This window comes from Solanum dulcamara, chromosome 10 (assembly GCF_947179165.1).
Source record: "Solanum dulcamara chromosome 10, daSolDulc1.2, whole genome shotgun sequence".
Lineage (NCBI taxonomy): Eukaryota > Viridiplantae > Streptophyta > Magnoliopsida > Solanales > Solanaceae > Solanum > Solanum dulcamara.
In genome coordinates this window covers 59,580,967-59,653,055 of record NC_077246.1, presented here as the reverse complement: position 1 = coordinate 59,653,055, position 72,089 = coordinate 59,580,967, and the positions used below count along the sequence as shown (strand labels likewise).

Genomic DNA, 72,089 nt, shown 5'->3' with positions numbered 1-72,089 from the left:
TTAGAGGTGAGGATGCAGAGTCTGCTCTTTGGGATGAGTTTGAAAGAGCATTCCTTGATAACTTCTTTCCCCAAGAGCTACGTGAAGCAAAAATTGAGGAGTTTGTGAACCTCAAGCAGGAGAGTATGACTATAAAAGAGTATAGTTTGAAGTTTATTCAGTTGTCCAAATATGCCCCAGAAATGATTCCTCGTATGAGGGCTAAGATAAGGAAGTTTGTCTCTGGCCTGGGCAAACATGTAAAGAAAGAATGTAAGGCAATGTTAATGATTTCTGAGATGGATTTTTCTAGATTGATGGTGTATTCTTAGCAAGTTGAGGAGGATAAGAAAAGGGACCGAGAGGAACACCTAAGTAAGAAGGCTAAGTCTGCTGGGCATGAGAATGAGCAGAAGCAAGGGAAGGGTAACAAGTCCTTCTTTCAGAAGAGGTCTTCTAATTATGTACCTTCCTCAACAAATGCTTTTACACCTAATACCAGGTATGATCAGAGGTCGTTGAGTCACCAAAACTTCCAAGATCAGGGTTCTCAGTCCCAATTAAGTGTGGCTCAAGTTTCTAGAGGGAAACCACCATGTGCTAGATGTGGGAGGCTCCATTTGGGAGAGTGTCGTCTGGTCACCAATGCTTGCTATGGATGTGGAAAGACAGGTCACTTCCAGAATGAGTGTCCTTTAAAGAGACAGGGAGATGGAAGTAGTAGAGCTCAGTTTTCTTCTGCAGCTCCACAAAATAGAGCTAATCATAGAGGTGCAGCTTCAAGTGAAGGCGGGGGAACCAACCGTCTGTATGCTATGGGTAGTCTCCAAGACCAAGAGAATGCACCCGATGTTATTACTGGTATGCTCCAAGTCCTTTCTTTTGATGTGTATGCATTACTTGATCCAGGTGCTACGTTATCTTTTGTGACTCCTTACTTGGCTAGAAAATTTGAGATCCTTCCTTAGTGTCTTCTTAAGCCTTTCAGCGTGTCTACTCCTATTGGTAAGTCTATCTTAGCTGAGAGGGTCTATAGAAATTGTATTGTGTCAATCTATCACAAGGATACCATGGCTGACTTAGTTGAGTTGGACATGGTGAATTTTGATGTGATTCTTGGCATGGACTGGCTTTATGCTTGTTATGCTTTAGTTGATTGTAGGACCCGAATTGTCAAGTTTCAATTTCCAAATGATCCTATCTTAGAGTGGAAGGGGAGTTCTGTAGTGCCTAGGGGTAAATTTATTTCCTACCTTAAGGCCAAAAAATTAATCTCCAAGGGATGTATATATCATATAGTCCGAGTCAAAAATATTAATGATCAGGCTCCATCTCTTGAGTCAGTTCCCATTATGAATGAGTTTCTTGAAGTCTTTCCTGAGGATCTACCTGGAATTCCTCCTGATAGAGAGATAAACTTTGGTATTGATGTCCTTCCTGATACACAACCTATCTCTATTCCTCCTTATAGAATGGCTCTCGCTGAGTTGAAAGAGTTAAAAGAACAACTGAAAGACCTCCTAGATAAGGGGTTTATTAGGTCAAGTATCTCACCTTGGTACGCTCCTATCCTATTCGTGTGAAAGAAAGATGGGTCTCTTAGAATGTGCATTGATTACTGGCAACTAAACAAGGTCACCATAAAGAACAAGTATCCTCTCCCTAGAATAGATGATTTATTTGACCAACTTCAGGGTGCTACATGCTTCTCTAAGATAGACCTCAGATCAGGCTATCACCAGTTGAAAGTGAGAGAATGTGACATCCCGAAGATGGCTTTCCGAACCCGCTATGGTTATTTTGAGTTTCTTGTTATGTCCTTTAGATTGACAAATGCTCCTGCAGTTTTTATAGACCTCATAAACCAGGTATTCAAGCCATACCTGGATATATTTGTAATTATCTTCATCGATGATATTTTGGTCTACTCCAGAAGTAAGAGTGAGCATGCTAATCACCTTAGGATTGTCATTCAAACTCTTAAGGAGAGGGAGTTGTATGCTAAGTTTTTGAAGTGTGAGTTTTGGCTTGAGTCTGTAGCATTCCTAGGCCATATTATATCTGGTGATGGAATTCAAGTTGATACTCAAAAGATTGAGGCAGTTAAGAACTGGCCCAGACCCACCTCTCCAACCGACATAAGGAGTTTCTTAGGTTTGGCTAGTTACTACAGGAGGTTTATTGAGGGATTTTCATCCATATCCTTACCATTGACTAAGCTGACTCAGAAGAAGGCTAAGTTTCAATGGTCTAATGCTTGTGAGAAAAGTTTTCAAGAGTTGAAAGCTAGATTGACTACTGCTCCAGTACTATGCCTACCCGAAGGAATGGATGGTTTTGTAATCTATTGTGATGCTTCTAGAGTTGGGTTGGGATGTGTATTGATGCAGAAAGGTAAGGTCATTGCCTATGCCTCCAGACAGCTTAAGACTCATGAGAAGAACTACCCCACTCATGACCTTGAGTTGGCAGCTGTGGTATTTGCTCTTAAGATCTGGCGTCACTATCTTTATGGTGTACATGTGGATGTGTTCACAGACCATAAGAGCTTACAGTATGTATTCAGCCAGAAGGAGCTAAATTTAAGGCAGAGGAGATGGCTAGAGTTGCTCAAGGATTATGATATGAGCATTCTCTACCACCCAGGTAAAGCAAACGTAGTTGCTGATGCTCTTAGCAGGATATCTATGGGGAGTACAACCCATGTGGAAGAGGAAAAGAAGGAATTGGCAAAGGAAGTGCATAGACTTGAGCGTTTGGGAGTTTAACTTATTGACTCTAGTGAGGGTGGTACAATAGTCTGAAATGGAGCTGAATCATCTCTAGTTGAAGAAGTGAAAGGAAAGAAAGATCAGGATCCCATTCTTCTTCAACTGAAGAATGAGGTTCACAAGTAGAAGGTAATGGTTTTTACCAAAGGGGGAGATGGAGTGTTGAGATATCAAGAGAGATTATGTGTTCCAAGTGTTGATGGTATTCGAGAGAGAATCATGGCAGAAGCCCATAATTCCAGGTATTCCATCCACCCAGGTTCAACAAAGATGTACCACGACTTGAGAGAAGTATACTGATGGAGTGGAATGAAGAGAGATATAGCAGAGCTTGTGTCCAAGTGCCCGAACTGCCAACAAGTTAAAGTTGAGCACCAAAGGCCTTGTAGAGTGGCTCAAAATATAGAGATCCCAGAATGGAAGTGGGAAATGATCAATATGGACTTCATTACTGGTTTACCACAAACCCGCAAACAACATGACTCTATTTGGGTGATTGTGGATAGGATGACCAAATCGGCTCATTTCTTGCCAGCTAAGACTACAAACACTGCAGAGGATTATGACACACTTTATCTTAGAGAGATTGTTAGACTGCATGGAGTTCCTTTGTCTATCATCTCTGATAGGGGATCTCAATTTACTACTCAGTTTTGGAAGTCATTTCAGAAGGGTTTGGGTTCAATAATGAACCTTAGTAGTGCTTTTCATCCGCAAATAGATGGCCAGGCAGAGCGTACGATACAGACTTTGGAGGATATGTTAAGATCCCGTGTTATTGACTTCAAAGGTAATTGTCATGATCATTTACCTCTTATTGAGTTTGCATACAATAATAGCTTCCATTCGAGTATTAAAATGGCTCCTTATAAAGCTCTGTATGGGAGGAGATGTAGATCACCAATTGGTTGGTTCGAAGTTGGTGAAGCTGAGTTGATTGGACCAGACTTGGTTCACCAAGCTATAGAGAAGGTGAAAACCATCCAAGAGAAGTTGAGGACTGCTCAGAGTCGCCAGAAATCCTGCACTGATGTTAGAAGGAGAGATTTGGAGTTTGAAGTATACGATTGGGTATACTTGAAAGTTTCACCCATGAAGGGTGTGATGAGATTTGGAAAAAAAGGGAAGCTTAGTCCTCGCTACATTGGTCCTTATCAGATATTGAGGAGGGTAGGTAACTGAGCCTATGAATTGGAGTTGCCCCCAGAATTAGCCGCTATTCATCCCGTATTTCACATCTCTATGCTTAAGAAGTGTTTGGGAGATCCTTCACTTGTTGTCCCAGCTGAGAGCATTGGGGTGAAAGAGAGTTTGAGTTATGAAGAGATTCCAGTCTAGATTCTTGATCGTCAGGTTCGTAAATTAAGAACTAAGAAAGTGGCATCTGTCAAAGTCCTATGGCGAAATCAATTTGTTATAGAGGCTACATGGGAAGTGGAAGAAGATATGAAGGCTAAATATCCTCATCTATTTGTGCCTTCCGACGACGATGTTCAAGGTAATATTCCTTACTTCTACCTTTGAGTCGATGTGCATTCTTGAGTTTGAGTCATTGACCATTTGAGTATTGGAGTTTTGAGAAATTGATGTATTAATGATATTCGTTCTTGATGTCTCCTATTTTCATCTTCATTCGAGGACGAATGATCCCAAGGGGGAGATATTATAACACTCCCTAAAACGTTGTATGTAGGTATTTCAATTCTCGACAAAAATGATATAGCCTCTATATTTCAGGCATAATCTTTCATAGGATTGTCCAAATTAGGTGATTTAAATTTCTGAGTAACCACAACGTCATTACCTACAACTTCCATGAAGACTATATCTTAAGATTCGGAGTGTAAGTAGATCAAATAAATTAATCTTTTCAAGATATAGTGCTGTGACGGAATGGAGTATTTGTAGAAGCAAATTCATATCTCACTGTAGGTTGATCCAAATTGGATGATTCTTGAACTACATGAAACTATACTTCTATATCTACAATTCTTATGAAGACACAAAATCCTAATAAGGAATGTATCTTGTTCAAACGCAGCTTCGAAAATAGATATTCCGTTAAACGAGAGTTCATCTCACCTACCATAGAAAGATCTAGAACCATTTGACATCATCCATGACATCAAAATCCTCCATTGAATTTTCAAGATCATCCTTTGTAATTAATTTTATTTATTGTTAATCCCCTCCTCCACACCTATAAATACCCACCTTATTTCCTCATTTTATTCATCAAACTTTCTTAAGCAACTCTTCTCTCTATATACTTCTTTACTCATTTTCAAATATAGTTTTAGTTTTAGTAATATAAAATACTACTCTGGTGATTCTTATACTTCAAGTAGTACACAAAATGCTCCGGCGAGAAGAAAAGGCTAGGGGTCCAAGTGTGTTCCAATTCGGAGTAAAGCTTCAGATTTAAGGTATGTAAGGCTTTCATAGCATTGGATTGAGTTCGTCCATGCGTCCAATATTTAAATTCATTATAATTGAGTTATAGTTGAGTTTTATCCAAATCTTGAATTTTAAATGAATTAATTCTTCTTTTATTGAGTTAGATATATTTATGCATTAATATTATTATTATTGTTATCTCTCATATTATTGGAATTATTGTTCATGGCTACTTTTCCATGAATCCTAATTGATTTGATATTCATGAATATTTTTACACATGTTTTGAGTAAAGATGTTGGCTTTTTAATATTTTCATTGATAAAAAGAGTAATATGAATTAATACTATGTATGTATTTTATTGAGTTTTGAAAGAACAAAAGAGTTGAGTTTAAATGAATTTGAGTAAATGATGTTTTGAGCAAGATATTTTGACGAGATGTAAATGATGTTTTTGAAGTATAATGATTGATAAAGAGGTAATGAGATGAGTTTGATGATTTAAACTAAAGTCCAATGAGACTAGATGATGAGATTAATATGAGCACATGTTTTGGGAGTAGTATTGAACATCGAGTTGGGTAAGAGTTTAATTGACTCAAACCCCAAAACTACGTAGTCAGCATAGGATAGAGGCTATGCCTCTTAAGTCCCAAATAGAGGACTTTGATGAGTGGATCCAAGATGGTGATGTCATTTACCCTGGCAAGGTATTGGATGGATGTGGCAACGACATCGCTTCGTTGTATCATCGCTAGCTCATAAGTGATGGTTGTCGGTTAGAGAAACTCCCAATTGAGTAAGAATTGCTTATTACTATTATTATTATTATTATTATTATTATTATTATTATTATTATTATTATTATTATTATTATTTTTAAACTTGCATTACATATTGATGTTGAGATGATGTTGAGTTCTGAGCTGAGTTTTCTTGAGAGGAGTTTCTTGATATCTGTCCATACCTTCCTGCCATTTTACATACTCGTACATACCACGTACTGACGTCATTCGACCTGCATCGTTTTATGATGCAGATACAGGTGTTAGAGATCCTCAACAGGCGCATCGTTGAAGATCATTATTTTTCAGCTATTTAGTGAGTCCTTCTTGTATTCGGAGGAACTCTTTATCCTTTAATTATTGTTGAGTATTATGTTTATTTTAAGGTAGTCATGGACATGTCATTGGCACCATAAGAGTATTAGAGGCTTCATAGCAATTTAGCCTGAAAAGAAAAAAAATGGGGTAGAAGTTAAGTTTCTATTGAATTGAGACAGAGTTTAATGATGTAATTGGAGTAGTTCTCCTTTGAAACTACTTCTTCTAAAACAATTTTCTTCTTTCATTGGATGTTGTTAACGGAGAGCCCACATAAGTATTCTTATTAAGTCTTTCGCTAATGAACGAATAAGTGACGAGATCAAGTGGTTCTCTCAGAGGCCAGAGATGGTTTTTGAGTGCCGGCCATACCTAGGGTACCCTCTCGGGGCGTGACAAGAGACCAATCATATACAATCCAATCCAATCATGTACAGTCTAATTCAATTCAATCATTTATAATTCGATCCAGTCCAATCATATACAACCCGATACAATTCAATCCAATCACATAGCATCCAATCCAATTCAATCATATACAATCCAATCCAATCATGTATAATCCTATTCAATCCAATCATATACAATCTGATCCAATTCAATCATATACAATCAACTCAACAATAAATTCAAAGGACTCAACTCAATAGATATGCAAATTAGAATTTAGCAATATTTTACAATTCGACTCAATCATCTACAATCACAATCAAACCAATCATATCATGCACAATCTACTCAATTTTGGAGTTTCTCTAACCAAAAAACATCACCTATGATCTAATGATGTACAACAAGATGACGTTGTTTCCACGTCCGTCCATACTTTCCAGGGTATGAACGAATCAACCGATCATGAATCCATCAATCAATCAAGTCCTATCATTTCAGGACAATGAAATGGGAAACATCCGACTTTAAGGTTCAATCCCTTCCTACGTTGGCTACGAAGTTCATGGTATTTGAGTATGGACGATACTCTTACCCAATTTTTTGCTCAATACTCCTTCCAAAACTCAATATGCTCATATCTACCTGATCTTTTCTTTCCTGGGTGTGAACGAGACAAAGAAAAGTCTTCTTAGAGTAAAATACTCAAAATACTCATTTAGTCTCTTTGTACTTAGTTTCAAATTAACTCATTTAGTCTCATTGGACTCTTTTCAAAACTCAATCAATTTGGTCTCATTGGTCCTTCTTTCAAATCAACTCATCTCAATCATGAAATTCTTCTCTTTAAATTTGATACAATCTCAACTCAATGAATGCAGTAAATATTAGATGCATTTAAAACATAATTTTAACTCCTCAACTAAATCTCAAAATAGACGTTTTAATATAAAAATGTTCAACTCATTTATACTCAAAATACTCATGTTTTAAAATGATAATTAAGAGACTTCTCAAACTCAAATCATGCTTAAGCTCTTTCTAAATCAAAGATGAAGATAATCATTCTTTAAACTCAAAATAGTGCATAAATAATTTATGCAAAAATATTCACAAATTATTTATTTAAAATTCCTTCTCAAACAATCGTTTATACTCAAAACGCTCATAAGACTCCAAACAAATCGAATAATGTAAACCATATCATGTAGTCACATTAGACTCCAGTCTATTTTATCTCAAAATATCATCATCAAAATAACCTCTTCATCAATTATTTTACCTTTGTTAAAGATAAACATCATTCACATCATCATCAAACATCTTACTCCAAAATCTTCATTTAACTCTATATTCAATTTCATCAAATTTATAAAAGAAAAATGTACATCATTTCACTTTGAAAGCAATATTATTTGTATTATACATAAAAACCATCAATCTCAACCTCAATACAAATTATGACAAAATAAAATCTCATCTTGGTTTCATGTGAATGAATACATGAATTCATACTTTCAAGAAACTCAACTCAAGAACATCATTAGTACATATGAAATTATATACAAAACTCAATAGAAATTATAGATAACTCAAGACTCAACTCATGGAACCTCAAACTAAACTCAACTCGAATCAATGAAGATGTAGGGCACGTGAATGAAATCAATCCAACGTTGTGAGTAGCCTTACATACCTAGAATGAAGATCATCTCACCGGAAATCAAGACTTGAAGGAATGGCTTGAAACCTAACTCTTCTTTTTCTTCCCTCTAATTTCTTCTCTCCAAGTTTTCTATGATGAAGGAGAGGAAAAACTCCTAGAATATTATGAGGGGACTGATTTTCGGTCCCAAAATGGCTAGGGTTATATTTAGGATAGGTGGGAAAAAGTCTGGAATGACCTTTCTCAAGAAAAATATGAAAAATGAGTTCAAAAGCCCTGTAGGCGAGATAGTGGTGCGCCGCGCCAGCACCCAAACTACTGAGGCTAGTTTCAGGTGCTATGATGGCATACCGCGCCAAGCCCTAAACTGCTGCAGCGGTAGTCTTTGGTAAAATGGTCATAACCTTTTACTCCGAACTCAGAATGAGACAAAGTCAGTGGAGTTGGAAAGAGGATTCAAAGATCTTTAATTTGATAGTTCATGGGACACTAACTCTTAATATTCTCAAAGTTATGATCATTTGAAGTTGACCCTTATATGAACTCATCTGAAAACTTAGTCGATAGGAATTCTTTGGACTTGGCTTGGTGTTAGAGATCCCTCATTAACCTAAACCACATCTAATACTCTTCAAATACTTAGGAATTGATCCTAACTCACATATAAAATTACAAGTCATTCAGTTCGAGTCTATACACATATGAAGAACGGTTCGAATCTAGGCAAAAAAAATTAGGGTGTTACATTTCTACACTACTAAGAACTAAAACTATATTTTGAGAATGAGTAAATAAGTGTATAGAGAGAAGAGTTGCTTGAGAAAGTTTGATGAACAAAATGATGAAATAAGGTGAGTTTTATAGGTGTGAAGGAGGAGCCTAACAATAATTAAAATAATTATTAAAAAAAAATTAAAAATTTAATGGAGGATTGTGATATCATGGGTAATATCAAATTGAGGACTATTGATGTCGTGGGTGATGTGAAAAGGATCTAGATCTTCTATGGTTGGTGAGATGAATCTTCTTTTTACGAAATACCCTTTTTCGGAGCTACATTCGAATAAGATAACTTTCTAATTAGGATTTGATGTCTCATATAAATTGTAGATCTAGAAGTTTCCTTTCATGTCATTCAAGAATCAAATGATTTGGAGTATCCTACAGTAAGATATGATTTTTCTTCTATAAATACTCCATTTCATCACAGCACCAGGTCTTGCAAAGATTAATTTATTTGACCTACTTAACCTCCGAATCTTAAGATATGATCTTCACAAAAGTTTTAGATAATGATGTTAGGGTTACTCAAAAACTTGAATCACCTAATTTAGACCATCTATGAAAAGATATGCCCAAAATACAAAAGAAGTATCATTTTTGTCAAGAATTGAAACACCATATATAACATTTTTAGGGGGTGTTACATAGGACAATGTTATCCGGAAATGAGATCAAGAAGGTGGAAGAATTCCTCAAATCAGTACAAGGCAAGGAAGATTTCCTTAAAACAGCCGTTAAGGGAAAAGGTAAAGCAGAATGAGGCCATCACTCCGGACCCTCAAACGACTGAAAAGATATCGAGCTATGAGAGGATATATCCCAAGCCCAATAAAGATGAAAAGAATAATTTTCTTATCAACAGTAGAAACATTATATATTAACAGTAGATATACTGTGCTTGAGACCCACATAAGGGACCCACTTTTATTCTCTATGTCTCCTTAACCCTCCTATATAAAGGGTATTTATTTTCATTTTCTAGACAGAACTTTTAGAGTTCATTCCCCCCCTCTCTTGTAAACACTCCTCTTGTAATATATCTTTCGTTTGAAGAAATAAAGCTTCAAGTTTGGAGTAGCCTTCGGAGTAAGGTATTTTTCTTTTAAGTCTTTTAATTTTTAATTTTCTTTTCTCCATAGACGTGACTATGTCCGGCTAAAAATCTCATATCTATGCTGGATATCTAAGTTCTGTAACATATGCATCATGAAAGACCAGACTCAGTTAAAATATATGAGATTTTTGTCATAGTTTTATGACTTGGTTCTGAGATAGTGGTACAGTCGATTCCGGCACTACTTTATTGATTTAGCCTAGCAAGTGGTGGTGGTGTAAGTCCCCTTTTAAAGGAGAAGAAAAAGGGGCAGTATTTCCCACTTTTAGAACTGTTAGTTACCGGATTAATAATAGTATGTATCGAAATATCTGATAGGCACCTTGCTCAGGTGGAAAAGTTCCATACAGGCATGAACTAAATAAAAATCTTTCATATTTTGATTTTATCCTTGCTAACTACAAGCTTAAGGATATATTTTCAAGCAATATCTGGATGGCCGCGCGGATTATCGCCAGCCTTATAGATCAGAATGCCACGTTCCTTTTTTGCTGCATTTTTAACATAAAAAGCAGTACAAGACCAAAGTGATTTAGATGGTTTTATTAAACCTTTTTGTAAAAGATTATCAATCTCTTTTTTTGCAAAATTTCACTAATTCAGCATTCATTTGACAGGGATATGACTTAGTGGGAATGTCATCTTCACAAAAGTTGTCTTCATATGGAAGAGTTACAATATGCTTTTTTCTATTCCAAAAAGCACTAGAGTGATCGGCACAAATATCAATGGCCAGCTATTCAGAAATTAATTTAATTTTATAGTAATAGTAATAATAGTAATAATAATAATAATAATAATAATAAAAGGGCAGCCCGGTGCACTTAAGCTCCCGCTATGCGCAGGGTCCGGGGAAGGGCCCGACCACAAGGGTCTGTTGTACGCAGCCTTACCTTGCATTTCTGCCAGAAGCTGTTTCCAAGGTTTGAACCCGTGACCTCCTGGTCACATGGCAGCAACTTTACCAGTTACTCCAAGGCTCCCCTTCAATAATAATAATAATAATAATAATAATAATAATAATAATAATAACAATAATAATAATAATAGTAATAATAGTAATAGTAATAATAATAATAGTAATAATAATAATAATAATAATAATAATAATAATAATAATAATAATAATAATAATAATAATAATAATAATAATAATAATAGTAATAGTAATAGTAATAGTAATAGTAGTAATAGTAATAGCAATAGCAATAGTAATAATAGTAATAGCAACAATAGTAATAGTAATACTAGTAATAAAAATAATAACAACAAAAACAGCAAGAAGAAGAAGAAATGAAGAATAAGAGCAATACAAAAAGATAACCCCAAGACTTGGTATCAGTCGGTAGTCGAGCTACTAAACCTAATAAGGAAGTACAAGGTTTATACAAAGGCAATGATAATAATAGTAATACAGACTATCTCCAAATACAACATAAAGACTAGTCTAAGCCAAAATAGAGGGAGATAGGAAACTCTGAACACCAAGAGCTCACCCAAGTCTCAAAATCCCTGAGCTTCTCTGCACGATATCCAAATCAGCAAAGAAAACCCATACTATGATCTGCAGGATGCAGAAGTATAGTATGAGTACCAACAAGTGACACTCAGTAGGCATCGACCGATTGAGCTCCGAAGGTAAAGTAAGTATAAAGAACATATAAGCAGGGAATATATATCACAAGTCACTAACAAGAATAATACGGAGGCTTGAAATAAGAAATATTTGATATAAAGAAGGGAGAAGATAGGAAACAAATGAGGAACCAAAGGACGTACCTGGTGGCGCCAGCCCAAAACCTAAACATGACAACACTCTATGAAGGAAGACAACTAAGTGACAACCTACTAACAGAAGTAAACACAAATATCACATAAAGGGCCCAAGGGACCATATCAACTAAATACCTATACAAAAAGGTTAGATAAATAAGAACAAGGGTAGTAACTACCTTCAAACAAGAGACCACCCTTTATACTTCAATGAGTTCACAAATATTCAGACAATATCTCCCAAGCCCTTGTATTCCCAGGAGGTTCACTCAGAAATAGGTAAACTGGTACGGCATCCCATACTACCGATAGGTACAAACAAATATGTTGGTGATAGGCAATGCATATATAAATGACAGTTATGCAATAAAACTAGTAGTACCCTCAGTGCAAAGTGCCTCATACTAAGATATATACACCTATTTCTAGTCATGGCCAGGAAGTAAGACCTATGTTCATTTTTGGGATCGCAATGGGGGGATCAGAAATGCCCCTATATACCTTTCTAGTCCCGATCTAGGTCTTATATCAATATAGATATCAATCTACATATCCGATTATCAAAAGTCCATTCCATTGTGGTAACGGAAGATAAATAGTCAAATCAATATAGAAAGGGTCGGGAACTCTCTTTCTGACCAAACAAGTATAGGAAAATGAGCACATCCTCGATGCCTCTAGTCTATTGTAAGTAGTATAATGTACTGAAGGCTCCTGTGATTAGTGTAAATCTCACATCAAACTCCAAGTAGGTAGTGTGCCTCCAAATTTTTGCACAAAAACTTTCACCGCCAATTCCAAGTCATGAGTGTGGTAGTTGCGCTCGTGCAGCTTGAGCTACCTCAACCTATAAGCACTAACCCGACCATGCTGCATCAGTACACAACCCAAACCAATGTTAAATATGTCATAATAAATGGTGATCCCTCACCCTCAACTGGAAGAGTCAATATAGGAGCGGTTGTAAGCAACTCCTTAAGCCTTAGAAAACTCCTCTCACACTCCTCTGACAACACAAATGGGACATCCTGGTGAGTCAATCAAGTCATAGGTGATGTTTAGCAGAAAACCTCTCAACAAAGCACCTGTAATACCCTGCCAATCTAACGAAGCTACGAATCTCAGTCACAGAGGTGGGCCTTCCACCAATCATGAATTGCCTCAATCTTCGTTGGATCCACCATAATACTATCCTTGGACATCACGTGCCCTAATAAAGCTAAGGATTCAAGCCAAAACTCGCACTTTGAGAACTTGACATAAAGCCACTGATCTCTCAAAGTCCGGAGCACTACTCTCTAATGCTGCTCATGCTCCTCCCGCCTCCACGAGTATACCAGAATGTCATCAATGAAGACTATGACAAATGAGTCCAAGTATAGACTAAACACCCAGTTCATCAAGTTCATAAATGCGGCAGGGTTGTTAGTCAACACAAAAGACATCACTAGGAACTCATAGTGGTCGTAACAAATCATAAATGCGTTCATAGGGATGTCCACTGCCCTAATCCTCAATTGGTGGTAGGCAAATCTCAAATCGATCTTATAAAACACCACGATACCCTAAAGCTGGTCGAATAGGTCATCAATCGTAGGGATGGGGTAATGATTCTTCACCATCACCCTGTTCAACTACTTGTAATCGATGCGTATCAACATAGTACCGTCCTTTTTCTTAACGAACAGGACTGGGGAACCCCAAAGCGATACACTAAGCCGAATAAATCCCTTATCCAAGAGATAATAAAGCTGAACATTGAGCTCCTTGAGCTCTGTGGGGGCCATACAATACGGTGGGATGGAAATAAGACGAGTACCGAAAATAGGCTTCATTAAATTCTACCAGAAGGGACCTATGATTGGGATCTATGGGTCATAGGTCCTTTTACGGATCATAGGATCAAGGTCGTAGAATCGGACCTTTAAATCAAGGTCTCTGAGTTCTGGCCTACGACCAAAGTTTACTGGTAGTAGAAGCTGTTACGGGTGGTAGGACCTATCGTAGAACTTAGTGCACCAAAACTTGAGCTACTGGAATTGCACATTGACCCTACGACTTGGGTCTATGGATTGTCGAATGGGTTTGTCAATCATCCCAACACTTAGCCAAATTTCCCAATCTCAAGACCCAACTTACGACCCTGGTCTATGGTCCGTCAAAGATCCTACAGATCGTAAGACCATCTCATCCTACCAACCTTTCAAAAACTCAGAATCCAAGTTTCTAAACCTCCTCTATTGGTAGGGGTGTTCAAAACTGAACCGTACTTGATAAACCAACCAAAAAATTGCCTTATTGGTATTTGGTTATCGAATAACTAGTTGGGTAATGGAATAAATTTTATAATTAATGTCTTATTGGTGTGGAGGCCTATTATTCAATTTTCTTATCCGGTAAATCATTAACTTGTTAAGAATTACCATACATACACTTTTATTTTAGGTATATTAGCCTTATCTAATATTGTACCTAATATATAAAAGTAATTATATATTTTTCCTTTGTTAGTCCTAACTCTAAAAGCCTAAATCCGTAAAGCCAGGAAAACTTATTTTCTTTTTTATAATTATATAATTTGCCTTCAAGAATATAGAGCAAGTTAGCAAACTCAGAAAAGCACTAAAGTTTAAAAGAGGTAAAGGTGTAAAGAAGCCACTGTCTCACTTCATTTAAAATAGTAAAAAGAAGTCCTTTTTTATAAGGTGCATTCATCGAAAAAAATGTACCATAAAAATTAATTAGAGGTTAACTGATACATCGTACGATAACCATTCGATAATTATTAATCCGTTACCGAACCAACCGATATCTTATAGGTTGGCTAGTGGATTAATAAATTTAAAAATTGATATTCAATAGGCCAAACCGTTAAGTGAAACTATCCGCCTAATCAGCCCTATAAACAGCCCTATCTACGGGTCCTTCCTACAGGTCGTAGGAACTTCTACTGTCCTTAGAAACTCCTTATACAGTGGGTTCATACTTATGAATTTTTCATTCCTCAAACCCTTTCTATGGCTCGTCAAACATCCTACGAGGCGTCACTTGACTCATCTCAAAAAACTCAATTTTTCCAAGGTGTCCAACCTTCTACGATTGCCTCCCTATGACTCGTAGTAGCCTACACTAGACCACTTTCTACAACTTTTTCTGCAGCAATCCTTTATTTTGGCATTTCCAACTTCCAGAGTCTTATGGATGCTCATGCACAATCAATAGTAGAGCATCAGTCATAATCACCAGTAATGACCTAGGCATCACACTTTCATCAGAAATGACCTCGGTATCACATACCCATCAGAAATGACCTTAATATCACACTCTCACCGAAAATGACCTCAACATCACACCTTTATCGGAAATGACCTCGGTATAACACACTTGTTGAAAATGACATCGGTATCACAATCTCATCGGAAATGACCTCGACATCACAATCTCATCGGAAATGACCTCGGCATAATAATATGTCCATCTTATCACAATGTTCAATAACAAAATACAATCGGCATGTCCACACAATAATGAGGAATGACAAACTCAAGAAGCTTACAATCACAATAAAACTATCAAAGCATTTTATATAATACACATCCATATCAAGATCAATGCATTTCACACTGTCAGATTAGCATTGCCTTTTTATTACCCCACGTCTAATGATTTAGGTTAATTCATGTAAGAAATCAACCTACAACCTCATTCCCATTATTCTCCAACACACAAAACAAAGGAAATTCAAGAATTTTACAAGATTTAACGGAGTTTTAGAAGTTTACTTGCCTTAATCAAATCATAATCAATCAACCACTTGAGCCTTCCCCTTCTGAATAGTATCAGAAATACCATAATCTAATTAAATAATGATTCACAATAAGATTCTGAAACTAATGACACTAATTTCATAAAATTCAGATAAAAGGGTCAAAACGACTATATAATTCAATTTCAGAAACAAAGTTTAAATCTAAAAATTAATACATGAAAATATTCCTCAAGGCATTTGGAATCATTAATGTAAACCATTTCAAAAATAGAGTTGAATTCAACTCATAATCATCATTTTCATTTGAAAACTCAAGTTCTTGAAAACCTCAAATTTTCCAATCAAAATCTCATTTTTTATGTTAAAATCACATTCGATAATGGGGAATTGATGTTTTAGGGTCAGAAATACTTATCCAATCAATACACAGCAAAAAACCTTCAAAAATTGCCTCAAGGTTCGTCCCCAAACCCAAAAAATGGAGGAAATGAGGTTAAACCCCGACAAAGCCCTCTCAAGTCTTGCTTTTGTGACCTAGGGTCCCTTTCACGATAGTCGCAATCGCGACTTCTAGTCGTTTTAGCAATCCACAAAAAATCCCACTGGCCCTTACTTTCATGATGGATTCTCGCTAATGCAAATTTGGCTTTTGCAACCAACCCACGTGATCGCGGGCCACAACATCAAAAACGCAGCAGCACAAAACTAATCACAACATACTCCAAAGGGCTTTTGGGATTTGTTCAGAATCCCGTGTGCACAAATCACATATGCTATCCCACTAAAATCTATGTTTCGGACTCAATGAAACCTTCAAACATATACACCATACTATGATCAAAAGGATACTAAAATATAATGTTAATATCTTCTTATATTGATTCTTTGGTTTCCATACTCTCTTGAAACATTCTAAGCTCTTGATGTCAAGTAGAAATCCATCCATACAATGAGTACTTCCCGAACTTGCATTATTCTCCCCTTCTTGAAAAGAATTCTACCTCAATTTCGAACCTTGCAAAACATAGAAGGGAATAAGTATCAAAATCAAAAAATTAGCTCCCAAACAAATTACATACCACTTCCTAAAATGCACACTTTTATAATAGAGCCAAGAATCATGAAATTCCATAAAAATCAACTTTTCAAGCAAAATATCAAGAACTTGACTCAAAAGTATACCACAATCATAAAAAAGCTTAAAGAAACCAACAATTCTAAATAGTAGAACTTTCAAGTCAAAACTAGTTTCTTCAACAATTTGGACCAAGTAGTACCTCAATTCACAATTTACCTTCGTGGCTTTAGAAACTCCAAATATAAGTACTAGTCATTCAAATAAATCATTCTTGGATTTAGAAGACAATGATACCTCAAACTTTTTTGTAATCCAAGAAGATGCTCCCAAGTATCCTACCTCTTTGTAGATCCTCTTCTGATGTTGTTTCACAAATAAATCAAGAAGGTTAGTAAATTCATCAAAAGAAGAATTATCACATTTACACCCATAGATATTTGACAATGCTTCAAATGGATCATGTTTATTTTTATTTTTAGAAGCATTCAAAAATTCTACCCAAAGTCTATCCTCGAAAGTAAGACTAGAGTAAGTGAATGAATTGACACACAGATTAGCATTTATCAATTTACTACTATTTTCTCTCGTGCTTTTCTCATTTTTCAAAAGACATTCTTCAACTTTAGAGGACTTTTCAACACAAGATGTGCTTTCAATAAATATTTTGAGAGTTAGCTTGCTAACATCCAAACAATTAGCACCATCAAGTAAGCCACATAAATTATTTTCACAAGTCATGCACTCTTTAAATTGTGAATCACCACTTTCATTAAGTGACACAAATCAACAAGAAAACTTTCTTGAATATTTTCACCAAAGAAAGGATTGTCAAATATTTTAAAATTTTGACAATTCTTAGGCTCAAAAAGAATGTCATCACACTCTCCCTGCTCCATTGCAAGAGTACTACCACAAAGCATATCCATGTCCGTACAAGATAAATAATTATTACAATCAAATTCACTTGCAAAGAGAGATTCATCATCAATCACATTTTTAGTGTTTCTAGTAGCTAAAGAAGAAATAAATTCATCTTTATCACAAGAATTCAATGAAATACCTTACATAGCCCTAGCTTGAAAACTTTTAAGCTCACAATCACTAACAATTTTAGCTCCACAATCATATTCAACTAGTGTATGGCCATCCTCCATTTGCATATTAACACAATGTAAAGAATCATCAACCTCACCAAAATATGGTCTAATCTTCACACTCAAGCCACTATCAAGCTCATTTGAAGTTACAAGAGAGTTATGATTAGTCTATCTACTTTGATGAGCACTTAAAGAACCTTCTATACCTTGATTTTTAAAAATTAAATTCACTTGCTCACTTGAAGAAGTATTTCCAACTTTACTTGCTTCATTCAATTCTTGAATTTCTTTCCATGTTAAGCCATTCTTCTTGTGCTCTTCTTCAAGAATACCTACAAAAGAAGTGAAAACACTAGGAGAACAAGAATTTAAAAGGTTAAAGTTAGAATAAAAAAATCTCTCACTCACACTCTCTTATTTTTCTCTTATCTTATCTTGTTTCCTCTCATTTGTCTCACTTTTCTTCTTTTCTTCTCGTGACAACCCACTTTCATTTTTCAACTCTCTTTTCTTTTGTGCTTGTCTCCACTCCTCCACTTCATTCACAATATCCTTTTCTTTTTCATCTTTTGAGTTGCCACTATTCACTCTCTTACTCCTCTCTTTCTTTCTCTCATTTATTTCATTAAGAGTGCAATAGAATCCAAGAATTCCCTTTGAGTCAGTGGGATGACTCTTCACTTCAACTTTCAATTTGGCATCACTAGAAGTTTCAAAGACTCTACTTGAATTATTGAATTGACTTTGTACATCAATTTTCAAGTTAGTAGTCTCCACTTCCACTTTCTTGACTTCCTTATTTGTTGCTAAAGATCTCTTAATAGCCATAGGAGTTAAGACACGCTTTCATTTCATCTAATCTACAACAACAAACTTTTTCAAATTCCTATTAAATCAAAATTTATTACGTTTGAACCAAGGATTCCCTAAACACACCAAACAAGTGGACAAAGGATAAACATCACACCAAATTCCCCCTTGATAGCTCCCATGATAAACAGTGATCTTCACCTCTTTGTCAATCAACCTTCCACCAAATTTATATGGTGAACTTTTTCAATGACAAGGTATTTCCAACCACTCAACCAAAGATGGATCAATGAAGTTGGTATAACACAATTTATCTACACCTAAGGTGCAATCAAAAGTGTCATAACTCTCATATCTCTCAACAATGACTTCAAATTTCGCCAAACTTTCATTAGGCTCATGCACTCTTCGTCTTAGAGAAACACTTCTATAATTATCATAGAATATTTTACGATGATTTCTACAAGAAGTAGAGTCATCCAAACCTTTCTTGTAACTTTTTGAACCTGTGTAAGACATAATTAAGATAAGAAAAGTGGTTAGTAAAATAATGGACCTCACAAGTCACTTCCTCACGTGTATCACTCAAAAGATTGCACTCAATTTTCTTTTCACTCGTGTATACACTCAAAGGTCATAGGCTTTTAGGACCACACTCAAATGATCACTCCACTTTAGGGTATTTCTTAATCTCTTCAGAGTTCAACAATCTCAAATAAGCTCAAAGCAAGCCTTCAAGTATCGATTTGGAATGGAGTTTATGTCACAAACAAAGAACCACAAAACACACTAACGGATTAGGAATGAAAGAAACACACAATGAAACTAAAAGAGAAAAATACGAAATAAACTAGCATGAAATAAAACTACAGACAAAAAACTAGATAACACTAGTATGAAATAATACTAATAGTAATCTAGCTAAGAAATACAAAAGAAGAATAAGAACAACAAGCAAGGAAAGGCTAGATTTGAAATGAAATTCAAAATATGTGATCAAGATTTTTGTAACACCCCTCAAAAATTTTCCCTAAGATTCGGACCTTTCTTGTATACGTGTAGGGTCTAACTCAATTATTGTGAAGTATATGCTTGAGTTAAGATGAGTCCCTGAGTGATTGCAGAGTGCTAGAGTTGATGTGGGGTCACAGAGGCCCCTAGGACCAAGTTACGTCCAAAAGGTTCATCGTGGCTAAGTTTTAGGATGAGTTCGTTTAAAGAGGTCGACTTCTAATAACCTTATCTTTTAGAAGACGACAATCTGGGTGGCCCACGATCTATTAAATTAAAGGTCATTGAGTTTTCTTTCCAACGCCATCAAGAAGGTAATTTTTGGAGTTTGGAGTCAAAAGATATGATGATCCTAAGACGAACTACCACGACAGAAATTATAGGCCTGGGTTGCAATTGCTGGAAAACTGGGCTTGGCGCCACAGTGGCGCGATGCGCCACTATCGCGCCAGGAATATACCTCAGTAGTTTGGCCCCTGGCATGGCGCGCCACTATGAGGTGTGCAGGGTTTTCAAGCCAATTTCCAGAACCCAGAAAATATGGCCTTGGCGCTGTAAGGGCACGACGTGCCACTATCGCGCCAAGAATGTGCCTCAGTAGTTTGGTCCTTAGCGCGGCGCGCCACTAACCAATGTGCAGGTTTTTAGGCGTAATCGACCTAGCGCTGCAATGGCGCGACACGCCACTATCGCGCTAGGCGCGTTTTAGCCTAATTTTCAAAACTTTTGAGGAGGGGCAATTTGAGAATTGTCCCAAATTATATATGTATCATCCTTGAGCCTTTTGGGAACATAATTTTCAGCCTCACTCTCTCTCTAAAAAAGCCCTAGAAATCCCTCTCTCTTTTTCTTCTTCTTCTTCTTCTTCTTCTTCTTCTCCATTTCCAACAAGAGATTGTTCCAAGAACTTCAAGACTTCAAGATTTCCATTGAAGACCCAACAACAAGTTTTTCTTCAAGTCTTCACTAAGATATGTAAGGCTATCTAAAACATGGGATGAGTCCACCCATGTGCCCTACTCTTGCTTTGAGGTTAGAGGTCCATGAGAATGGAGTTTCTTGGTATGGTTTGTGTTTGAATGAGTTTTGTCTCCAATTAATTTGATCCTATTTGTGTTGATGTTGTTGAGCTAAGAGTTCCTAAAACCTTCATGTTAGTATGAGTTGATGGAGATGACTTGTTAATATGTTTTGTTGATCTCTTTAACCATGTGATTATGTTGTATAAGTCATTTTCCTTAAATGTGTTATTCTACTTGAATTATTGGGCTAAAGCCATAGAGTTGTGATGAGTCTTGAGGAGATGTTATAAATGCGTATCTAAATGAGGCTTGATTGAGTTGATTAGAGGATAGAATTGACGAGTTGGAAATATTCTACATGAAACTAGCCATGAGGGCTTGTTTGAGATGATTGGAGGGAGTTTTATGAGCATGGAGTCATGGGAGGAGTATCGAGCACCGAAGCGGGTGAGAGTACAGTCCATACTCGAACCCCAGAAACTACGCCGCCAATGTAGGTAGGGATGGAACCGTTAAAGTCGGATGCTTCCCGTGGGATCGAACCGTTAAAGTCGGATATTTCTTATTTTTATTGTACTGAAATCATAGGACTTGACTAATCGATGGTATCCATGATTAGGGAGGCGTTCATGCCCTGGAAAGGTATGGACGGACGTGGCAATAATGTTTGATTATTGTACTATCACTGGCTCATAGGTAATGGTTGTCGGACAAGAAAAACTCCCATTTAGGTTTTGATAGCGCTCCGAGTCAGTTGAGTTGAGTGGCTTATGAGTTAGTCCTGTCTAAACCATGTCTTGTTAGATTTAGGACACTTGAGTGAGTTGTTGTGTATATATATATGAGTTGAGATCCTGAGTTGATATTGATGTTTTCTTGATGTTTGGTTCATCCAGCCATTTTACATACTCGTACATTTCACGTACTGACGTCATTTGGCCTGCATCGTTTCATGATGCAGAGACAGGTACCAAAGATCATCAACCGGCGCACCATTGATTTTCCACACACTTCCAGCTACTTGGTGAGTCCTCTTAGTTTTCAGAGGATCTTGAGCTCCCTGTATAGTTTCGTTTTGTCTCCTTATTTTGATTGTTGGTAGCCATGGGCTTGTCATTGGCACCTCCTAGACTTTGATAGAGGCTTCATAGACTAGAGTGTGGGGAGGTTGGACTGTTACCTTGAGGAGTCCTATTATACTTGTTTGTTGAGTTGATAATATTTGGCCTCCGGCCCCCATATTATAAATAGTATGTTATGATTGAACCCTCTTTTGAGTGAATGTGATTGAATGATAGTGTGACTGAATCAGGTGGTTCGCTTAAAGGTCAGAAATGACTTTCGAGTGTCGGTCACATCTAGGGTACCCTCCTGGGGCGTGATAAACATGGTATCAGAGCACAGAGTTCAAGTGTCCTAGGGAGTCATTGAAGTTGTGTCTAGTAGAGTCTTGCTTATGGGTGTGTTGTGCACCACACTTATAATCAAGAGGCTATAAGACATTAGGAATTATTTCACTTCTTTCATACTCTGGAATTCGTGCGATAGAGTTAAACTCTATAAAACTCCTTCCTAATTCGTGCGTTTATACATTACAGATAAATGCCTCTTAAACGCACGGCTAGCTAGAGAAATGTTTATAACGCCGAGATGCCCCAATCAAAGGTACGTCCAGCAAGGGCTAGAGGCCGACCTGTGAGATATGCGGAGGCACCCCAGGTGCCTGCTACTCCGCCTGTACCCACATCAGAGACAGAGTTTCGTGGGGCGATTGCAATGCTCACGCAATTAATGGCTGCCCGGAATGCTAACCAGAGCTCGCCGACTCTTAGCTCTAGTTCCCAAGAGCAGTCTGCTGCCACTAGAATTAGAGACTTTTTGAGGATGAATCCATCAGCATTCAAGGGTTCTAGGGTTGATTAAGACCCCCAAAACTTTATTGATGAGATATGGAAAATTCTGAAAGCTATGCATGCTATGAAAATTTAGGGGGTTGAGTTGGTGTCTTATCAACTCAAGGATATGGAAAACATCTGGTATAACCAATAGGAGCAAGGTAGGGGTGAGGATGATGAACCTACTAGGTGGGATGAATTTGAGGGAGCCTTTCTTGACCACTTCTTTCCCCGAGAATTGAGGGAAGCGAAAGTGGAGGAATTTGTGAATCTGAAATAGGAGGGTATGACAGTTAAAGAGTATGGCCTGAAGTTCATCTAGCTGTCCAGGTATGCTCTAGAAATGATCCCAGATGTGAGGTCAAAGATGAGGAAGTTCATCTCCGGATTAGGGAGGCATGTGAAGAAGGAATGCAAAGCAGTATTGTTGATCTCAGATATGGATATTTCCAGATTAATAGTGTATGCTCAACAGGTCGAGGATGAGAAGAGAAAAGATAGAGAGGAGCATCTGAGCAAGAAGGTAAAATCAGCGGACCATGAGAATGAATAAAGGCAAAACAAGAGCAACATGTCCTTCTTCCAGAAGAGGCCTTCCAACTATGCCTCATCCACCGCCAGCGCATCTATGCCACAGAACAAGTATGATTGGCAGGGACAGAGTTACCAAAATCTCAGACCCCAGGGTTCTCAATCCCAGGCTAGCGTAAGTCAAGGCTCGAGAGGGAAGCCACCATGCGGCAAGTGTGGTAGGCTCCACTTGGGAGAATGCAGAGCGGGAAGGGTTGGTTGTTATAAATGCGGCCAAATGGACCATTTCCATAGGGAGTGTCCAATAGGGGGAAATAGAGTCCAGCATTCTACCACCGCACCGCCAGCTAGAGGTAATCAAAGGGGCACTACTTCAGGTATGAGTGGAGGTACAAACTGTCTATATGCCATGGGTAGTCGTCAAGATCAGGAGAACTCTCCAAATATCATGACGGGTATGATATGAGTCTCTTCTCTTTATTGTTATGTATTGATGGATCCGGGTGCCACCCTATCTTTTGTGACTCCTTATGTGGATAGTAAATTCAATAAAGTTCCTGAATATCTTCGTGAGCCTTTTTGCGTAGCTACTCCTATCGGTGATTCTGTCTTAGCTGAGAGAGTCTATAGAGGTTGCACTGTATCAATTCATCACAGGGATACCTTGGCTGACTTGGTTGAGTTGGACATGGTTGATTTTGATGTGATCCTTGGCATGGACTGGCTTTATGTCTGTTATGCCTCTATTGATTATAGAACTCAGAGTGTCACATTCAAATTCTCGAATGAGGCTGTCATAGAGTGGAAGGGTAGTCCTGTTGTGCCTAAGGGTAAGTTTATTTCATACCTTAGGGCCAGGAAGCTAATTTAAAAAGGGTGTATTTATCACCTTGTTCGAGTGAAAGATGACAGTATTGAGTCTCCATCCCTTGAGTCGGTTCCGATTATCAACGAGTTTCCGGATGTCTTTCCTAAAGATCTACTTGGAGTCCCTCCTGATAGGGAGATCTACTTTGGGATTGATGTTCTTCCTTATACCCAGCCTATCTTAATCCCTCCCTATAGAATGGCTCCGGCTGAATTGAAGGAGTTGAAGGAACAGTTGAAAGACTTGTTAGATAAGGGATTCATTAGGCCGAGCGTCTCACCATGGGGTGCTCCCATCCTATTTGTGCGAAAGAAAGATGGGTCTCTTAGAATGTGCATCGATTACAAGCAGCTAAACAAGGTCACCATAAAGAATAAGTACCCTCTCCCTAGAATAGATAACTTATTCAACCAACTATAGGGTGCCACTTGCTTCTCAAAGATAGACCTGAGATCCGGCTACCATCAGTTGAAGGTGAGGGAGTGTGATATTCCGAAGACCGTTTTTTGGACTTGTTATGACCACTTTGAATTTTTGGTCATGTCCTTTGGGTTGACAAATGCCCCTGCAGCTTTCATGGATCTTATGAACCGAGTGTTTAAATCATATCTTAATATGTTTGTGATTGTATTTATAAATGATATTCTGGTCTACTCCAAGAACGAAGAGGAACACGCCTATTATCTTAGAGTCGTTTTACAAACTTTGAGAGACCAGGTATTATATGCAAAGTTCTCTAAATGTGAAATTTAGCTTGCATCAGTGGCCTTCTTAGGCCACATTGTATCTGGAGATGGTATTCGGGTTGATGCTCAGAAAATTGAGGTAGTGAAGAATTGGCCCAAACCCATATCCCCAACAGAGATAAGGAGTTTCTTGGGTTTGGCCGGATATTATCGAAGGTTTGTAGAGGGATTCTCATCCATATCATCACCATTGACTAAGTTGACCCAAAAGAAGGCTAAGTTCTAATGGTCCGATACTTGTGAGGAAAGTTTCCAGAAATTGAAGACCAAGCTAACCACTGCTCCTGTCTTGACTTTGCCTGATGGAACAGAGGGTTTTGTGATCTATTGTGATGCATCTAGAATTGGGTTGGGCTGTGTGCTGATGCAGAGGGGAAAGGTGATAGCCTATGCTTCAAGGCAGCTTAAGGTTCATAAGATGAACTACCCAACTCATGACCTTGAGCTGGCAGTTGTGGTGTTTGCACTTAAAATTTGGCGCCACTACTTGTACGGAGTGCATGTTGATATGTTCACCGATCACAAAAGCTTACAATACGTCTTTAGCCAGAAGGAACTCAACCTGAGGTAAAGGAGATGGCTCGAACTACTCAAAGACTATGATATGAGCATTCTCTACCACCCAGGTAAAGCTAATATTGTTGCTGATGCTCTTAGCAGGTTGTCTATGGGTAGCACTACCCATATAGAGGAGGGAAGGAGGGAATTGGCAAAGGAGGTACATAGATTAGCCCGATTGGGAGTTCATCTGGAAGAGAACAATGAAGGTGGAGTTACTGTTCAGGATGGGTCTACATCCTCACTTGTGGCAGAGGTAAAGGAGAAACAAGACCAATACCCCATCCTTCTCTAATTGAAGGGGGTTGTTCACAAACAAGAGGTAATGGTTTTTACCAAAGGGGGAGATGGTGTGTTGAGGTACCAAAATAGATTGTGTGTACCTGATGTCGATGATGTTCGAGAAAGGATTATGGCCGAAGCATATAGTTCCAGGTACTCTATTCATCTGGGCTCTACAAAAATGTACCATGACTTGAGGGAAATCTATTGGTGGAGTGGGATGAAGAGAGATATTGCGAAATTCATTTCCAAGTGCCCGAATTGCCAACAGGTGAAAGTTGAGCATCAACGACTATGTGTCTTGGCTCAAAATATAGAGATTCTGGAATTGAAATTGGAGATGATCAACATGGACTTTGTTACGGGTTTTCCGAGGTCCCGAAAACAACATGATTCAATTTGGGTGATTGTGGATAGAATGACGAAATCAGCTCACTTCTTGGCAGTTAAGACTACTGACACCGCAAAAGATTATGCAAGGTTATATATTCAGGAGGTCATCAGATTGCATGGGGTCCCCTTGTCTATCATCTCAGACAGAGGAGCTCAATTCACTTCCTAATTCTAGAGATCTTTTCAGAAGGGACTGGGTTCAAAGGTGAACCTTAGTACGGCCTTTCATCCCCAGATGGATGGCCAAGCAGAGCGCACCATTCAAACGTTGGAGGATATGTTGAGAGCTTGTGTGCTTGACTTCAAAGGAAATTGGGACGATCACTTACCTCTCATAGAGTTTGCATATAATAATAGCTATCATGCAAGCATTCAAATAGCTTCTTATGAAGCTTTGTATGGGAGGAGGTGTAGATCACCTATTGGGTGGTTTGAGGTGGGTGAAGTCGAGTTGATTGGGCCTGATTTTGTTCACCAAGCCATGGAGAAGGTGAGAGTTATTCAAGGTGGACTAAAGACAGCCCAAAGCCACCAAAAATCTTACACCGACGTGAGGAGGAGGGACTTAGAGTTTGAGGTGGGTGATTGGGTGTACTTGAAAGTGTCACCCATGAAGGGCGTCATGAGGTTCGGAAGAAAGGGGAAGCTTAGTCCTCGATATATTGGTCCTTACCAGATTGCGAGGCGGATTGGGAGTGTCGCCTATGAGTTGGAGTTACCCTTGGAGTTAGCTTTTATTCATCCGGTATTCCACATTTCGATGTTGAAGAAGTGCTTAGGCGATCCTTCGTTGGTAGTCCTCATTGATAGTATTGGAGTTAAGGATAGCTTATCCTATGAAGAGGTTCCGGTCTAAATTCTTGATTGCCAAATTCACAAGTTAAGGAACAAAGAGATCGCCTCAGTCAAGGTCCTGTGGAGAAACCAATTTGTTGAGGAAGCCACATGGAAAGTGGAGGAAGCCATGAAATCTAAATATCCACATCTATTCGTGCCTACCGACGAGAATGTTGAAGGTAATGTCTATTTCCCTGACTTGAATTTGTTTGCGCATTATGAGTTTGATTGGTAATTAGTTTGAGAAATTAATTGGTTGATTGACTGAATTCTGATTGTGATTTGTACCCCGAGTCCATTCTTGGTTACTCGTCATTCGAGGACGAATGATCCCAAGGGGGAGATAATGTAACACCCCTCAAAAAAAATTCCTAAGATTCGGACCTTTCTTGTATACGTGTAAGGTCTAACTCAATTATTGTGAAGTATATGCTTGAGTTAAGATGAGTCCCTGAGTGATTGCAGAGTGTTGGAGCTGATGTGGGGTCACAAAGGACCCCTAGGACCAATTAAGTCCAAAAGGTTCGTCGTGGTTAAGTTTTACAATGAGTTTGTTTAAAGGGGTCGACTTCTAATGACCCTATCTTTTGGAAGACGATAATTTGGGTGGCCTACGACCTATTAAATTAAAGGTCGTTGATTCTTCTTTCCAACGCCACCAAGAAGGTAATTTTTGGAGTTCGGAGTCAAAAGATATGACGATCCTAAGATGAACTAGCACGACAGAAATTATAGGCCTGGGTTGCAATTGCTGGAAAACTGGGCTTGGCGCCACAATGGCGCGACGCGCCACTATCGCGCTAGGAACACGCCTCAGTAGTTTGGCCCCTAGCGCGGCGCACCACTATGAGGTGTGCAGGGTTTTCAAGCCAATTTCCAGAACCCAGAAAATATGGCCTTGGCGCTGTAAGGGCGCGACGCGCCACTATCGCGCCAAGAATGTGCCTCAGTAGTTTGGTCCTTAGCATGGCGCACCACTAACCGATGTACAGGTTTTTAGGCGTAATCGACCTGGCGCTGCAATGGCGCGACACGCCACTATCGTGCTAGGAGCGTTTTAACCTAATTTTCAGAACTTTTGAGGAGGGGCAATTTGGGAATTGTCACAAATTATATATGTATCATCCTTGAGCATTTTGGGAACATAATTTTCAGCCTCACTGTCTCTCTAAAAAAAGCCCTAGAAATCCCTCTCTCTTCTTCTTCTTCTTCTTCTTCTTTTTCTCTATTTCCAACAAGAGATTGTTCCAAGAGCTTCAAGACTCCAAGCTTTCCATTGAAGACCCAACAACAAGGTTTTCTTCAAGTCTTCACTAAGGTATGTAAGGCTATCTAAAACATGGGATGAGTCTACCCATGTGCCCTACTCTTGCTTTGAGGTTAGAGGTCCATGAGAATGGAGTTTCTTGGTATGGTTTGTGTTTGAATGAGTTTTGTCTCCTATTAATTTGATCCTATTTGTGTTGATGTTGTTGAGCTAGGAGTTCCTAAAACCTTCATGTTAGTATGAGTTGATGGAGATGACTTGTTAATATATTTTGTTGATCTCTTTAACCATGTGATTATGTTGTATAAGTCATTTTCGTTAAATGTGTTATTCTACTTGAATTGTTGGGCTAAAGCCATAGAGTTGTGATGAGTCTTGAGAAGATGTCATAAATGCTTATCTAAATGAGGCTTGATTGAGTTGATTGGAGGATAGAATTGACGAGTGGACGAGGTCTTAAATGAGACGTGCCATTGTGACTTAATTGAGTTGAAATGAGAATAGAGTTGATGAGTTGGAAATGTTCTACATGAAACTAGCCGTGAGGGATTGTTTGAGATGATTGGAGGGAGTTTTATGAGCATGGAGTCATGGGAGGAGTATCGAGCACAGAAGCGGGTGAGAGTACAGTCCATACTTGAACCCCAGAAACTACGCCGCCAACATAGGTGGGGATGGAACCATTAAAGACGGATGCTTCCCGTGGGATCGAACCGTTAAAGTCGGATGTTTCCCATTTTTATTGTCCTGAAATCATAGGACTTGACTAATCGATGGTATCCATGATTAGGGAGGCGTTCATGCCCTGGCAAGGTATGGACGGACGTGGCAATAATGTTTGATTATTGTACTATCACTGGCTCATAGGTAATGGTTGTCGGACAAGAAAAACTCCCATTTAGGTTTTGATAGCGCTCCGAGTCAGTTGAGTTGAGTGGCTTATGAGTTAGTCCTGTCTAAACCATGTCTTGTTAGACTTAGGACACTTGAGTGAGTTGTTGTGTATATATATATGAGTTGAGATCCTGAGTTGATATTGATGTTTTCTTGATGTTTGGTTCATCCGGCCATTTTACATACTCGTACATTTCACGTACTGACGTCATTTGGCCTGCATCGTTTCATGATGCAGAGACAGGTACCAAAGATCATCAACCGGCGCACCATTGATTTTCCACACACTTCCAGCTACTTGGTGAGTCCTCCTAGTTTTCGGAGGATCTTGAGCTCCTTGTATAGTTTCGTTTTGTCTCCTTAGTTTGATTGTTGGTAGCCATGGGCTTGTCATTGGCACCTCCTAGACTTTGATAGAGGCTTCATAGACTAGAGTGTGGGGAGGTTGGACTGTTACCTTGAGGAGTCCTATTATACTTGTTTGTTGAGTTGATAATGTTTGGCCTTCGGCCCCCATATTGTAAATAGTATGTTATGATTGAACCCTCCTTTGAGTGAATGTGATTGAATGATAGTGTGACTGAATCAGGTGGTTCGCTTGAAGGTCAGAAATGGCTTTCGAGTGCCAGTCACATCTAGGGTACCCTCTCGGGGCGTGACAATTTTTCTGTTGGCTATTTTCGCCAATAGTGGCTATTTCTGCAAATCTGAAATTTGCAGATGTTCATATTCTTCTCCAAGAAGAGACTCAATTTTTTTGAATCAATCTCCTTCAATACTCAATTAAATGAATTCAAATTTGAGATATTACTTTTTCACAACTATATCAACAAGCTTTGACTACCAAATTCTTCAAACAAACACCAAATCAACAACACCCATTTTCAAGTTTCTTCTTCAAAGCTTCAAATCCTAACAATGGCTTCTCAATTTTTTTATTTTTTTTCTTAGCCATGTATTCTTTGGTTTTCGGCTAGGAAACAACACTATGTAGCTCAAAGAACAATATTAAACAACTCTCAAAGCACATCAACTAGATTCAATTTTTTTTTCACAGATTGTTTTCCAGATTTCAAAAAGTAAATAATTCAAGGATTAAGAATAGCAAGAGCAATTCTTTAGCCTTGCTCTGATACCAATTGATGTATAACTAGATACAAGATAAAGAGAATCAAGAGATAATAAGGAAATTGAAGGAAGATTGAGAAAAAAGAAAGAATAATCTCACAATTGAAGTAAACTAGAGACCAACAAATATAGATTTGCAATCCTTTAATTTGAACAAACAATCACATGATTAAATTCAAGGGAGATAAGAATTAATCTCATACGTGAATAATCTTACCTCAAGATATTCAAAAGAGATCCAATGCAGAGATAAGGGATACAACCCACAAACTCATCAAGAGTGTTACCCTAAAAATATTGTCCCCCTAAAATAATGTTCATCCTATTCTATTTATAGTATTAGGGTTAACTAAAATAAGAAATGACATAAATACCCTTAATTAGATGTACACCATACTATGATCAAAAGGATCCTAAAATATAATGTTAATATCTTCTTATACTGATTCTTTGGTTTCCATACTCTCTTGAAACATTCTAAGCTCTTGATGTCAAGTAGAAATTCATCAATACAATGAGTACTTTCCGAACTTGCATCAAAAAGACACCAAAAACCACTATTTCACAACTTAAACTTCTTAAAACTCAAAAGTTCCAAAAATCACAATTTTTCAAAGAATTCCAAAGCCAACATCATAAACTCATCAAATATAACTCGAGACAACTATCAAAAGGGGTAAAATGATTATTTTACGAAAATTTCCAAAAATGACCTTCAGGGTCATTACAATAAATGAAAGCAGTACTCATCCCAACCCTTGTTGACTTATAAAATAGGGTAATAAAAGGAAAATTTTCACTTAAAGTTAAAGAGCAACGTCAATCAAGACGATTTTAAAGAAAAAAATTATATTTGTAATTTGTTAATTTAATATATATATATATATATATATATATATATATATACACGTATTATTAATTAATATCTTTATGACAGCATGAAGCGCATCCAATAGTTATTTATTAAAAGGAATCAGTCAAGTAATTATTTCTTTTTTTAAAAACAAAAACAAAAACTAAGGGCATGTTTGAAAAGCCACCATCTAATTGAGATTTTGTGTAATTGAGTGTAATTGCACTCTTTGGCAGGTAGACCAAGTAATTACTTGCTAAGAAAGGAATTAGGTGTAATTAAGAGGGGGTTATTACACTCTTCAATTCCCAAAGGAGGGTAAAAAATGGGTGTAATTACATAATGTAATTACATGAAACTTTTTAAAATTCTTCTTTTATTTATATTTATATTTTTTTTATTTTAATTTATTCTTTATTTCTATTATTTTTTAAAAATATTTTTATTATCGTAATATTTTCTAAAAATGTATTTTTTTTATTTTTTATTATTTATATTTCATTTCCTTCTCATTCTCAACATTTACTTTTTGCATGTGATTCCATGCAATTTTTCATATTATTTATTAGGGATTCTATTTTTTTTTATTTGTATAATTTTGTTAGTATTCTAATTTTTAAATTAAAGTAGAATTCATTATTAAATAACGTTATAGACTTGCGTTTTCCTTTTCTTTTAAATCATATTTATGAACGTTGTGTTCAAATTTGATATAAGAGTATTATGTTAAATTTTTTGTTTTGAATTTAGAATTTATGTCATATTTTCAATTTCATTTGTTTTAGTAGTATTAACTTGATATTTCACATTGCAAATCATTTATTTTTTTAGATAAACGTGATATATTATTTTTTTGTCAAATGTTTTAATAATTTTATGACATTATATTTATAATATTAACATTTTGGTCAAACATACATTTCATTATGTTCATAAAAATCTTATATTTTTAGTTTTTATGATTAAATTAATTAAAATATACCAATTTAAAAAATATAAATAAAGTATTTTTTATAATATTAGTTAAGAACATATGTTTATTAATTAATATATATCTTAAATAGTTAATTTTAATATCATTTATAAATGTCCTTATTTGTCTAATATAATTTTTAAATTTTAAATAATTAATTTTTATTTTTAAAAATTTAATATAACCATCTGATTACACCAAACAGTACACTTGTAATTACACTGTAATTATATTATAACAAACAAATAAATTATTATAATTTTTAGAATATATAATTATTAGACTGATAATTACATTAATTTTGAAATTGGTAGGTGGCTTAGACTCTAAAAAGTAATTGTAATTTGGGATCCAGTGAGCAGAAAACATACCCATCTTTTTAAGAATTTTTTGATTCCCTTTTGCTAAGTTTGAGAGAAGTAATTATTCCCCTCGTAATAATTAGAGGCTGTGTATAATTGGATCCGCATACGCTGTACAAGTCGCATTAAATTATGTTTAAATAATAATTGGTTTCCCCATTAATAGAGAACTCACGCTCACAAGTGCCCCAGTCTCTGTCTCTTCATTTTCTCTCTCTAAACGTCAATGGCGAATCCAAATTCTGCATAGCTATAACAGAATTACACCAACCAATTCATACTTCCACTCCCATTGTTGCTCAAACTGGTAGATTTCCAATTCCTCATTATTAGTTTTGTTCGATTGTGATTCCAGAATTTGGTGTTTTTTTGGTTTACATCTCGCTGTTCGGTATTCATATTGAGCTTCAATTAGTCGAATTTGCACTGTGTAAGGCGCATTTAAGGAGGAAGTGCTCTCGAACAAACTAGAATAACCCGAGACGTCTCCGGGATCACTCTTAGTGGTCTAGAACATGTGCAATCGCATATTATATTGTATATCTATAGTTTTTTTTTATAGGTGTTTACCTGATTTGAACCTTAAGAAGTAATATGTTTAGTTAAATCTGCTGCAAAAGGGCTAGATTCGTCTCTGACTTTGTTGGTAATCGACTTTATATAATGTGATTTTATTATAGTATGCAGCTTGATTTGGATCTGATCTGTGTTTGAGATTTTGTTATATTATAAGTAGGATGTTTGTTTCAGCTGTTTACATTTTCTTCATTCCTACTTTCTTAATCTTAGGTGGATTTTGCGTTTTTGATATATATTTGAGACCATTTTCTGCTGGAGATGCTGAAAGTTGGAATATAAATTGTGATTCATTTCTGTTTTTTCCGGGGTTGGGGTTGAAGGGTCTATTTTCATCCATCTTAGTTGGGAATTTTGTGTTTTAATCTGTGTTTGAGGCCTTTTTCTGCTTGAATTGTTGAAAATTGGAATATCAATTGTGCTTAGGTTGTTAGTTTATGTTTGTTTTTCTTTTCTTTTTTGCAAGTTTTCCTATTTTTATTGATTTTAGATTTTGATGTTTTTTGCAGGTTGATCTGTCCGTGTAGTTGCTGGATTTGGATGACTTTGTATTTGAGGATATAGAGTTGTTTCGGAATTGGCATTTTTCAGTTCTGTTGTGTTTTGGAGGACTTTTCAAGTATATTTTGAGGGGTCATTGATCATCATTGCCATCCAGGAAGATTTATGGTTGATCTAAACTTTTTGTTTTAGTTTCTGATTGGAGACTTACAGGATCGAGATTGTGATCTTGATTATCTGATTGGTGGTTTGCTATGATTTTGGAGTTCCATTCTCCTAAGGAAGTTCGGTTGAGTTCTAACCAATGCTAGTTGAAATTGTTCGCATTTTGTGTGATATATGTGGGTGATGATATCTGATGACAACTTATAGTTTTCATAGTTCTTGGAGGTTCAGGTTAAGGAAAATAGCTAGCACATTGTGATCTTCTCTACTTGAAATTTGTAGAGGTTACATAAATTGGAGATGAAAAGCCCTTTGCTTAACAAATTATCAAAAAAATTCAGGTCTAGATCACCATTCAGCTGGTTACTCTTGTGCCTTGTCAGTGTCTTGGTGGTGATAACATTGCTAGGATCATCTTCAAGTACCTTTAATTCGGTCACTTCCTCTGTGAAGAATGATATATATACAAATTACAGAAAGCTAAAGGAGCAGGCAAGAAGCGATTATTTAGAGCTTAAAAGCCTTTCTGTGGGAGAAAATCAGATAAAGGATGTTGGTGTTTGTGGTAAGGAAAGAGAAAATTATGTGCCTTGCTACAATGTGTCTGCAAATATTCTAGCTGGTTTTAAAGATGGGGAGGAGTTAGATCGGCATTGTGAGTTATCACGAGAACATCAACATTGTCTGATTCGTCCTCCTAAGGACTATAAGATTCCGTTGTCTTGGCCAGCAGGAAGGGATGTTATATGGAGTGGAAATGTGAAGCTAACCAAAGATCAGTTCCTTTCTTCAGGAAGCATTATGAAAAGGTAAAGTAAATTATATGATCTCGTCAATGATCTTAACATGTCAAATTATTGTGCTTAACATGCTTGAAGGATGAAGGCCTGTATTCTGAGTTTCCAAACTCTTTTGGAATTATTCATTTGTAGGAATAATCTTGAAGTCTTTATGTAAGGTGACAGCTTTGCCTTTACCTTATTGTAACTCTTCTTTATTCCAGGCTAATGTTACTAGAAGAAAATCAAATTGCTTTCCGTTCACAAGATGGGATGATTGTTGATGATGTCAAAGATTACTCTCACCAAATCGCAGAGATGATTGGGCTGGGAAGTGACACAGAATTCCTTCAAGCTGGTGTATGTAATCTTTTGTTCATCTTTCCATAAGTTACTTGTTTGGATCATTGCTGGTTTCTGAAGACTCATGCTTCTAGTATGCTACCATTGGAACTATGATGCAGAACCATAATTCTACTCATAGAATATAAGATTTTTATTTACTGAATAACAGGTGCGTACTGTCCTAGATATTGGTTGTGGCTTTGGTAGCTTCAGTGCCCACCTACTCTCGCTGAACTTGATGGCTCTTTGTGTGGCAGCTTATGGGTCATCTGGTAGCCATGTTCAGGTGGCACTCGAGAGAGGCCTTCCTGCAGTCATCGGAAACTTTATTTCAAAACAGCTGCCATTTCCGTCATTGTCCTATGACATGGTTCATTGTGCTCAGTGCGGAATCATTTGGGACAGCAGAGGTATTGCCATTGCTTTTCAGGAACTGTATTTCCCATACTTATTTCTCATTATCATTTTATGTGACCTGACTGATTTGCTACCAGTAGTTTATGAAGATTTTGTTTCATTAAGTATTTCTCAGTTTACCTAATTTTGATATTTTAATCATTTTCCTAGTCTATTTCATTCTGTGAGAGTAGATGTACTTCACATCTAGTAATCCACGGTATCTCCCAACTGTCTACTTTACAAAGAAATTCCTTTACAGACATAAATATCTTCTCCAAAATGAAATAAATCTAGTTGATACGACCAATCTCACTTGAACTTTTTGCTTATCATGCTGATAAATTATTTGTTCTGATTTTAAATCCAGCCCCCAACCATGTCTCACCTAAAGAAATTTATTGTTAAGCTGAAGCAAAATCAATCTTCACAGTAGGACACCCTCTTCTTTTTCTGCTAGTAACACATTCTAGTTTTTGTGGTTTACTTTTTTTCTTTATTGGATCACTCAACAACCATCAGTATGATAACTGACTTTCTGAGGATTTATACCTGAACAAGTCTGTAATGACATGAAACTAATAATGATTTGACAAAACAGATGGGCTGTTTCTTATTGAAATTGACCGTGTACTCAAGCCTGGAGGTTACTTTGTTTTGACCTCACCCACAACCCAGCAGCAGGGTAGTTCTACCGGTGCAAAGAAGGGAAGCATGTCTACTCCTTTGGAAGAGTTTACTAAGAAGCTCTGTTGGTCTCTTTTGGAACAGCAACAAGAAACTTTCATCTGGCAGAAGACTGTTGATTCCCGGTGCTACACATCTGGGTAAGACTAACAAAGGAACCAATGTCATGTATTCTCTATATATTTTTCCTCGTATCCTTTAACCTACTTTTGATTTCACTTTATTCAGTTAAAAAGCTAAAAGTTGTAGAATAATCATTTAAATGAAAGTTTCAATCAATTGCAGAGTACTAGACTCTGGAAGATGATTAGATTGTTTTTTGGGTTAAACACATTGTTCTTAGGTGTACTTGGATTTTGTATGTCTACTTGGTCAGCTTTGAACTAATTCACATTTTGTGTACAATCAAACCTCTCTGTAGTTGAAGTGTTTGTCTGAAAGTTTCATGACTACTACTAGTGAGGTGTTGTTATATATGTATATTGACATTTGATGTTTAGATTTCATTTAACTATTATAAACAAAAGGATGCAAAATTTGTAAGTGTATGAATGTAAATAAAGCAAATATCAATAGTCTTTCCTCGTGAAATTATGACCATAACTGATGGCACCATTTAAATAGAATTGTTTTTCCTTAGATCGATATTCGTACTTGAAATTTACTATATGCATGACATTAATGATGATTACCATAAATATTTTTATATTTATTTTATACACTATATTTGAGCACAGTTGTTATAGAGGGGTAATTTTACAAAGATTGTACTCCTATGATGAAAGCCATTGTTGTTATAGGTAGAATGTTGTTATAGAGAAGTGAAATATAACATGAAAAAATCAATTCTGGAGAAAATCTGGCTTTTATATTGAAATGCCGTAATAACGAATGACGGTTATAGAGAGGTTTGATTGTACTTTTCTTTTCTTACTTTTAAAAGCCCTATCCTACCTCTCCCACGTCCGACTAAAAAGTAATGGAAACATTCTCCCTTCATGCTCAGACTTTGATGTAGATGTCTTCCATTTCTTTTCTCTTTTTCAAGTTACAGTTTTCTTTTTATACCTTTTTGCCCACCTGACAGTATCTATTTGGCTTTTGCTTTTTAATGCAGAAAACAAGGTACTATACCAATTTGTAAAGCACAGGATATGCAACTGTACTACCAGCCACTTGCACATTGTATATCTGGAACAGGCAGTGATCGATGGGTTCCAATTCATAGAAGATCTGATTCTATGAACACAACTGAGCTCAAAGTTCATGGCAAGTTTTCTAAATAAAATTGGTTTGTTCAACTTTACCATCATTCTCCCTGCCATTTTGGCTCTTTTTTGTTAACATGCAATCATTGCCTGTATTTTGTTTTATGGCAGGAGTTTATCCTGACAATTTCTTTGAGGATTCAGAATTCTGGAAATCAGCTGTGCGAAACTATTGGTCTTTGCTGTCACCCTTGATTTTCTCTGACCATCCAAAGAGACCAGGTGATGATGATCCATTGCCTCCGTATAATATGGTGCGGAATGTCTTGGACATGAATGCTCATTATGGGGGTTTAAATGCCGCATTGTTGGAGGCAAGAAAATCAGTTTGGGTGATGAATGTTGTGCCTCTTGGGATGGATAATACACTTCCTCTGATACTTGATCGAGGCTTTGCTGGGGTTCTGCATAACTGGTAAGCCATTATGCTTTAGACTCGGTGAGATTTATGTGCTTTTGGATCTATCTCAAGTTTGTGGATTCAGTGATCATCTTTCTTATTATTTTACTGAAGAAAATCACAGAACTTTGTGAATTAAGTAGCATGTATTTCTCATAATGTATATGATCATAAATCACTTAAATGACTCCTTCAGTTAGATGGAGCGTAAAATCAGACGTTGCTATAATGGCTGACCCAAAACCTATTAGACAGATTGTAATGTTATCAAATGATCCCGGTGCTGTAATTTACAATAACCATTTCCAAATTTAATGTGTGGTTTTAAAGACTTCATAAACATAGTATAATTCGTATTGTGATAGTACCCTTTTTCTGATTCTTAAATGTTTTCTGCCATAAAGCAATGTCTATTTGGTCAGTGAGGAGAAGTTGAAGATAAAGGAAAAACCCGGAGCCATTAGCAACATGACAAGCTTGACCTTATCCTCAACAGGATGTTTATCATTGTTTTTTGACTCATGCTTTACAATCATGAGTTTGAAAATTTTTGTTTGAGACTGATATCCAATGTTCTTAATATTTGGACCAGGTGTGAACCCTTTCCTACATATCCACGAACATACGATTTGCTCCATGGTAATGGACTTCTGTCGCACCTTGATTCAGAAGGATGCAGTATAGCTGAAGTGCTTTTTGAGATGGACCGTATCTTACGACCTGAGGTAATATTGTATTTGAACTCTTGCACTTTTAGATTATCTTTAGTTTTACTCTTTCTTTAAACATCAGCTTGCTTTTTAGATTATCTTAAATTTTACTCTCTTTTTAAACATAAGCTTGCTTTTCTAAGATATGCTTAGGGGTGGCGAATGGGTAGCTCGAGTCGGATATGAGTGGGTCAAAAACGAGTCAAGTGAAAACGGATAAAATATCCGACATATTTGACATGGATAAAAAATGGGTAAACCAATAGATAATATAAATATCTATATTATCTGTTACTTCTTATTATGTAAAAGAAATAAGTACTCCTAGATTACAAACATGTTATTTCCTTTTGTTTCTCCTTTTATTTGTTTCTCCTTTTAGGTGATTTGTACGACGGAAAATATTTCTGTGTGTTAGAGCGGGTAAAAGTCCCACATTGATTGAGGAATGGACTTGTGGTCTGTTTATATGGACTTGGATAATCTTCCCCTTATGAGCTAGCTTTTAGTGTTGTGTTTGGCCTAGGTGCCATATTTTTACATGGTATCAAAGCAAGGTCCATCCCTATTATGGCTCTCAGTCCATGCTCCAGTTGTGTCTGGGCGTGAAGGGGAATGGACGAGTGGTCAGCTTATAAGGACTTGAGAAATCCTCCTCTCATGAGCTGGCTTTTGGGGTTGAGTTAAGCTCATGTGCCATATCTTTACACTGTGTATTCCTAGAAAATGTTTTTCTAGAAAAGGAGTGTTAGGGAGTTGGAGTCAGGGTTGGGAGTCGAGGTCGGATTTAGATCGTGAATCGGGGTCGGGAGAAAAGTCTCGAGTTGGATCTTGGTTTGGATCGGGAGACGGGAGTCGAGTCCCAGGTTGGGATCAAGAGATGGATCCCGGGTAGGGGTCAGGAATCAGATCTCGAGTTAGTGTTGGCCATATGTTCTATGTTTCCATTAGGGGGTGGGCATGGTATGGTATGGTACGGTATGGTATTTGAAACTTCAATATGGTAATTTCGGTATTTGGTTTTTAAAATTAATATACCATTATCATACCAATTTAATTAGGTATGGTTCAGTATTTTGAAGTTCGATTTCGGTATTTTGTGGTATAGTAAATACGTAATCATAGTTTGCTCATCTTCGACTAATATATACTCGTATAATAGAGTATTATGACTTCGACAATTTAAAAAAAATATCTCAATTGGATCATACTAACGCATTACCAATGTAGAAATATTTATTCAAAAGAAAGTACAAACTACAAACAATTCTTTTTGTTAATCAATTACATTTAAAATACATTTCAATCAAAATAGAGTAGTCAAAGTTTCAACTTCTAGACATTTATTTTATACTAATACTAGGTTGCATATGTGTTAGAATTTTAATAATATATATATATATATATATATGTGTGTGTGTGTGTGTGTGTGTGTTTTATTTATGTAACTATGATATTTGGTATTTCGGTATGTTATTTCTAAATACCAAATACCGTACCAAATGCCAAAAAAATTTAAAATATATACCATATATTATATCAAATACCATAATACCAAAATCACGGTATCAAAAATTTCAATATGGTATGTTAATTCGGTATATACCATACCATGCCCACCCCTAGTTTCCATCTTTTGAGGTTTGGGATTCAGGTGTAGTTTCATTGATTGCTTGATACTCTTTTTCTTTCCTGTTTATTTGATGACTGAAAACACCGTTAAAATGTTTCACTCATGTTTGCTTGATTCCTTGAATGTTTTAACATGTGAATTTGACAGGGATGGATTATTCTGTCTGATAAATTGGACCCCATAGAGAAAGTGCGGATGGTAGCCACACAAATGCTCTGGGAAGCCAGGGTGATTGACCTCCAGGATGGAAGTGACCAGCGGTTACTCGTATGCCAAAAATCATTCGTGAGAAAGTGATCATCTTGAACTGGAATTCACAATTCAATGATTGGCACTCCTTGTCCCATGTATGTGTGTGCTCGAGCGCTTTTTCCCTCTCCCCCCTCTTCTAATTCTGCATTTTCTTTCCCTGCAAATGTCTTTTCATTATGTAGTGAAACTTTAACTTTTATCTTGCCAGGCCACAAGCTGCACGACCACGTCCAACGTCTCAACCTTGGCATCTTGTAGATGGATAAGGTGGCCTCAAAGGTGGAAATATAATTTTTTGGAAGCTGTAGTTTGCTGGAGTAGAGACAGCCACAGAAAGAAGAATTTTCTCTTTAAAAAGATTTATGTAGCAATTCATTCAGCATTGCTTTTCTTCCTTTTAATTTTTTAACATATATTTTTCAATTTTGTAACTAAATTATGTTGCTTAACGAAGAATCACCTTCTGTGAAAGCAAGAGATTTTGTCACAAAATGTAAGAATCAATCATAATGAATGGCTTCCCAACATACATCTTGTTCTCTAAGCTCTATAAGGCCAAACTCATCGATGGCCTCCTAAAGTTTCTGACAACAGCTGGGAAAAATCCATCTCTTTCCATCTCTATGTTCGCTAAGGAGATGTTCATTTTAGACACTTTAAGTAAGATTCTGATGTGTCATTTTGACACTTTGTGCTGACTTGACATATTGCATGTGTTGCATCCATTTTGAGCACGTGAAGACCTTTTTTTTTAAAAATATTATTCTTTTAAAAAAAAAATTCTTGTTCTTCTTCTTCTCCATTTTCTAAACGTTTTCCTCCATGGCTTTGGACCTTGATTTTGTAATCTCATTGTCATTGCCTAGATCTAGTTTTTGTTTTTCTTCCATTATTAATTAGTAATTGATTTTTTAAAAGTAACAATTCACAGCCAACATTTACTCTCAACATTCACAATCAACATTTACTCTCAACATTCTCAAATTCCATTTGTAATAATTAAGTTTTATAAAAAGGGCATGGTTTTCGGTAAGATCTGTGTTGAAACACCCAAATATGAATTGATTCAATCTATAGCTGATTACGAAATCCGAAAATACCCAACAGCTGTTATAGCTCAAATCACATACGATTCGGCCTACTGGGTACTCCCCAAAACGCTAAACTTAAAAAAATCGCCATGACAACCCTTGTAATCACCAAATAGTCGGAGAAAATCGCGATGACTACATCAGTGGTGACTAAGAGTGGTGACAGAGAGAACAAAAATGCAATCTCCAACAATTGATTTCAACATTTAAGCCTGAAAATTAGCAACATACACTAACATAACAGTTAGTACTAACTAAGAATTGAATAAAAATAAAGAAAAATTAAACTTTCATATTCTTACCTAGGATTTTGATCGGTAAAATGAGGAAGAGAAAATGGGTTTTTGAACTAATGGAGTTGAAGATCAACTTTTGACCCTTTAAATCTTAAAGCTATATGATGTGTAAAGAAGACAGTGTTGGCATAATATAATTGGTCAACTAATCCATGTGGATGAAAGTGTAATACACACTCTTGACTCCAACTTCAGATTATTTAAAAAGTGTCAAAATGACACATCAGGACTTACTTGAGGTGTCTAAAATGAGCATCTCCTGTTAGGTATCTAAGTAAAAGTTGGTGCCAACTTTAGGGCCACCGATGGATTTGGCCGCTCTATAAACCAGACTCTGGGTAACCCTGGGTTTGTGACTAAAAATTCACTGCACATCTTCATTGCTATACTTTTGTCTTGGGCGAATTGCTTGACAATTCGGAATCTCTTCATCATCTTTCACCATTCACTAAATTCTAACTTCTTGGATTGCCGGTATGAAACATCTTTCCCCTAACTGTTCCTCAAGCCAGTTGAGAACAACTTACGCGCTTACCTCTCCTCTCCTTTTTCCATTGAATTATGTACATTCTGCGGATTAGGTTCCAAGTGCAACTACCAGAAGAAAAGGGAGTGCAGTGTAGGATACTAGCTGGGGTTTACATGGGCCAATTCAAAGCCCCCTGCCATAGATTTTCAATTATAGGCAAGCATCATTCGACAGTTCTTTGTGTCATAGCTGTCATGACTCTGTTGTTCTAATTCTCCTCCTATCCCTAGTTGCCATTTTCTCCCCATACCTTGCAAGTATATCAGCTAAATCAAATTGCCCAACCTCTCTAAGTTTTTTGCTCATCACCTCAAACATAACCACCCCTTCCTCATTGGAATAATAATGCAAAAACTTGTTATAATCAAACCTGGGCACCTCAACTTTCCTGTACAATAATCTCTCTGAATATTTGTTCGCCTCCAGCATCTTCCCAGCCTTAACTAAACCTCCTACAAAGATGGTGTCGAAATTCACAAGAGGATCTGATCCTTTCCTCCCTCTCTTCCCTAAATGCCCTTGTAACAACATAACATATGTATGCATTATCGGCTCACATCCCCTTTTAATCATCTCCCTAAATACTTTAGTTGCTTCACTTGCTCTTTTCAACTTCAACAGCCCCTTGATCATCCCATGATAAACACTTATATCAGGATTCTCTATTCCTTCCCCAACCCTATACGCCTCCATAACCCTTCCTTTACTCATAAGCCCATAAGTTATCGATCCTAATGTAAGATTATCGGCTTTAATCCCTCTCTTTTCCATTTCTTCAAACACCAAGTAACTCTCTCCAAGTTTCCCTTTCTTACACAACCAATTGATCACCAACCTATAAGTTGATACCCCTAATTCACTCATCCTATTCACTCTAACCGATTGAAAAACCTTCAACGCCTCAACATATTGATTATTCTTGAAAAGGGTCTCCATCATAGTCTCAATCGACGCAATGTCAGGTTCAAAACCTTCATCCACCATTAAATTCCAAATCTTCGAGGCTTCAATCACATCACCAACATCACAAAACCCATAAATCAACCATCTATAAGTAACCCCATTTGGCTTTACCCAATCTTTCAACTTCAATACAACATGCTCAGCCTCTTCAACAAGCTTAGATCTACAAAGGGATTCAACTACCTTATTCAATACATCTACACGATACCCATACCCAAACCCATTCATCAAGTGAAAAACTCCAACGCATTTCTTCAATTCCCTAGCAGAAGCCAGAGTTTTCACCCCAACTACGTAAGTCTTAGGGGTGACCAATCGACACCTTCCAATTTCTTGAATCACTTCCCAGAAAAGATCGATGTTTCTTGATTTTCCAATTACATCTAGCATTTTATTGAAAGTGGTGGGTGTGTGGTTGAAATGGGGTTGGGTCTTGGTAAATTGATAGAATTTGTAAATGGGTCTCCAAGAATACTGGAATTTGTTGCAGATTTGAAGGAAAAACTCATGCGTGAGGTCAAATGGTGTTTTACAGAGGTTTTTGTGGAGTTTCTGGTCAGATGAGTACTGTTGTTGGTAGAGAATTGTACAGACTCTTAAGAGGTGGGATTCATTTACTGGTTTGATGGGGTTTGGAGAATGGAGTTGAGGAGCAAATTGGATTGTGTTGGTGGATGGTGATGCAGTAGAGGGGGTGGGTGAGGTGTGGAGAAGACGATGGGGTGATAGGAGGAATGTGAAAGACTTGAAAGTTGTAGGTTTTAACATTTGCCTCGTCAGGAATTTTGTTTCTCTTGAAGGTAACTGAGAATTGGAAAGCCGAGTGGTAACAAAAATAAGTTTTATGTAGGAAAATGAAAATGAAAAGAATGGAGACAGCGTTGTAAATACTCCCTTCGTTTTAAAAAAATAATAATATAATTTAACTTGATAAAAAATTTATGCTCATAAATTAAAATTATGCCAAATATATCAAAATATTTTTTAATCTTATCATTTTAAATATGTCATGTGGAAAAGTGAAATTAAAATATTGCCAAAAAAAGAAAATGACTCATTCCCAATTTTAAATATCTGATTTTTTAAGGAATAAATAAAATTTTCAATTATTAATTTGAGTCTTTTTTTCTTACAAAATGACAATACAATACTAATACATGAATTTTCTAAGTACTAATTTGAGTCTTTTTTTCTTACAAAATGATAAGACAGAAAATGATGTAAAATTATTTTGCAGCGTTTTCTGTCTTATCATTTTATAAGAAAAAAAAAGACTCAAATTAGTATTTAGAAATTTCATGTATTAGCAATTAAAATTATGCAATTTTGTATTGTCATTTCTAAGAAAAAAAATTTAAATTAGTAGTTGAAAATTTTATTTATTCCTAAAAAATCCGATATTTAAAATTAGGAATGAATTATTTAATTTTGAGTTTTTCAAGTGTTATTCCTTTAAAATTAAGGATGAATTTGTATCAAAGTATAATGAGAGGGGTATATTTGAACTGAAAGTATACAAGGAAGGATATTTTTTAGCCCAGAAGTATAACGAGAGATATAGTTAAATTATTTTCAATAGTACAGGAGTATATTTGATCATTTTCTTTTTTTTAATACAAAAAAAAATATTATTGAATATTCATGTTACTTCTGCCAAACACATCTTGACGGCCATGAAATCTCTTTACTGTAGCACGATCTTTTATCCAAGCAACTCTTTTCTTTGGCTATAAATAGCGTTTCAAATGTATAAAAATAGTTCTCCCTCCTCTTCTTGTTTATTATTTTACATTTATTTTAATTATAACACGTTATTATTAGCATGAATTTCTAATTTTTGAAGTAAAATTGATTTTCTTCTTCACAATAAACCAACATGTTGTTGGTTTAGAAAGAAAATTTTCAGTGAAGAAAACTAAAGGCGTTTTATCGTTTTTTAGATTGTGCTATTATATTAAGGAGAACTTATACAAATCTCACTAGTTTAAGAGATAATTATTTAAATACATTCTAATTTTGAAATTTTACGTTGCTTATCAGATTTTAGCAGGTCCAGTTACGTTCAAATACGTCCAGATACATATATTTCGGAATACATGGGGTCAAAATTAAGTGTAATTTATTTTAGATATATTATATCCAAGTGGATTCGCATGTATTTGGGTTACATGTCAAATCTCGCTCGCCTTCCTCGCCTCTCTTCCATCTCGCTCGCCACTCTCCTATATATCTGGTATCCCAGATACATTCGAATCACATTAGATACATATATCTGGTGTGATTCACATGTATCCGGGATACATAAAATATCTCGCTCGCATCCATCCTCATCTTGCTCGCCTCTCTCCTTATTTTAGTGTATCTGATAGCAAAAATACATGTATCTAAATGTATTTTCTCAATATATGATAGAAAATTCTTAATTAGTAGTAAGATATGCGATATTTTGAAAATAAAGATAATAATAGTATATATGATAGTAAAGTATGTCTACTTATGTAATTTTTTCTTATATTAATCATAAGCTTATGCCTTTGGGTCACCATACTGGAGATTCCATGAAGACTTGTGAGTTTTTCCGTCACCGCTTTTTTTGTGTAGATCCCTTTAAAGTCAGAAATGAATTTATATTTGGTGTATTTCATAAAATTCATTATGATTGAATTTATTATGCTTATAACCATTAGTAGTGGTTAAATTTCATGGTACTTCAGAAGAATTCTTTATATTATATTTATTTCTCGATTTACTCTTCGAGTGGTAAATTTGACATTTACTTTTGAAGTGGTAAATTTGAAGTTTATTTTTGAAGTACTAAATTTGAATTTATTAAATTTGAAGTTTATTCCTGAAATAGTAAATTTAAATTTATTGCCCTCGATATCTTTGGGCGAAGGCTACATGTCTTGAGTGCTTAATGTTGAAGTGCATCTTGATGCGATTGATTTGACAGATACCATCAAAGATTAAAACAGACATTTAAGACTATGCTAAACCAATAATATTCCCCTGCTCCTTGACGAGGGCTTGAAATTGGAATGTCTCATTATTTAAGATTCTATTACGTTGTGGAATAATTTTTTTTAAAAAAAATATGATCACTTGAAGATGATCATTTTTTCACAAACACATTTTGATTGAATCTAATTATGAGCTATTAATGAAAAATTATGAAAATCAACCTATTGGTTCTAGTTCATTTTCTGAAGTGAATGAGACGAACCTCTACCAATCTAAACTTGGAAAAGGTCATGGCTCCAGTCATATATGACCATAGTTAAGAGAAAAATTCTCTATATTATTATGCATCATGTCTTAAATCTCATTTTGCTCTTGAAGTAACTAGCAATATCCTATGCTATCCTAATTTGATATGGTTAACATATATTTAGATGATTGTATTCCATTCCTAAAGAATGAAATCTTTTAATAAATGTTATGTATACAGGTTCATTCTCTAAACAGCATGTGACAATATATAGTTAAACTTATCAATACATAGGTTTACTTGATTGTGATGGTATCACAAATCTCCTCCAGAAAAGGTAGAATAATTATTGTGAGGATATCACGACTCATCTTCAGAATAGGTAGAATAATGATTGGTGATGATATCGCGCCTAACTGTCAGAAAAGGTAGAATAATTGAGAAAAAGTATTATGAAATTTACTCCCAAAGTAATATATACTTTACAATTTACTCATGAAGAAGTATATATCGTACAATTTACTCATGAAGAAATATATACTTTACAATTACTCATGAAGAAGTATATACTTTACAATTTACTCATAAAGAATAACTCTACTCCTGAAATAGAAAAGCTTCGAAACTTACTCCCGCAGTAATACAACTCGACTCCCGAAGTAGTATTACTCTATTCTTGAAGTAGCAAGAATTTAAATCTATTCCTAAAGTCGTAGAACTTCGAGATCTTCTTTTGAAGCTGAAAACTTTGTGAGATATATGAAGTAATATCGACTTATGTAAAATAGTCTTATATAGCTACCTAATCAAGTAACACGTTCATATCATGTAATTGATCAAAAATAGTCATTTCATTAGGTTTAATCCATCTCTCCCTACTCACATACATGCATGCATACCATGAAGCAGATAACATGCCAGTATATATCACAGACGAAAATTTAAAACCACCACCTACCCCTAAATTCACAGGACAAGTCCACCCACACAACTCACACAATTTCCACCACAAGAACAACACTACAAACTTTCATATTCTGTGCCCGAAGGTCTAAACATGAAATTTCAAGTCAATTTACAAATATATTAAGCGGTGGGAAGAAGTTATCAACTATTCAATGAAGGAAACCTAGTCTACCTGGATTTCAAGCAGCTACTGGAAGATAATAGCTCGATTCCTGATTTCTGGATGGTGAAAAGATGGAGTAGGCCCGAATTTCACCAGTCGTAACCTTTCTTGCGCCAAAAAACTCTTTCTCCAATCTTCCAAAGCATAGAGCAACTTTTTGAGAGTTTTTACGGTGATCCTCTCCTATTTTGATACTTAAGGGAAAGGGAGAAAATAAGACTTCGCGTATTTTAATTTTATCCCCGACTATCCCGCAATGGCTGCTCCCATCCCACTGTGGCGAGATTATTTTCGCTATGGCAGAAGGGTACAGGCCTGGGCAACTTAGTTTCACAAAAATTTTGTCCTACCTAAATAACGATAGTTCAAGTCGTTATATTCATAAAAACTCAAAGGAGGTTCAAGTATCTGAAAATAATGAATTGATGAGATCTCAATAAGTTATGTCACACTGTGAACTGATACAAAATTATGTCCCGTCAATGATGTCTTTGATACAATATAGTGCACAATATTGTAAAGATTATGAGGATCTTTATTCTACGATATAAAACTTATTTAACTTGCAGTCGAGACACCAGGAGTTGTCATGCTTTATTATGGATATTATCATTGGAATGATGCATCTTGATAAGTATAAAGTTTATTTGATTTGCAGTTCCGCCACTAGAAGATGTCATGCTTTAAATATTAATGGATATTGTCACTTGACAAAATTTGTAAGAAATTTTTTGAAAAATTCAAAATGTCCGAAGCATTTACAAGTTTTTCAAAGCTTGTTCATAATTCTTATATAAATTAAATCAAGTAAAGGGTGGCCCCACTCCACTTGTTACCGCTAAACGACGAAGCCAGGAGCGAATTTTTGGCCCGATCAGACTTCATCTTCTTATCGGGATAATCATTTAGCTTGCCAGAACTATAGACTCATTCTGCACCAACCCATGAAATTTGAATCTTTTTTATTTTATTTCGTCAATTTTGTCTAAGAACTCAGAAGAAGTGTGATGCTAAAGTACCTATAGACATATACGAATACAATGTTCTATACATTGCTCAATAAAAGGGTAACTTCATTAAATGAGACAAAATGAAGCACATTGCACCCAAATTAGTGGGTGTTTGAATAGAATTTGACCAAAATTAGTGGGTGTTTGAATTGAATTCACCAAAATTAGTGTGTGTTTGAAGTGACTTTTGGTTTTTAAGCTCTTTTTTTAATTTTAAACGTATTTGTATAGTATAATTTTTAAGTTGAAAAAGGGTTTTTTTTTAAAAAGTCAAAATGTGTATTTATGTGTACTTTTTTTCTTCATTAGGACTTTTTTTCAACTGAATTTTTTTTGTCGTAAGATTATAACAAGGCACATTATCTATTAATGAATATCCAAAAGAGAGTGTTATAAATACATTGTATTATAAATGTCCATTCGAACCCTCAACTTCTTGAAGAAGTTTGCAAGCAGGTTCCTCTGAGCAACTTACAAGTAGCCCAGCAAGTAAATTCGTACAAGTAACTTCCTTCAAGTAGCTTGCAATGAGGCAGCAAGTAAGGTGTATTATAAATAACTATGTATACTTTTTTTTTCACTAAAATTTTTAAAGGAGTCAAATGAAAGAGAAACAAAAAAGTGAAAGAATAAAAGGAGTTTTCCCTCTTCTTCTTGTTTATTACTTTACATCTATTTTTATTTTATAATAGAGATATAGTAATATAGGGATAAAGTTTAAATATGTATTTAATGTTGGGGTATTTATGGATCGATTTGGATTGGTTATTCATTAAAATTATAACTAAATTAATTTAATCGATATTTAAATTACTAAAATCAAATCAAACTAAATATAATATAATATATATTGATTGTTTGGTTTTTATCGATTATGGTTTGATTATTGGATTATTACTCATGCATAAAAATAAAATCAAAAAATAAGGTAGGTGAAATTAGATAAACATCTCTACCATATCTACTAAATCTCACAATATTTAAAATAATTATAAAATCTCCCGCTCTCTCTCCTTCCCATTCTCTCTCTCACCCCCCCCCCCCTCCTCTCACTTTCTCCCTTCTTATCTCGCTCTATCCCCCCCTCTCTCTCTCTCTTCTCTTTCTGTGTTGTTTTACTGTAATTTCTTTATTCGCAATAAGCATATATCTGTAGTCACAAACAATCTCATAAGAAAAATATTTAGGATTACAAATAAGGATTAGATGTTAGTTTTGTTGGGTGTAGGTCTGGTAGTGCTAAAATGATAACAATAGGAGAGTTTTTTTCTAGAGAAAATTACACCTAAACAATTGATGCGCATGTTTTGATATCAGATGCATATGTCTATCTGTGAGTACATTGATAAATATATCAGTGTATATTTTGATATCAGATATATATAATTTTAATACTAGATACATGTATTTATGCATGTGTACACTAGATTTTTGATATTAGATATACTGATTAAATTAATATCGGATATACTGATGAAATTAATTTTAAATACTTAAATACATGAAATTGTGAAACTTTGATACATTGTGAATAAAGATACAGAGAAGTACAAGGACGAGAGAGGAAGAGAGACGAACAAGAGAGGAGACAAGCGAGATACATTCACTAGATACAATGTATCTTGAGACAAATACAATGTATCTAAAGATAACTCAGATAACATATGCAATTATTAAAACTATCAATGCATTGAGTAATTAGCACCTATACTAGTGTGCTAAATTAGTTAGCAAAGAGACACCTGCCAACATCACCCGCCTTAATAAACTTTTTTCTTTCAAGTTGAGTCTTCACTAACAATGGAGAAAATGAAATCAAAATCGAAAGAACCAACAACTGGATTATGCCCTTAAGTTGATTCTATAATACCCCTTACATTATAAATAAATTTGATGAAAACATATATAATATATTTAAAATTATTCATAAAATAGTATATATTATGTATATAATTATAAAATATGTATATAATTTGTTGGTACGATTTATTTTAACAAAATCAAAATCAAATTAAATATTATCGATTTTTGAAAATGTAAAACCAAACCAAAATCAAATAAAATAGATTTATTTAATCTATTTAGTTCAATTTTTTTTGATTTAGATAAGTTTTTACTCAAATCGTGAACACCCCTAATCTAATGTATTAGAAATGATTTATTCATATCACTGGCTAAAAAAAGAAGGTTCAATAATAGTTGGGTAATTTCATAAATATATAATAAAGTAAAATTTTCATTTACATAATCAATAGTCCAAATATAGCAATACAAGCAACAAAATAATTTTCAACAAAATGACTATATGTTTATATAATGAATTTATATTGTTTATATAGTGTATCCTCATATATAGATGATGTATAATTATATATCAGAGATATGTGTATATAGACTATATACATCTATATACATTGCTAATCAACTCTTTCAATCTTAACCAACTCAAATCTCCTCTAAACAGTTCCTAAATTTAGATATGAGGTCCTCTCGATATTTCAATTCTTTTAATATAGTGTCACTAAAAGAATTCATGTTTGCAGCAAATCTAGCTCGTGATTTGTTTGTTAATTATGAACGATATGAAAACTTTTAAATCGTGATACGGCAGAATTTTATAGAGATGATTTTCATAATAATCAACTAGAACTAACTCATTTGCAAACTCTTTACTACCACCTAGATGATCTAAGAAATCTTTTACAACATATGTAAAGATACAAATTTAGAAGAGTTAAAAGAATAACGTGAACGCGAAAATATCGGTGGAGACCTATAATTAATAAGACAACTATATAGGATAATGAAGTAACAATTGGGCTAGATTTAAATTGATTTTAAATTGCATTGATTCACGCTATAATTCAACCCAAATTTCATTTTAATCCATCATGATATTTCACAAATGAGTACAAATTAATAAACAAAAGTGAAGAAATATAATCAAAAGATTTCCACAAACTATACGAAAATATTATGTATATTTTAATATATACATTCTTATTATTTGATTTATCGTCGTTCAAAATATGTCATATTAGCTTCAATATGTTATTTCGATTCCAACAATTTGATTTTTGCTTAATAACTTACTGACAAATAAAATACTCTCATTCAAAATATTTTAAATTCCAAAACTAGAAACTGAAATTATTGAGAAATCCAAACTATTTTACCACATCTCTTTGTATGTCTTTCATGACTTCTCTTTCTCACTTCATAAAAATTGTACAGCTCGTAGGAAATCAATGAGATGGACAAACAAAAATTAACGTAAGGTAAGGCTTTATTTCCCCCCTTTTTCATTTAATTGATAAAATACGAACAATGGTAGGACTTTAATTATATCTATTAATTGGACTAAATAGATTGAGCAATTGTCACTGTTTATAAATACTAAAATGAACACCTTCAACTCAGTGTTTGAACATGCTATTTAAACTCTCAGGTAGGTCAAATTAATGAAATTTCATTAGTGACCTATTTAATCAGGTTTACTAAAAATGAAACTATAAATACTAAAATGAACACCTTCAATCAGGTTTGGTCCCTTAATTATACACTTACCGATTTTAGTTCCTTAATTATAAATTTATCGGATTTTAGTCCTTTAAGTATTCAAAAACATATCATGTTTGATTTTAGTCCTTTAAGTATTAGCTAAACTCATGTCTTCCTAAAATTAAATATTTAACTCATTTTTTCAGTTGTTTCTCTCTCTTCGCTATCTTTTCTTCAAATTACCCTTATGAAAAAAACAAAAACTTTAACGATTCACAATAAAATTAATGAGAAAAGAAGATATAAGTCTTAATTTCAATCACTAGAAGATAAAATGAATCATATTATTAATGCTAGTGACTTGAATATGCTATGTACCTTTCTTTAGCGGTTATCGGTTCATAATCACCATGAATTTTTTTAATTTTTATTTTCTATACAAAAGAAAAATAAGAGATTTGATCTTATTATCCAAATTTCTCTATTTAAATAAAAAAACAGAATAATAAAACCGATCTATTTCAAAAAAATTTAAAAACTATTTTTTTTTTGCAAATCTACCATTTTATAAATTTCAACTTCTGAAAAATTAAACAAATTCTCATTTAGTAAAGTCGTTGGAGTACAAAATTTGGAATTAAAACATGTGAGAAAAGAACTTTTATTTTATTCTCATTACGAAAAATTAGTTTCTATTACATATAAATAAATCTCTAACACACTTAATAGGTAATAATTTTTTTTATAATAATTTTTGCATATTCAAGTCATTAGTAGCAATAATATACTTTATTTTATCTTCTGTTAGATAAAATTATGACTTATATTTTTTCCTCCTGAATTTTATTTTGAATCCTTGAGGTTAAAGTTCTTTTCATAAGAGTAATTTGAAGAGAATATAGCGGGGCAAGAGAAACAACTGAAAAAATATCAAGAATTTAATTTAAATGATGCATGGATTCTGCTAATATAAACCTAAAATATTTATATCAAAAAGGGACAGAGAAAAAACCAAATAAGTTTTAAAATATTTAAAGGACTAAAATTGGTAAGTGTATAGTTAAGAGACTAAAATCGGTAAGTGTATAGTCAAGAGACCAAATGTGACAAGTTTTTAAATAGTTAAAGAATTAAATTCTATAAGTGCATAGTTAACGAATTATTTTAGATCACCTACTCCTATAATTAAAAGACTATTTATGGCATTTTCTCAGACCTAGCATTATTTATATATCCATCAAACATGAATGAATGGAACACCTCTCTAATCTAATTTACTAAACAAGAAATTAAAGAAAAATATTTTAAAACAAGTTGAATCATTTTTCAAATTCTTCTAAAGGTCAATGACTTTCTTGACAGCAACTTATCAAAAATTGCAGGGACATCAGAATTAGGGAAAAGATAGGGCTTCGCTTCTAACTTCTTCAATATGATATTCTATTTTTTTTTCCTTCAATTTTTCAATATCTAAAATAGGACTTTACGTTGGCATAAAATTGAACTGGAACAAGGAAATGTTAGCTGTTAGGAATGTGCTTTTATTTCTTTACTATTAATGAAATATTACATTTTTTAAAAATAATTTAATAATTGGAACACAAAGGATATAATGACAAGAAAATACTTTCTGAAAAGTGGAACAAAAAGAAACTTGGTTTCTTTATCTCAATATGTACATACTTTAAAATGTCTGTAACTTCCATTCTTGGTTTCATAATAGAAGCTACTCCACTTTTATGTATATGTTTTTTTAAATCCCTTTATAAATCAATCTTTTGCAAAAGCTTCCCAGACTGTTCTATTTCCTTTTGGATATGGGGAATATCTTTATAAAGTACATAACAATAATTAGCTGTCTAGATGACGGGAATAAGCTTTTAATTTTGTATTAATAATCTAAAAAGGTTAAGAAGTGCTAGGAGTCTCGACAGGTAGTAGTAGTCGGCATCGAGGGGACTGGTGGTGGAATGGAGAAGTGCAAGGGAAAGTGGAAGCAAAGAAGGTGGCGTATGTTAAGTTGATGGAGAGCAAGGATGAGGTGGAGAAGTGGACGAATGGAGAACTGTATAAGATAGCGAGGAAGGAGGCGAAGTTGGCGGTTGCGACGGCGAAAATGGCAGCTTTTGAACGTCTTTATGCTGAACTGGAAGAGAAAGGTGGGGAAAGAAAATTATTCAGGCTAGCCAGGGCCCGGGAGAGAAGGGCACGCGATGTGGATCAAGTGAAGTGCATTAAAGACGAAGACGGAAAAGTATTGGTAGAGGAGACCCTTATCAAACAAAGATGGCAGTCATACTTCCATAAACTTTTGAATGACAAAGGGGACAAAGAAATTTTGTTGGGAAATTTGGAACATACAGGAAGGAGTCACGATTTTGGGGGTTGTAGGAGTATTACGGTCGATGAGGTTAAGGATGCTGTTCGTAGGATGCGCTGGGGAAGAGTGACCGGACCTGACGAGATCCCTGGAGAATTTTGGAAGAGTGCGGGCTCGGTAGGTTTGGAATGGCTGACTAGGTTATTTAATGTCATCTTTACGACGGCAACGATGCCCGTAGAATGGAGATCGAGCATCATGATCCCGCTTTACAAAAATAAAGGGGATAGCCAGAGCTGTGACAACTATAGAGGTATTAAGCTTCTAAGTCATACTATGAAAGTGTGGGAAAGAGTGGTAGAGATGAGGGTGAGGAGAGGCGTGTCTATTTCAGAGAACCAGTTCGGATTTATGCCGGGACGCTCAACTACAGAAGCCATCCACCTTATGAGGAGACTAATGGAGCAATATAGGGAGAGGAAGAGAGACTTGCATATGGTGTTCATCGACTTGGAAAAGGCTTACGATAAAGTCCCACGAGAGATACTATGGAGATGTTTGGAGGCTAAAGGTGTACCTGTAGCGTACATAAGGGTGATCAAGGACATGTATGAGGGTGCCAAAACCAGGGTAAGGACAGTAGGAGGGGACTCAGAACACTTCCCAGTTATGATGGGGTTGCATCAAGGATCAGCTCTTAGCCCATTCCTATTTGCCTTGGTGATGGATGGATTGACGCGACAAATTCAAGGTGAGGTGCCATGGTGTATGCTTTTTGCGGACGACATAGTCCTCATCGATGAGACTCGTAGCGGAGTTAACGCTAAACTGGAAGATTGGAGACGCACCTTGGAGTCTAAGGGGTTTAAGCTGAGTAGAACCAAGACAGAGTACCTAGAGTGCAAGTTCAGTGAGACACCTCAAGAGGTTGGCGCGGAAGTTAGGCTCGGGGACCAAGCCATCCAAAAGAGAAGTAGTTTTAAGTACCTTGGTTCTATCATGCAAGACAGCGGAGAGATCGACGAAGATGTCACACACCGTATTGGGGCAGGATGGATGAAATGGAGGCTTGCCTCCGGTGTGTTATGTGACAAGAAGGTGCCACCACAACTTAAGGGCAAGTTCTACAAAGTGGTCGTTAGACCAGCTATGTTATATGGGGCAGAGTGTTGGCCAGTTAAGGTCTCCCACGTGCAAAAGATGAAGGTTGCCGAGATGAGAATGTTGAGATGTATGTGTGGGCATACCAGGAGTGACAGGATTAGAAATGAGGCTATTCGAGAAAAGGTAGGAGTGGCCTCGGTGGAAGACAAGATGCGGGAAACGCGACTGAGATGGTTTGGACATGTGAAGAGGAGAGTCCCAGAGGCACCAGTGCGGAGATGTGAGAGGCTGGCCATGGATGGTTTCAGAAGAGGTAGGGGTAGGCCGAAGAAATATTGGGGAGAGGTGATCAGACAGGACATGGCGCATTTACGACTTACCGAGGACATGACCCTAGATAGGAGGGTGTGGAGGACACACATTAGGGTAGAAGGCTAGTTCATAGTGGTTTTATTCTCCCTGATTCGTAGGCGTATTAACGCACTATGATTTCTGGTACTCTGTTGTATGTTATTTATGGTATTTATGTTATTATCCAATAATAATATCTACTGTTTTTTGTGCTTTGATTATACTATTGTTTGGACCGTTTTCGTTATCTACTTATTTACTCTAATATTCTTGTCTAACCTTGTTCTATACTTTTATTGAGCCGAGGGTCTTTCGGAAACAGCCGTCCTACATTGGTAGGAGTCAGGTCTGCGTACACTCTACCCTCCCCAGACCCCACGATGTGGGATTTCACTGGGTTGTTGTTGTTGTTGTTGTAATCTAAAAAGGTTAATATTTTTTACTTATTTATTTTAAACAATTTTTTAGGTTTTGTAATAACCCGTTCCTATCGTTATGGATAAGTCGATGGGAAAGAAATTTGGGCCAGAAAACTTTTGAGTTGTAACTTAGAAATTTCGAGACCAGACCAAAATTGGACGGAATCTAAGTCAGGTGAGGTCTAGAGCAATCCGGTAATGAATTGGGGCTGATTTCTGAGTTTTGATTATTTGGGCTAGTAGCTAAGACGTTAAGGAATCCATAGGGTCTTACGGAAGTGAATTTGGGTTAGTAGAACTCTCGGAAGCGAATTTGGCGTGAAGGGGTCAAACCGGGCCATGAGTGGCACCCATACTAACCCTCCAGTGGGGAAACCATTACTACAACCCGAATAAGCAATATTAATAAAATACAGACATTTAAAGACGTGGAAACGGGTTTTAAATAATAGTTTTAAACTGAATTCCCATAAACTCAGGAGATTATCGAAATAAAAATAAATATACGGAAGTTAACCCGCTAGAACCTGAAAGTCATTGTACCAAACCTACTAAGCAACAAGTCTAAGAGTAAGGAGATGCAACCCCGAAAACAATAATGAAAAAAATAAAGTCTGAATTAGTCTAAGTCCGAAGAAAAAGGACTAAGACTGAGAAGAATCCACGGTAGCCTGAAAGAGCTGGCTCACTCTTGAATTCCGCAATCACTGATCTACTAACTGAGCTCTGTCAGTAGCCTTCTGAAGATGTCATGTACTCAACAAAAAAAGAGCAAGTGTAGTATCAATACACACAACAACATTGTACTGATAGGATCACGCAGCCAGTCCAGTAAGTGTAATATATACAAGTAACCACAATATAGTAAAGACAAGCATATATAGAAACACATTACTAATTATCATTTCACGAGCAATATATAGTTTCACAGTGTCAATCTCAAATAAATAGTCAATCAATGGTCCTCTCACCCATATCTAAATTGTTAGTGTGTCAGCGTGACACTCGATTCAATAGTTAGCATGTATCAGCGTGATACTCAATTCAATAAGTACCGACGTGATACCTGATCCGATATGTGTAGGCATGACACCCGATTTAATTTGTATCGGTATGTTACCCGATCCAACAAACACAATCACAATAAATAATAAATAATTTACACACTTGTACAATCAAGTAAAGGTTCATTGCATGCAATTGATCATGAATAGTCATTTCATTATGTTCATTCTATCTTTCCCTATTCACATACATGCAATATTGTTAATGCAGCTAACAGACATACATAACATATATGGGAAATAGGGGTGTGCATCAGTTTAGTTTGATTTTATGTATTATCGGTTCGATTTATCTGTTTTCGATTTTGAAATATGCCAAACCAATAACAGATCAATAAGATATTTTTATCGATTTTCTGTTTATCTATTTTGATCTTTAACGGTTCGATTTCAATTTAACCAATAAAAAAATACTCATAAAATAATTATATGACTTCTCCAATAGTTTGGCTTGACAAGACAATAATATAACTTTACGGAATGCTCATAAAATAGAAATAATAGTGACTAACATGGAAAGAACTCTACAATTGCAACACAAATTAGGAGTGGGCGTGGTATGGTATATATCGAATTACCATACCCATACCAACAAATTTGCTATTGTGATTTTGGTATTATGATATTTGGTATGGTATACGGTATACTATTTAAAAATTTTTAGTATTCAATACGATATTTGGTATTTAGAATTAATATACTAAAATACTGAATACCATACCGAAGTATGTGTATATATTATTATTATTATTATTATTATTATTATTACTACTACTACTACTATTATTATTAAAATACTAACAAATATACAACCACATATTAGTATAAAATATATGTTTAAAGTTGAAACTTTAACTACTCTATTTTGTTGAAATGTATATTAAATGCAATTGATTACGAAAATGAGTTGTTTGTATTTTCTTTTGAATATATATATATATATATTTCTACATGTGTAATGTGTTAGTATGATACAATTGAGATTTTTTTTGAATTGTCGAAGTCTTAATACTCTATTATACGAGTATATATTAGTCAATGTTGAACAAATTATGGAAACCAATTTACCATAACGCAAAATACCAAAATCGAACATCAAAATACTGAATTATACCGAATTGAATTGGTATGGTAATGGTATAATATTTTAAAAATCAAATACCGAAGTTTTAAATATCATACCATACTGTTCCATTCCCACCCCTAACATAAATAAAAGTACTAGGATAATAATGTGAATTGAAGGCTAAAGGGCAAATGTAGTAACCAATAAGATATTGATATTAATATTTAATATTTATTTAGGGGTAAAGTAATAAATTATTATTGTCTTAATTGGTTATCGATTTACTCAATAACCCAATATTAAAAATCAATATTGTCACGCTCCGAGCCTACACCCTGAACGTGGACGACACTCGAAAACCATTGTTAGTCCTAAGCGAACCACTTGGTCTGGCTAACTTACTCAGCGAAAGACTTTAAATCAAAAATAAACTCAGATGGGCATAAAGAAGCATGCAATTTGAATACTCTTTAGCATAAACCATAAGACCCAAATATATAATAATGTATAAGACTTAACTCAATGTTCTCAAAACATACTCAAGGAAATAAACTGGACACTGTCTACTAGTCTATGAAACCTCTAGAAAATCGACTCTGAAATGGGTATCGGGACAGGCCCACGCCTACCTCAAACTATTAACTAATGACTAAAAAGTAAGGACTCAAGAGTGTCTCTGAATGCAAAGAGGTCTCACCAAAAATTGGATAGAAAACTGATCTTCAACGGTTCGATGGTTGAGGATCTCTGTCACCTGTATCTGAATCATAAAACAATGTAGGTCAAATGACGTCAGTACATGGAATGTACGAGTATATAAAATGATGGAGTGAAACTAATAACTGAACATGAAGAACTGAACATAAACTCAATTAAAATGAAACATAGTCATGAAGTAAAAATCGTTCAACTTTACAATGAAATATGCAATAGAAGTAAGACATAAAAATAATATATTTTACTTTATTGGAGAGTTTTTCTAACTGACAACCATCACTGATGAGCCCAACGATGATACAATGATTTTTTAGGGTAAGGGACCCAATTGTCACGCCCTGGGAGGGTACCCTAGGCATGGCCGGCACTCGAAAGCCATTTCTGGCCTCCAAGTGAACCACCTGGTCCAGTCACACATTCATTCAAAGACATTCTCTCAGCGGAAGACTCAATCAATGAAGTACTATTCATAATTTAGGGTCAAAGGACAAATAACTATCAAATCAACAAACAGGTATAGAAGAACTACTCAAAACAACAATCCAACATTTATACGCTCTGGTCTATGAAGCCTCTATCAACAATCTAGGAGGTGCCAATGACAAGCCCATGGCTACCAATCAATCAAAATAAAGGAAACGACACAAAACTATACAGGAAACTCAACATCCTCCGGAAACTAGGAGGACTCACCAACTAGCTGGGAGTGTGTGGATCTTCAACGGTGCGCCGGTTGATGATCTCTAGTACCTGTCTCTACATCATAAAATGATGCAGGCCAAATGGCGTCAGTACATGAAATGTACGAGTATGTAAAATGGCCGAATGAAACAAACATCAAGGAAGAATCAAATCAACTCGGAATCTCAACTCAAGAGAAATAACAACTCAATCCAGTGTCCTAAGTCTAAACAAGAAAATGGTTTAGACGGGACCAATCACATACCATTCAACTCAATCCGACTCAGAGTACTATCAAGACCTATATGGGAGTTTTTCTTATCCGACAACCATCACTTATGAGCCAGTGAAAGTACAACAAATCAACGTTGTTGCCGCGTCCGTTCATACTTTGCTAGGGTATGAACGAATCAACCAATCATGGATCCAATCCAACCAAGTCCTATAATGTCAGGACAATAAATTTGGAGAAGCATCCGACTTTAACGGTTTAATCCCCTCCTACGTTTGGTGACGTAGTTATTGGGTTCGAGTATGGACTATACTCTTACCTAATTCGGTGCTCGATACTCCTTCCAAGACTCAATGCTCATAAAACTTCATCCAATCAACTCAATCAAATCATATCGACAAGTCTCATTTACAACCTTGTCAACTCATCAACTCTATCACAATCAAACCTCTCCCAATCATACTATCCGATCAATCACAATCATATCTTTCAAAAGTAGATTAAATATGCATTTATAACAATATGTAAACCTATCCAATCGTTTCTCTATTCATTTAACAAATCTTTTGGGACTCAACATAACTCCAAAGTTTTAAATCAATAATTCAAGATAAACAACATATTTAAGAAAATTAACGTTTCTTTATCAAAATCAACATAGTTAGGAAATAAACAATATATAATCGACACCTCATCTCAATCAACTCATAACAACATGAAGCACATCACTTTCTTGATCCCACAACATCATCATAATGGAAATTAGGATAATAGATGAAAAGGACCTATTTGGACCTACCTCTATCAATAAGCTTCATTCTTATGGACAATAAATCAAAAGAAGATGTAGGGCACATGGGTGGACTCAACCCATGTTTTGGATAGCCTTACATACCTTAGATAAGACTTGAAGAAAACTTTGATGTTGGTTCTTCAATGGAAAGCTTGAATCTTGAAGCTCTTGGAGGCACTTCTTGTTGGAGAGGGATTTGAAGAAGAAGAAAAAGAAGAAGAAGAAGAAGAAGAGAAGGATTTTTAGGGCTTTTAGAGAAAGAGAGAGAGGGATTGAAAATGGTCCCAAAAACATCCCAAGGCTGTGTATATATAATTTGGGGAAATACCCAAATTGCCCTTTCTTCGAAAATTTAGAAAAATGGCTAAAAACACCCTTGACGCGATAGTGGCGCGTCGCGCCACTGCGGCGCCAAGTCGAATAGGCTAAAAACCTATACATCTGCTAGTGGCGCGTCGCGCCAAGGACCAAACTACTGAGCCTTGTTCCTGGTGCGATAGTGGCGCGTCGCGCCATTACAGCGCCAAGCCCATATTTTCTGGGTTCTGGAAAATAGGCTTAAAAACCCTACACATCTTCTAGTGGCGCGCCACGATAAGGACCAAACTACTGAGGCTTGTTACTGGCGCGATAGTGGCACGTCGCGCTACTGCGGCGCCAAGCCCAGACTTCCAGCAGTTGCAACCCAGGCCTGAAATTCCTGCTGTGCTAGTTCATCTTAGGATTGTCATATCTTTTGACTCTGAACTCCAAAAATTACATTCTTGGTGGCATTGGAAAGAAGGCTCAACGACCTTTAATTTAATAGGTCGTGGGCCACCCAGATATTTATCTTTTAAAATATAGGGTCGTTAGAAGTCGACTCCTTATACGAACTCATCCTAAAACTTAGCCACGATGAATCTTTTAGACTTAGCTTGGTCCTAGGGGTCCTTTGTGACCCCACATCACCTCTAACACTTTTCAATTTATCAGGAACTCATCTTAACTCACGCATATACTCCATAATAATAGAGTTTGACCCTACACGAATACAAGAAAGGTTCGAATCTTAGGGAAATATTTTAAGGGGTGTTACACCAATACTTTGCAAGGATAAGGGATGATAAACTTTAACTTATGTATCCATCTATTAGGCATTCTCAGAGGCAGTGAGGAGTCACACATATTTTAGGTACGATCCTATCCTACGTTGGCTACGTAGTGTATGGGGCTTTGAGTTATATGAACTGTTATCCATATCGGTGCTCAATACTACTCCCAAAAATAAAAAATATCAATAATGTTCATCTGTGTTTGAGATAATACTCAAAAACCCTCTTTAGGGAAGAATGATCTTGTAACACCCCTCAAAAATTTTCCCCTAAGATTCGAACCCTTCTTATATATGGGTGGGGTCGAACTTGAGTATTAAGGAGCGTATGCATGAGTTGAGATGAGTCTTTGAGAAATTAAGCAGCATTAGAGGTGATGTGGGGTCATGAAGGACCCCTAGGACCAAGCTAAGTCCAAAAGATCCGTCGTGGCTAAGTTTTAGGATGAGTTCGTATAAGGGATTGACTTCTAACGACCTTATCTTTTTAAGAAAGAAAATCTGGGTGGCTCATGACCTATCAAATTAAAGGTCGTCGAGTCTTCTTTCTAACGCAACCAAGAATGTAAATTTTGAAGTTCGGAGTCGAAAGATAGGACGATCCTAAGACAAACTAGCACGGCAAGGATCTCAGGCCTGGATTGAAATTTCTGGAAAACAAATGGGCTTGGCGCTGTAAGGGCGCGATATGCCACTATCGCGCTAGAAACATGCCTCAGTAGTTTGGTCTCTGGTGCGGCGCGCTACTAAAAGTTATGCAGGGTTTTTCAAGCCTAATCTCCAGAACCCAGGAAAAATGGCCTTGGTGCTGTAAGGGCATGACGCGCCACTATCGCGCCAGAAATATGCCTCAGTAGTTTGGTCCCTGGCGCAACGCGCCACTACGAGGTGTGCAGGTTTTAGGCGTAATCGGCATGGCGCTGCAATGGCGCGACGCGCTACTATCGCGCCAGAAGCGTTTTAGCCTATTTTTCAGAACTTTTGAGGAGGGGCAATTTGGGAATTATTCCAAATTACATATGTATCAGCCTTAGCACATTTTGGGACCATTTCCAATCCCTCACTCTCTCTTTAAAAAGCCCTAGAAATCCCTCTCTCTTCTTCTTCTCCTCCATTTCCAACAAGGAATTATTCCAAGAGCTTAAAGACTCTAAGTTTCCATTGAAGACCCAACAACAAGGCTTCTTCAAGAATCTATTCTAAGGTATGTAAGGCTATCTAAAACATGGGATAAGTCCACCCATGTGCCCTACTCTTGATTGAGGTTAGAGGTCCATGAGAATGGAGTTTCTTGGTATGGTTTGTGTTTGAATAAGTTTTGTCTCCTATTGATTTGATCCTATTTGTGTTGATGTTGTTGATCTAAGAGTTCCTAAAACCTTCATGTTAGTATGACTTGATGGAGATGACTTGTTAATATGTTTTGTTGATCTCTTTAACTATGTGATTACGTTGTATAAGTCATTTTCCTTAAATGTGTTATTTTACTTGAATTGTTGGGCTAAAACCATAGAGTTGTGATGAGTCTTGAGGAGAGGTCATAAGTGCTTATCTAAATGAGGCTTGATTGAGTTGATTGGAGGATAGAATTGATGAATGGACGAGGTCCTAAATGAGACTTGCCATTGTGAATTAATTGAGTTGAAATGAGAATAGAGTTGATGAGTTGGCAATGTCCTACATGAAACTAGCCGTGAAGGCTTGTTTGAGATAATTGGAGGAGTTTTATGAGCATGGAGTCATAGGAGGAGTATCGATCACCGAAGTGGGTGAGAGTACTGTCCATACTCGAACCTCAGAAACTATGCCGCCAACGTAGGTAGGGATGGAACCGTTAAAGTCGGATGCTTCCCGTGGAATCGAACCGTTAAAGTCGGATGTTTTCCATTTTTATTATCCTGAAATGATAGGACTTGACTAATCGATGGTATCAATGATTAGGAAGGCATTCATGTCCTGGCAAGGTATGGACGGACGTGGCAACAACGTCTGATTGTTGTACTATCACTGGCTCATAGGTGATGGTTGTCGGATAAGAGAAACTCCCATTTAGGTCTTGATAGTGCTCCGAGTCAGTTGAGTTGAGTGGCTTATGAGTTGGTCCCGTCTAAACTATTTCTTGTTAGATTTAGGACACTTGAGTGAGTTGTCATTTATTTATGAGTTGAGGTTCCAAGTTGGTATTGATGTTTTCTTGATGTTTGTTTCATCCGGCCATTTTACATACTCGTACATTCCACGTACTGACGCTATTTGGCCTACATCATTTTATGATGTAGAGACAGGTATCAGAGATCATCAATTGGTGCATCGTTGATTATCTACACACTCCCAGCTACGTGGTGAGTCCTCCTAGCTTCCGGAGGATCTTGAGCTCCCTGTATAATTTTGTATTATCTCCTTTATTTTTATTTTTGGTAGCCATGGGTTGTCATTGACACCTTCTAGACCTTGATAGAGGCTTCATAGACTAGAGTGTGGGGAGGTTGGACTGTTATCTTGAGGAGTCCTGTTATACTTATTTTGTTGAGTTGAACATGTTTGTCCTTCGGCCCCCATATTGTGAATAGTATGTTATGATTGAACCCTCCTTCGAGTGTATGTGACTGAATGATGGAGCGACTGAATCAGGTGGTTCGCTTGAAGGTCAGAAATGGCTTTCGAGTGCCGGTCACATCTAGGGTACCCTCCCGGGGCATGACAGATCTTTACTTTACTTTACTGAACTACTCTCTGAAAACATTCATACTCTTTCAAAATCATAAATCTTTCTTCAATTTAATATTATGCATTTGAAACCATTTATATTTCATAAATCTCTTTCCAATGGGACTATAAAAATATTCATGAGTCACTTTAATTTCAACAAAATTAGTGCAAAATACTAAGCAATGAAATAACGTAGTTAGGGTTCATGTGAAACTAAGCATTAACAATAAATCATGAATGTAAATGACGTAATTAGCAGCGATATCATTATGCATATGTAAGACTCAATATTTGACGATTTAGCCCATCGTTACTAAAAAATATTTACGGTAAAGGTATACGAATCTCATTCGTCATAAAACTAGGATTAATTTCTTGGTTGCGACTGCATTAGTTGGGAACTAAGGTCTTACTACGCTCCTATCTCAAAGTTGAGTTGAAAGTGTCTTTCTAATTTAGTTTTGAACTTGAGTTTAAGCTAGGGTCAACTTCAAACGACCATGTCTCTCAGCCTATAATGAATTCGTGGCTCATGACCTGTCAAATTAAAATTATATGAGTCTTCTTTCCAACGCCACCAAATTTTCTTTATTTGGAGTTTGAAATAAAAATTTATACCTATTTTACTGAGCATTGTTCAATTAGGCCGCCAGAGCGGGATTAGGCCCCCAGAGTAGGATTTGATGGGATAGAAACTAAAAAGTGCATATTTTTATTTTCTCATTCTTCTCTTAAGTGCCAAAATAAATGAGGGTTACCCTAGAAACCCTCAAGAAGCTGCTCTAGGCTTGGAGAGAAGGGAAGAAGAGATTCCTAGTGCAAGGAAGGCTACAACCCACAAATTTCAGGCCCGTCTCCATAGATTCTCTTGTCGAAAGTCAGGGATCATGCTATAATCCTTCTATAATTGTTTGGCGCCCAAGTAGGTTAGGTTTTCTCAATTGAGTAGTTATAAATTTGTTCTCATTGCTTAATATAATGTAGATTGATGGAAAATTTCATGCCTAAACCTTTGGGCATGGAGTCTATATGGTTAAATGATTTTCAATTGATGTTTAGAGTGGTAATGTATGATGTAGATCATGATTATTTTGTGACTAGTGATAAGGTCCAATCTTTGAATGTTAACCTTGGTGAATATTGTTAGAAGGCTAATGACCCTTGAGGGATTAAAGTAGACTATTGCTGGATTGTTAGGAGATCTTGAGATTTGTGGGTTATGAGTTATTGATGTATATAAAGGGATGTGATTATACCGATAATTATGTGTGTTTATGATGATTATTCCTTGTGAATTATTCGAGTAATGCGAATAATGAAATAAAAGGATGAATGTAAATGACTTAGTATTGATAGATCTCATGTCATGAACCTATTTGACTACCTATGGTTGTAGGTTATGGTTTAGTGTATATCATAGAGAGACCCTTAATAGTGACTGAGTAATGTTGTGATGTTTAACATGCATTTAATTATTGAGGTTGGATGATTGATATGTTAATGTGATGGGTCTACAATCTCAAGGCTGTGAAATCCATAATCTTAAACTTGCTCTACCCAAAAGTGATGCCTTAAATAAAAAAGTCTTGATGAAACATTGTTAATGAAGGAAAAGATAGAATGAAACTAATGAAGTGACTATTTGTGAACAATTGCATGCAATGGGCATGGTTAATTAATTGTGCAAGTATGTGAACTATTCATTGTGGAATGTGATTGTGCATTGTGATTGTGATATTAAATCGGGTGTCGTGTTTCAACACATATATTGGATCGGATGTCATATTTTGATATATATTGGATTTGGTGTCGAGTTCTGATACATATATTGGATCGAGTGTCACTTTTTGATAAATACTAACTATTAGATCGGGTGTAACATCGACACATTAGCAGTTTGAGTATGAGTTCCATGAGAGAACCATTGTGTGCCTATCATCTATGAATTGAGCTTGACTATATATGATATGATAGAGAAACTGACTCAATTATAATTGACCATGTCCATCTTGTGTAATAATTGATATGAAAGGACCGAATGTCCAAATGTTACCATGTTGACTGTTGTATTTGAGATTTATATTGTGAAACTGTATATTTCTCTGAAATGGTAAATTGATAATGTGTTCATGTATATGCCCGTTCGGATTATGTTATGGTTGCTAGACTTGTACGCATCATAGGCATAAGGTTGTGGGTAAATAAATGGAGAGAATTGATGCATTATTAAGTGAAATTAGTTACTTAAAGTCAGATATTGCTTATATCCTGAGGGCACATATGTTAAAAGGGGGACTTGAAGAGAATTCAGAGCTTCCACCTTCGGACGGGTCGCTCTGGCGAGAGGAACCGCCACAGTGGGTCAGTGTGGTTAGAATATGAGCCTTATTCCACCTAAATGTTTTCCTCTTTCGAGTGAGATGTTAATTATTTTAGGGCAAGATGTTGGTCTGAAAGCTAAAGATAGTAGACTGGTTAGACAGAGTTAGTAGTGGTCTGTAGTTCGAAAAATCCTCTATATGATAAAAGGAATAGGTCTTGATCTGAATTAGAGTTGGCAGCGGACCAACTAGAAGGGAAGAGAGTTAGGTTTGAACGACTTTAATGTGGTTAATGAGAATGACAAGAGTTTGTGCATAAAGGTTGCCAAGTGTATTCCCTTAAGAGCATGCTTTCTTCTTGTTGATTTCTTTATATTATGACGTGGGTATTGAGTTGACCGATGATGTTTACCAGTACGTGTTGTTTGTACTAATACTACTCCTGTTATGCCACTTGGCATAGTCTGGTTCCAGGGTCAGTGATGTTTCATAGGTAAAGACAAAAATGTGTATCCAACAACTTCTACTCTTCATTCTTTATGGTGGGAGTTGTGTCTTATTTTTATTTATAGTATAAAAGTAATGAAAATAAAATTAAAATATTTAACTTTAACTTCATAATTTTTTCTAAATAATATATATAAAAAAATATTAAAAATATATGGCGAAACGCCTACTATGTTTCATATGTGAATTTGCTCATTCTGTCTGACCATAATTTTGTCGTGAGATGGTTTTTGAATGCTGATGCTGACTTGCTGTACCCCCCATTCAATGCAAAGGGACACTATAATACAAACCTAAAGTGACACCACAACAGAAAAAAAAGATAAGGAAACAAAACCAACAGAAAAAGGGATGTGGAAACAAAATCAACAAATTTTTTGTTTGATTAAATTTTTAATTAGTTTATTTTCAAAAATACTTTTTTATAAATATATGTTTGATAAGAAACACCTTCTATACTATTTTTAAAAACAATTAATACTTGATCAATTTCTTTAAGAATATTTTTATAGGTGTATTTATTATCAAAAATTTGATCATATACTTTATTTTTTAAGGAAATGTGAAACATTTATATGAGTAACGATGAGAAAAGTTTCGGCTTTGCTGTTCACTTTCCTATGTCTCGTGATGAACTTCCATATTATAATAGTGTGGGAACTGAATCAGTTCTACCACACGTCTTTTTCTCTAAGTCTATAGTCATTTTGTGACATAAGAGCTGGGGAACGTTAATAGTAATATTAGTTTGATTAATGGCTCCAATAATGTATTTCTTTTAAAATTGGGATTGTTATGTTGAGTTTTAAAAGGTGCAAACGAAAAATAAAATATTGTAATTTTTTGAAGAGTTATGACGTTTTCGAATGGTTGTAACTTTTTTGAAGGTTTGTGATTTTTTTAAAAGATTATGACTTTTTCGAAGGGTTGTGACTTCTCCAAAAAAGTTATGACTTTTATGAAGGATTGTGACCTTACCGATGACCCACTATAAGCACATGTTCATACTATCTTTTGTTGTCTAATCTTTTCTCTCGTTTCTGACAACGAATATACTGAATTCTTCTTCTTTTGCACAAAAATATTCTAATGAACTTTAATTCTGTTGAGTGATTCGCTGATATCGTGATTTTAGGTACTGATACATCGGTGAGTAAAATTATTCTATTCCGAGAGAATATATTCCATTAACCTCAATTACTTGAGGGAAATAATTTCCTTAAAAAAATACACTGTGAATTTAGTGGACTAGATTTTCTTCTTTGAAAAAAATATTTTCTATACTATTCATGATTTTTTTCAGATTCTATTTTTTTTTACTGGTTTTAAGTTTCTGATTTTGAAAATATTCTTTAAACTTTGTTGTTCTTACGAAGTTCTCCAAAGGTATTGTTCTAAATATTTTCGTAATACAGATTAATTAACAATCTTAAGGAAATTAATAATTTTATTATTAGTTTGTATTATGTTTGAAGAATAAAACCTTGTGGTTTTCTACTTCGTTTGAAATTTAACTGTGTAATTTTTTGGAGATTAAACTCTTCTGATTTTCTACTCCTTCGATTTGAAAATTATAAAAACTTAACCGAATAAATTAAACTGTGTATTTAGTTCAAAGAATATAAAACTTTACAAATCTATTAAATATTAAGTGTGAATTTAATATTTCAACTTGAAGAATATAAAAATTTCGTTGGAATATTAAAGCTCATACTTATACAACGATTAGAAGAACATAATTTTTTTTTGTCTTTGTTGTTGTCATAAGTTTGTCATTCTGCTTATTGTCTACTGAAACAGTTTGTTAATTTTTTGACAGTGAAAAAAAATGACAATTGAAAGTGCTACTAGTTCTGTGACTATTGTGGCACCAAGCCGAATTGCTGTGCCACTGACGGAGAAATCAGGAAAATATTTTGGAGTCAATTTCAAAGGATGGTAGTAAAGGATATTTTTCTAGCTTACCACTCTTAGTATGTAGAGGTTTACGAACAAAGACCCTCCAGTTCCTGTTGCTGGTATGCCGACAGGGAAAAAATTATAATTATTGAGGCATGAAAACAAATAGATTTTCTATGCAAAGGCTACATTCTAAGTGGTTTGGAGGATGATCTATACAATGCCTACAGTGCTTTGATACTTCAAAAAAATTGTGGGATGAACTTGAGAAAACTGTATAAGACTGAATACGCATGCTTGAAAAAATTTGTGGTTGTCAAATTCCTAAAATGATAAACAACAAAATAGTTGGAGCCCAAATTCAAGAGCTTCAACCTATTTTCTATGACCTATTGCTAAAGATATGATGGTTAATGAAGCATTTCAAGTGGCTGCGATGATTGAAAAGTTACCTTATTCATGAAGAGACTTCAAAAACTATTTAAAGCACAAGTTCAAAGAGATGAAGTTGAAAGATCTTGTGATTCGTCTCAAGATTGAGGAAGATAACAAACAGTTGAGAAGAAGTCGCATGGAAATTCAACAATTATGAAAATTAATATTGTTGAAGAGTCTCCCCCAAAAGGCAAGAAAAGAAAAAAGTCTACCGGACAAAAAAGGAGCAAGCCAATTTTTTTTAAAGGCAACTGCTATAATTATGAAAAAGTAGGCCACAAGATTTCCAATTGTCGTGTCCTGAAAAAGGACAAGAACTAGGGCATGATAAATATGGTGGAAAAGATGGATGATGTGGAGTGCAATTTGATTGGAGTGCAATTTGATTGAAAATTTAAAGAAGTGGTATCTTAACTCTGGTGCCACTCGACATGTTTGCTCCGTAAAAAATGCATTTGCAAGCTACACTCCCATCTCACCAGATGAAGAGCTTTTTATGAAAAATATTGCAACAATCAAGATTGAAAGGTATGTAAAGGTACTTTTGAAAATGACTTCCAACAAGATGTTGACTTTCAACAAAATTTGCCCGTCCGCACAACTAGGACAAATTAAATTTCAGCTGGACTACTTATTAAAAATGAGTTTAAGTGTGTGCTCATTAGAGAAAGTTGTAATAAGAAAGAACGAAATGTTGTTAGGAAAGGGCTACCTCAGTGAGGGCCTTTTTCAAGTTAAATGTAATGGTTATTGACAAGTATTAATAAGAATTCAGCTTCTACTTATTTATTGGAATCAAATATTTTATGGCATGTTCGTTTAAGATATGTGAACTACAAAATCTTGCGAAAATTGATTATCTTATAAGTATTGTCTAAATTTAAGTGTAATAAATCAAAATGTGAAATTTGTGCTGATCTAAGTTTGTTAAACATCTATATAAGTCTATTGACAAAAACTCAAATCCTTTAGACTTAATTTACACAGATATATGTGATATGAAGTCAATAGCATCTCACGGTGAAAAAATTATTTTATAATTTTTATTAATGATTGCACTCGATATTGTTATGTGTATTTGTTTAATAGTAAGGATGAAGTAATTGACACAGTTAAGCAATACAAGAACGAAGTGAAAAGCCAATTGAATAAAAAGATAAAAATAATTAGAAGTGATAGGAGTGGAGAATATGAATCTCCATTCGCAAAGAAATGTTTAGAATATGAAATTATTTATTAAACTATTATCCCTAAACACCACAATCAAATGAAATTATGTAAAGAAAAAACCAAACACTAAATGAGATGATTAATGCTTTATTAATAAATTCTATTTACCGCAGAGCTTGTTGGGGGAAGCTATCCATACGGCTAACCGAATACCCAATAGGGTGCCTCACAGAAAAACTCAATCTATTTCACATGGATTATGAAAAGGCAGAAAATTCAACTTGAAATATTTCAAAGTGTTTGGGGTGTTTAGCAAAGGTACAAATTTGTTTACCCTAAAGGGTAAAAATTGAATAATAATTGTGGATTGTGTATTTATTGGATATGGTATAAATAGCAAGACATGTCGATTTTTGATTCACAAATCCAAACATTCCAAAATTCATGTTAATACGGCAATTAAGTCTGATAGTGCTAAATTATTTAAACACATCTATCCGGATAAAATTGAATATAAGTCGTCAAGTTAAAAATCTAAATGACCATAGAAAGAACTAAAAGAAAGTACACTAAGTAAAGAGGATGCAAGGCATATCAAACGTCAAAGGATATCTATTTCTTTTAAACCAGATTTATAACATTCTTGCTTTAAAATGATCCTCAAACTTTTAAAACAACGATGTCTTCTTTTGAGTCAGCATTTTGAAAAGAAATAATCAATAGTGAAATTGAATCAATTTAGAGTAATCATACATAGGAACTAATTTATCTTCCTCCTGAAAATAAATCTTTAGGATCAAAATGGATCTTTAAAAAGAAAATGAAAGCAATATTGACAAATAAAAGGCTAAACTTAAGGCCAAAGGTTATAATTAAAAAAGATAACATCTATTCGGATTTTAGTGTCACTAGCGGCTAGTGGAAGAGCTAGGATCTTTGTGAAGGGGGTTCAAATTATAAGGAAGCAAATACTTGAAAATTACAAGATAAAAAAGGAGTGAGACGAGAAAGAAAAATATTAATCTTAATCCGCTAAATTTAACTTATCTTGTCATGCCGCGTTAAATTCTTCCTACTTTTACGCTGCTCCATCAAGCTTTTTAAAAGGATTTATGCTCTTTTTTCTTTTATTTTGCAGTGTTCTACTTTATTTTAAACTTTTTGTAATATCTAAATTAGTGTCCATTCAATCATATGTTACTATCAAAACCATCAAGAATTTTTAAAAAATTGTAAGAATTGAGTTGCTAATTTTATAATGCATATTCATAAGATAAATAAATGATATCGTAATTTTTTTAGTTCATTTAATTCAATTTACTAAGTTATTTATTTGTAAAAAAAGAAGATAAATGATCAATAAATCAAATAAATTTAGTTTAGTTTTCATCTCTTTAAAATAAAATTGAAAAAAATAG

General features: G+C 35.5%; 2 protein-coding genes across 3 annotated transcripts; one reads left to right on the top strand and one right to left on the bottom strand.

Annotated features, from left to right (window-relative positions):
- The first annotated feature begins 32,506 nt into the window (after positions 1–32,506).
- Positions 32,507–40,592, top strand: LOC129870282 (probable methyltransferase PMT5). Of its 2 annotated transcripts, XM_055945009.1 has the most exons (11): positions 32,507–32,658; positions 33,437–33,848; positions 33,935–34,402; positions 34,597–34,732; positions 34,887–35,127; positions 35,715–35,940; positions 36,918–37,069; positions 37,180–37,483; positions 38,061–38,193; positions 39,959–40,158; positions 40,272–40,592. In XM_055945009.1, exons 2-10 carry the CDS (start codon positions 33,787–33,789, stop codon positions 40,106–40,108), a joined length of 1,872 nt encoding a protein of 623 aa, XP_055800984.1. In that variant the 5' UTR covers positions 32,507–32,658; positions 33,437–33,786; the 3' UTR covers positions 40,109–40,158; positions 40,272–40,592. The 2 variants fall into 2 exon arrangements, with proteins under 2 accessions (XP_055800984.1, XP_055800983.1); XM_055945008.1 differs by having other exon boundaries at positions 32,508–32,658; positions 33,437–34,402.
- Positions 40,593–41,516: 924 nt separating this feature from the next.
- Positions 41,517–43,780, bottom strand: LOC129871358 (putative pentatricopeptide repeat-containing protein At1g26500). Its single transcript, XM_055946258.1, has one exon. It carries the CDS (start codon positions 43,708–43,710, stop codon positions 42,172–42,174), a length of 1,539 nt encoding a protein of 512 aa, XP_055802233.1. The 5' UTR covers positions 43,711–43,780; the 3' UTR covers positions 41,517–42,171.
- Positions 43,781–72,089: the final 28,309 nt, after the last annotated feature.

Bases quoted from the DNA above. Each gene is read 5' to 3' on its own strand.
- LOC129870282 (XM_055945009.1), top strand. From the start codon at position 33,787: ATGACAACTTATAGTTTTCATAGTTCTTGGAGGTTCAGGTTAAGGAAA. The intron at 34,733-34,886 runs GTATGTAATCTT...ACTGAATAACAG, and splicing joins CAGAATTCCTTCAAGCTGGT to GTGCGTACTGTCCTAGATAT. The intron at 37,070-37,179 runs GCAAGTTTTCTA...GTTTTATGGCAG, and splicing joins AACTGAGCTCAAAGTTCATG to GAGTTTATCCTGACAATTTC.
- LOC129871358 (XM_055946258.1), bottom strand. From the start codon at position 43,710: ATGTTAAAACCTACAACTTTCAAGTCTTTCACATTCCTCCTATCACCC.